Genomic DNA, 72,089 nt, shown 5'->3' on the forward strand with positions numbered 1-72,089 from the left:
AGGAGTGTTGTTTCAGCACGCCAATGGTTTGCTCGCTCACATTTCGTGTGGCAGCACAGCTTTCATTGTAAGCATACTACATGCCACACTCGGTCAAATGCTGCCTTGATGTCAAGGGCAGTCACTCTCATCTCACGTCTGAAATTCAGCTCCTTTGTCCATGTTTGGACCAAGGCTGTAATGAGGTCGGGAGTTGAGTGGTCTTGGCGGAACCCAAACTGAGCATCAGTGAGCAGGTTATTGGTAAGTAAGTGCCGCTTGATAGCACTGTCGATGACACCTTCCATCACTTTGCTGATGATTGAGAGTAGATTGATGGGGCGGTAATTGGCCAGGTTGGTAGAAGATTTTTGGGTTCCCTTTTATGTTAACCGCCATTCTACTCTATTCTCGCCTTGTCAATCTTATTTCCATCTTCACTTTCCCTCTCAACTTATTGTATTTGGCTTGGTTGTCACTTGAAGAATTCACCTGACATTCATCATACACCCTCTTTTTTTGTTTCATCATCTTCTCTATCTCCCTCATCATCCAAGGAGCCCTGGCTTTGGTTCCCCTACCTTTCCCTCTTGTTGGAATGTACCTAGCCTGTACTTGGAACATCTCCTCCTTAAAGATCTCCCAATGTTCTGTTAGTTTTTCCTGTCAGTCTTTGGTTCCATTTTACCCTGGCGAGATACTTTCGGATCCCATTGAAGTTAGCCCTATTCCAGTTTAGAAGTTCCACTCTAGATTGTTCCTTGCTCCTTTCCATTGCTAATCTAAATCTTATGATACGATGATCACTCGTACCCAAGTGTTCTCCCACAGACACTTGGTCGACCTGGCCCATCTCATTCCCCAGCACCAGATCCAGCAATGCCTCCTTCCTAGTTGGGCCAAGAACATACTGGTCAAGGAAATTCTCCCGAACACATTTCAGAAATTCCTCCCCTCCTTTCCCTTTACTCTAACATTTTCCCAATTGATATTTGGGTAATTAAAGTCCCCCTATATCACCACTCTATAGTTCTTGCATTTCTCTGCGATTTCCCTGCAGATTTGCTGCTCTACCTCCCTCTCACTATTTGGAGGCCTATAGAATATCTCCAAAAGCGTGATCAAACCCTTTTTGCTCCTCAACTCTAACCAAATGGATTCTGTCATTGTCCCCTCAAGAACATCCTTCCTTTCCAACACTACAATGTCTTCCTTAATCAGCACTGCCACCCCACCTCCATTTTTTCCTTCCCTATCTTTTCTGAACACCTTGTACCCTTGAATACCAAGTGTCCAGTCCTCACCATTTTTAAGTCACGTTTGCGTTATTGCCACTACATTATATTCCCACACAGCTAATTGTGCTTGTAGCTCACCAACCTTATTCACCACACTTTGTGCGTTTACGTACATGAATTCGAAACCTATCTTTGTATTCCTCATAGTCCTTCTTAGTCTGCTCCTATCGAATATGGCACTACTTCTTTCTCTAGTACTATCCAACACTCTCCCTCCTTTATGCACCTTATTCCTCTTTTCTCCTTCTATAAGCTGGTGCCCACCCCCCTGCCAATTTAGTTTACCCCTCCCCAACCACACTAGTGAACCTCCCCGCGAGGACAATGGTCCCAGTCCTACTGAGGTGCAACCCGCCCCTTTTGAATAGGTGCCTCCTGCCCCAGAACTGGTCCCAATGCCCCATGAATCTGAAGCCCTCCCTCCTCCACCATGCCTCAAGTCATGCATTGATCCTCCCTATCTTCCTATTTCTACTCTCGCTGGTGCGTGGCACTGGGAGTAATCCAGAGATTACTACCTTTGAGGTCCTACTTTTTAACTTCCTCCCTAGCTCCTGAGAGTCTGACTGTAGGACCTCAATACCTGTCCCCTCTCTGTCGTTGGTAACGATGTGTACCACAACTTCTGGCTCATTCCCTTCCCCCTGCAGAATATTCTGCACCCTCTCCGTGATGCCCTTTACCGTGGCACCAGGGAGGCAACACACCTGCGAGGACATTGGTCCCAGTCCTGTTGAGGTGCAACCCGCCCCTTTTGCGTAGGTGCCTCCTGCCCCAGGGTATGTGGCCAATATCTCCAGCTGCAGCCTGGAAGAAGCACAATGCATAACAGTTCATGGCCATGGTCACCTTCACAGCCACTGGCAATACGGTCCTCGCCCTGCTCTGAGGTTGCAGTAGTGGCTGCAGCAGGTGGCAGATTTAGGTGAGGATGTCCTTACTGAAGCGCAGACATCTCACACATTGTTCCTCGTTGAGGTTGAGGGAGGAGAATTGCTCCCTGAACACCCTGGGCGGATATGGCCTCCTGCTGAGAGCCCTTCTCCCCCTCCTCCTCCTCCCTCTCTCGCAGCTTGTCCTGATTTCCGTGGCCTCTGCTCATTCTCCCAGTCATGCTGTATTTCAAAGGGAATCCCTAATATTGCACCCATGTCTGGCAGCATGGTTTTTGCAGATAAAAGTCCTTCAGAACCTGCCACACCCTCCCTGTAGACTTTTGCAACATGAAACAACTATAGAAAGCACCAAACACTTGAAGAATCATAGTAACAGCCAGAAGAAATCAATCAACAACTAACCTGTAAGTAGGTGATGATCTCTTTAAATAGCGCTGGTGGGGGATCCTTCCTGCTGCTGAACATGTGTTCAGCTGTGCGAAGATAAGAGAGGGCATTAGCTGGAGTGTTGAGCTCCAAAATGGCACCACTGGTGTCAAACCAGCATTGCACATTGAATGATGTCATGATCTGCCTACTCAGTATATTTCCGGCGGACGTTCACTGCGCGCGTGCTAACGCCATCACCAATAGGGCGCCCGGTGCGATTTGCCCCATTCCACCATCTACAAGGCACAAGTAAGGAGTGTGATGGAATACTCTCCACTTACCTGGAGGAGTGCATCTCCAACAACACTCAAGAAGCTCGACACCATCCAGGACAAAGCAGCCCGTTTAATTGGCACCCCATCCATCACCTTAAACATTCACTCCCTTCACCACTGGCGTTCCGTGGCTGCAGTGTGTACCATCTACAAGATGCACTGCAGCAACTCGCCAAGGCTTCTTCAGCAGCACCTCCCAAACCCGCGACCTCTTCCACCTAGAACAAGGGCAGCAGATGCATGGGAACACCACCACCTCCAAGCTCCCCTCCAAGTCACACACCATCCTGACTTAAAAGTATATCGCCGATCCTTCATCGTCGCTGGGTCAAAATCCTGGAACTCCCTCCCTAACAGCACTGTGGGAGTACTTTCACCACACGGACTGCTGCAGTTCAAGAAGGCGGCTCACCACCACCTTCTCAAGGGCAATTAGGGATGGGCAATAAATGCTGGCCTTGCCAGCGACGACCACATCCCGAGAATGAATAGTTAAAAAAATGTGCGCCTGCCGCATACGCCATTTTGCCACCCAAATGGCATCCATAGCGCCCAAACAACGGGCTCTACTAATTCGAATTTTGCACCCCCGCCTGTGAGATACTCCCCGCCCGTGAGATACTTCCTGCCGATTCTCCCGCCTATTGACTTTACAAAGCTCCCTCTGGTTGTTGTCAGCACTCACCATTCTTCAGCTGTGAGAGTTCAGTCCTGATATCACCGTGTGAGCTTCTCGCTTCCTCCCACATCCTTGTAACTGGAAGTGGAACCAAACTTTAGGCCTTTGTGGCAGGGTTCGGATTCTGAGATCACTGTTACTGTCTTTTAACATCTGTTTTGAGAGCTTATAGAAATTTGTAACCACAACAAATACATTACATCGAGGTTGTGTCGTGGTCTATGACAGCATTGGATAACAAATTTACAGCACAGACATAACAAAATATTAATTGCAGCCGTGAGTCAATGAATTCTTGCTGCTTATTAAATGTATTTACAAACATGCGAGCTCGTCGGGCAGGAATAGACCAGCTGGCCCATCGAGCCTGTCCCCAACACCAATGATGGCCGGAGCACCGTGACTAAACACTCCGCCCACATTCCCAACCCCAAAAGTTTGTCTTCAACGCTTTTTATTTAGCTTGCTTAAATTACAAAAGGCTATAAGGTGGGCTGGTGCCGGGAGATGGTGCCAGCGAGGCAGTCGGTGGCTGGAGACGGGGAGACGATCCTGGAAAGGGGTCGGGCAAGGGTCGGCAGCGGGCCACTGTACTGTTGGGAAGCCAGGAGGCCAAAGCCTGCTCCTCTAGGCCTCACCACGGGGGTAATCAGGCGCAATGTAGAAATTTAAAATATCTAAACCCCTGACACCCCAACCCACCTACTTCTGGGTTTAACGGGCAGCCAACCCACTCCCAGGAGGCGAGCTGCCATTTTAAATGTTATAACGAGGCTGGCAGCCTTTGATTTAACCTGCCTTCCAGCTTTAACCCTGGCCAGCTGGGGTTTTCCAGGCCGCAGGAAACCTGGCAGCTCAAGCAAGGTGAGGACAGCTTCGGGGAGAAGCTGAGTGCCCTTACAACACTGCTTGTGGGCCAAGAGCAGCAGGAGGGTTTCCCCCCACCTCACAAATGTACCTCCTTCCCTGGGATCGGACCCTTCCATCTAACCCCCTCATCAAAAGACCGACTCCCCCCCGCGCGATCGGACCCCCCCACCCCGGGTCGGAAATCGGACACCCCCTTGGTGTCCCAAAGCGCTTTACAGCCAATGAAGTACTTTTGGAGTGTAGTTACTGTTGTAATGTAGGAAACGCCACAGCCAATTTGTGCACAGCAAGCTCCCACAAACAGCAATATGATAATGACCAGATAATCTGTTTTTAGTGATGTTGGTTGAGGGATAAATATTGGCCAGGACACCAGGGATAATTCCCCTGCTCTTCTTCGAATAGTGCCATGGGATCTTTTACATCCATCTGAAAGACGGTACCTCCGACAGTGCAGCACTCCCTCACTACTGCACTGGAGTGTCAGCATAGATTTTGTGCTCAAGTCTCTGGAGTGAGACTTGAACCCGCGACCTTCTGACTCAGAGGCAAGGGTGCTACCAACTGAGCCACTGGCTGACCTAGGGCTGCTCCGGAGCGCTCCCCTCCCGACTGGGAGCCAAGCCTGTCAATCAGGTTGACTTTCGGGCAGGGATTCATGGGAGTTAATACTGATCGCTGGTTAGGCTGCTGGTTAAGCTGCTGGTTAGACTGTTGGTTAGGCTACTGTTTAGGCTGCTGGTTAGGCTGCTGGTTAGGCTGCTGGTTAGGTTGCTGGTTAGGATGCTGGTTAGGCTGCTGGTTAGGCTGCTGGTTAGGTTGCTGGTTAGGTTGCTGGTTAGGTTGCTGGTTAGGCTGTTGTTTAGGCTGCTGTTTAGACCTCTGGCTAGGTTGCTGTTTAGGCTGCTGGTTAAGCTGCTGGTTAGACTGCTGGTTAGGCTGCTGGTTAGGTTGCTGTTTAGGTTGCTCATTAGGCTGCTGGTTAGGTTGCTGGTTAGGTTGCTGGTTAGGCTGTTGTTTAGGCTGCTGTTTAGACCTCTGGCTAGGCTGCTGTTTAGGCTGCTGGTTAAGCTGCTGGTTAGGGTGCTGTTTAGGCTGCTGGTTAGGTTGCTGGTTAGGTTGCTGCTTAGGCTGTTGTTTAGGCTGCTGTTTAGACCTCTGGCTAGGCTGCTGTTTAGGCTGCTGGTTAAGCTGCTGGTTAGACTGCTGGTTAGGCTGCTGGTTAGGTTGCTGTTTAGGCTGCTGGTTAGGCTGCTGGTTAGACCACTGGTTAGGCTGCTGGTTAGATTGCTGTTTAGGTTGCTGTTTAGGCTGCTGGTTAGGTTGCTGTTTAGGCTGCTGGTTAGGTTGCTGGTTAGGTTGCTGGTTAGGTTGCTGCTTAGGCTGTTGTTTAGGTTGCTGTTTAGACCTCTGGCTAGGCTGCTGTTTAGGCTGCTGGTTAGAATGCTGGTTAGGCTGCTGGTTAGGTTGCTGTTTAGGCTGCTGGTTAGGCTGCTGGTTAGACCACTGGTTAGGCTGCTGGTTAGATTGCTGGTTAGGCTGCTGGTTAGGTTGCTGGTTAGACTGTTGGTTAGGCTGCTGGTTAGGCTGCTGTTTAGGTTGCTGGTTAGGCTGCTGGTTAGGCTGCTGGTTAGGTTGCTGGTTAGGTTGCTGTTTAGGCTGCTGGTTAGGTTGCTGGTTAGGTTGCTGGTTAGGTTGCTGCTTAGGCTGTTGTTTAGGTTGCTGTTTAGACCTCTGGCTAGGCTGCTGTTTAGGCTGCTGGTTAAGCTGCTGGTTAGACTGCTGGTTAGGCTGCTGGTTAGGTTGCTGGTTAGGCTGTTGGTTAGGCTGCTGGTTAGGCTGCTGTTTAGGTTGCTGGTTAGGCTGCTGGTTAGGTTGCTGGTTAGGCTGCTGGTTAGGTTGCTGTTTAGGCTGCTGGTTAGGTTGCTGGTTAGGTTGCTGGTTAGGTTGCTGCTTAGGCTGTTGTTTAGGTTGCTGTTTAGACCTCTGGCTAGGCTGCTGTTTAGGCTGCTGGTTAAGCTGCTGGTTAGACTGCTGGTTAGGCTGCTGGTTAGGTTGCTGTTTAGGCTGCTGGTTAGGCTGCTGGTTAGACCACTGGTTAGGCTGCTGGTTAGATTGCTGGTTAGGCTGCTGGTTAGGTTGCTGGTTAGGCTGTTGGTTAGGCTGCTGGTTAGGCTGCTGTTTAGGTTGCTGGTTAGGCTGCTGGTTAGGCTGCTGGTTAGGTTGCTGGTTAGGCTGCTGGTTAGGCTGCTGGTTAGGTTGCTGGTTAAGCTGCTGGTTAGACTGCTGGTTAGGCTACTGTTTAGGCTGCTGGTTAGGCTGCTGGTTAGGTTGCTGGTTAGGCTGCTGGTTAGGCTGCTGGTTAGGCTGCTGTTTAGGTTGCTGGTTAGGCTGCTGGTTAGGCTGCTGGTTAGGTTGCTGGTTAAGCTGCTGGTTAGACTGATGGTTAGGCTACTGTTTAGGCTGCTGGTTAGGTTGCTGGCTAGGTTGCTGGTTAGGCTGTTGTTTAGGCTGCTGTTTAGACCTCTAGCTAGGCTGCTGTTTAGGCTGCTGGTTAAGCTGCTGGTTAGACTGCTGGTTAGGCTGCTGGTTATGTTGCTGTTTAGGTTGCTCATTAGGCTGCTGGTTAGGTTGCTGGTTAGGTTGCTGGTTAGGCTGCTGTTTAGGCTGCTGTTTAGACCTCTGGCTAGGCTGCTGTTTAGGCTGCTGGTTAAGCTGCTGGTTAGACTGCTGTTTAGGCTGCTGGTTAGGTTGCTGGTTAGGTTGCTGCTTAGGCTGTTGTTTAGGCTGCTGTTTAGGACTCTGGCTAGGCTGCTGTTTAGGCTGCTGGTTAGGCTGCTGGTTAGACCACTGGTTAGGCTGCTGGTTAGATTGCTGCTTAGGTTGCTGTTTAAGCTGCTGGTTAGGTTGCTGTTTAGGCTGCTGGTTAGGTTGCTGGTTAGGTTGCTGCTTAGGCTGTTGTTTAGGCTGCTGTTTAGACCTCTGGCTAGGCTGCTGTTTAGGCTGCTGGTTAAGCTGCTGGTTAGACTGCTGGTTAGGCTGCTGGTTAGGTTGCTGGTTAGGTTGCTGCTTAGGCTGTTGTTTAGGCTGCTGTTTAGACCTCTGGCTAGGCTGCTGTTTAGGCTGCTGGTTAAGCTGCTGGTTAGACCACTGGTTAGGCTGCTGGTTAGATTGCTGGTTAGGCTGCTGGTTAGGCTGCTGGTTAGTTTGCTGGTTAGGCTGTTGGTTAGGCTGCTGGTTAGGCTGCTGGTTAGGCTGCTGTTTAGGTTGCTGGTTAGGCTGCTGGTTAGGCTGCTGGTTAGGTTGCTGGTTAGGCTGCTGGTTAGGCTGCTGGTTAGGTTGCTGGTTAAGCTGCTGGTTAGACTGCTGGTTAGGCTACTGTTTAGGCTGCTGGTTAGGCTGCTGGTTAGGGTGCTGGTTAGGCTGCTGGTTAGGCTGCTGTTTAGGTTGCTGGTTAGGCTGCTGGTTAGGCTGCTGGTTAGGTTGCTGGTTAAGCTGCTGGTTAGACTGCTGGTTAGGCTGCTGGTTAGGCTGCTGGTTAGGCTGCTGGTTAGGTTGCTGGTTAGGATGCTGGTTAGGTTGCTGGTTAGGCTGCTGGTTAGGTTGCTGGTTAGGTTACTGGTTAGGCTGTTGTTTAGGCTGCTGTTTAGACCTCTGGCTAGGCTGCTGTTTAGGCTGCTGGTTAAGCTGCTGGTTAGACTGCTGGTTAGACTGCTGGTTAGGTTGCTGTTTAGGTTGCTCATTAGGCTGCTGGTTAGGTTGCTGGTTAGGCTGTTGTTTAGGCTGCTGTTTAGACCTCTGGCTAGGCTGCTGTTTAGGCTGCTGGTTAAGCTGCTGGTTAGACTGCTGTTTAGGCTGCTGGTTAGGTTGCTGGTTAGGTTGCTGCTTAGGCTGTTGTTTAGGCTGCTGTTTAGACCTCTGGCTAGGCTGCTGTTTAGGCTGCTGTTTAGGCTGCTGGTTAAGCTGCTGGTTAGACTGCTGGTTAGGCTGCTGGTTAGGTTGCTGCTTAGGCTGCTGGTTAGGCTGCTGGTTAGACCACTGGTTAGGCTGCTGGTTAGATTGCTGTTTATGTTGCTGTTTAGGCTGCTGGTTAGGTTGCTGTTTAGGCTGCTGGTTAGGTTGCTGGTTAGGTTGCTGGTTAGGTTGCTGCTTAGGCTGTTGTTTAGGCTGCTGTTTAGACCTCTGGCTAGGCTGCTGTTTAGGCTGCTGGTTAAGCTGCTGGTTAGACTGCTGGTTAGGCTGCTGGTTAGGTTGCTGTTTAGGCTGCTGGTTAGACCACTGGTTAGGCTGCTGGTTAGATTGCTGGTTAGGCTGCTGGTTAGGCTGCTGGTTAGGTTGCTGGTTAGGCTGTTGGTTAGGCTGCTGGTTAGGCTGCTGTTTAGGTTGCTGGTTAGGCTGCTGGTTAGGCTGCTGTTTAGGCTGGTGGTTAGGCAGCTGGTTAGGCTGCTGGTTAGGCTGCTGTTTAGGTTGCTGGTTAGGCTGCTGGTTAGGCTGCTGGTTAGGTTGCTGGTTAGGTTGCTGGCTAGGCTGCTGTTTAGGCTGCTGGTTAAGCTGCTGGTTAGACTGCTGGTTAGACTGCTGGTTAGGCTGCTGGTTAGACCACTGGTTAGCCTGCTGGTTAGATTGCTCATTAGGCTGCTTGTTAGGCTGCTGGTTAGGCTGCTGGTTAGGCTGCTGGTTAAGCTGCTGGTTAGACTGCTGTTTAGGCTACTGGTTAAGCTGCTGGTTAGGCTGCTGTTTAGGCTGCTGGTTAAGCTGCTGGTTAGACTGCTGGTTAAGCTGCTGGTTAGGTTGCTGGTTAGGCTGCTGGTTAGGCTGCTGTTTAGGCTGCTGGTTAAGCTGCTGGTTAGACAGCTGGTTAAGCTGCTGGTTAGGTTGCTGGTTACGCTGCTGGTTACGTTGCTGGTTAGACTGCTGATTAGGCTGCTGGTTAGGCTGCTGTTTAGGCTGCTGGTTAAGCTACTGTTTGGACTGCTGGTTAGGCTGCTGGTTAGACCTCTGGCTTGGCCACTGTTTAGGCCGCTCACCATCTGGTATGAGTGGGTGGTGTGTGTGCGGCTTATGCTCAGCCCATCTGTATCTGAAAATTGCAAACGGGGTCCTAGAATGGCCGGAGGACCCTGATTTGCACAAGTTGGGGCTTTTTCCTCTCGGGGTGACCTGATAGAGGGCTTTAAATTTATGAAGCAGTTTGATCAGTTAGACAGAGAAAATAGTTCCAATTTTAGGGGAGAGCAGAACTGTCATCAATATAAGATCGTGACTAATGAATCAAATCGGGAATTCAGGAGAAACTTCTTTCCCCAGAGAGTGGTGAGAATGTGGAACTCGCTGCCACAGGGAGTGGTTGAGGTGAACAGTGTAGATGCATTTAAGGGGAAGCTGGATAAACACATAAGAAAGAAAAAGAAAGAAAGACTTGCATTCCTATAGCGCCTTTCACGACCACCGGACATCCCAAAGTGCTTTACAGCCAATGAAGTACTTTTTGAAATGTAGCCAGTGTTGTAATATCTTATAGTTATGAGAAGGGAATAGGAGGATCGGCTGATGGGGTGAGATGAAGAGGGGTGGGAGGAGGCTTGAGTGGAGCACAAACACCATCATGGACCAGTTGGGCTGAGCGGCCTGTTTCTGTGCCGTACATTCGATGTACGGCTGAAACAGGCGAGTGTGGTGCCCACCCATTTCAGGCCCATCTGAAAAGTGCATCACGTGAGGCCCCAGCTGCAAGTGGCTGAATGTGGATGTTGGTGAGCAGCAATTCAGAGCCAGTTGCCAGAACCCCAGGGTGGAGCAGCTTGCCGACAAGCACTGCCACAGGTCACACTTGAATCAGGCCACCAGAGGTCAATGTTCAATGAACCGTAGCTTAGCAACAAGTGAAGACCTTCATTAGGAAGAAGAGGAGAAAATTGGAAAGAAATCAAAGCTCTTGGCACAATTGAGGAGCAGGCAGAATGAGGCCTTTGATGAGAAAGGTGGGCGTTTGTCCTTTCATGTTTTCTTGTGTTAACATAACAACTTTTAAAAATTAATTCTTAAGATGTGGGCGCCGCTGGCAAGGCCAGCATTAATTGCCCTTGAGAAGGTGGTGGTGAGCCGCCTTCTTGAACCGCTGCAGTCCATGTGGTGAAGGCACTCCCACAGTGCTGTTAGGGAGGGAGTTCCGGGATTTTGACCCAGCCACGATGAAGGATCGGCGATTTATTTCCAAGTCAGGATGGTGTGTGGCTTGGAGGGGAACTTGGAGGTGGCGGTGTTCCCATGCGTCTGCTGCCCTTGTCCTTCTAGGTGGAAGAGATCGCGGGTTTGGGAGGTGCTGCCTCGAGCTGCTCGAGGTCGTCCTCCGAGGCCATCTGCAGTCTCCTCAATGGAAGATCGTGCCTTCCAGCACCCATGTTGCAGCCACCGGGGAAGCACCTCGTAGGAGCACCAGGAAAGACAAAGGCACAGGGAATACAGGCACTGAGGGAATGGACTAGGGTGATTAGTTTAATTTTGTATGTATTATTTAGTGATTGACTTGTTAAATTTGGAATTTACTTTGCGTTTGGGGTTGGTTTTCATATCTGCGGTGAACTGAGGGAGGAACCAATAAGTCTTGTCAGAAAGAGGACGATGTGATGGTCAGAGATAGAGGAAAGGTGAGGAGTGTGAGACTCTTGGTCAATGGGGAGGATTAGTCGGAGTCACTGGTATCGCTCATGAATAATCTGATCATGTAGAACCCGGGCAGAAAGGGGCTGTCTATTTTGTAGCCTCCTCCTCCACCTCCTCCTTCTCCACTTCCTCCTCCTCAACTTCCTCCGCCCCCTCGTGTTCCTGCTTCTCAGCTTCTTGCCTGATAGGTGGTGGCAAGGGCTGTACCCTCATAATGGCCAGGTGGTGCAGCATTCAGCAAACCACCACAGATCTTGATACCTGCTCAGCTGAGTACTGCAGGGCTCCTCCAGAGCTGTCCAGGCAGCGGAAGCGTTGTTTGAGGGCGCCGATGGTCTGCTCTGTAATGCTCCTTGTGGCAGCATGGCTCTCATTGTAGGCCTGTTGAGCAGGTGTGCGAGGGTTCCTGACCAGAGTCATGAGCCATGTCATCAGTGGATGACCCTTGCCTTTGACTTGCCGTGGTGGGTCAAATACAGCTGGCGCAGAGGACTGCCGCAGATTGAAGGAATTGTGAGGATACATTGACCTGCATGATGCGCTGCCTGTGGTCGCACACCAGTTGGACGTTGGGGGAGTGGAATCCCTGTCGGTTCATAAAAATGGCCGAGTTCACACGAGGTGCATGCAAAGCAACGTGCACCATGGGGATGCCTACAATCTGTGCAAACCCTCGTGCTCACTCCTCCTGCTTGTCTCTGGCAAGAAGGAATGAGATGAAGCTGTCTCTCTGTGTATAGAGAGACTCAGTGACCTCCCTTACGCAGCAGCGTACTGCAAACTGCGAGATGTTGCTTATATCGCCAGCAGCAGCCTGGAAGAAGTCAGACCCATAAAAAGTTAAGAGCCACGGTCACCTCGACAGGCCCAGGCAATGCCGCCCTTGCCCTGCTTTGAGGCTGCAGTTGTGGCTGCAGCAGTTGGCAGATTTCAGTCATGATCTCTTTGGTGAAGCGAAGATGTCTCATGCATTAGTGCTGACTGAAGTTGAGGTATGATACTTGCTCCCTAAAGACCCTGGGTAGATACGGCCTCTTGCTGAGAGCCCTTCTCCCCCTCCTCCCACTCCCTCTGCTAGCAGCTTGTCCTGCTCTGCGTGGCCTCTCTTCATTCTCCCAGTCATGCTTGATTCCCTGAGGACGCCTACCAGGCCATCCATGTCTGGAAGCAACTTCTTTCATCACAATATTTTAAATGGCACAAAACGGACTGCAAGACCAGCCAGACCACTCCCTGTCAAGCAGTGAAACTTCAGCCAACTATAGGAAACCATCAAAAACATCTATAATTGCATCACCAGCTAGAAGAAATAATCCAGCAACTAGTCTGTAAGTACTGCATGATCCCTTTAAATAGTACTGGTGGGGGGTCCTTCATGACATTTAACCTCAAGCTCAGTTGCGCGAGGTTAAGATTGGGCATTGGCAGGAGTGTGGGGTTCCAAAATGGCAGCAGGGGCTTCAAACCAGCGTTGCACACTGATTCACCTCCTGATCTGCCTGCTCTGCATGCTGCCGGCGGTCTTTAGTGCGCAAACTCCTTTACCAAGATGGCGTTCTGTGCACCTCCCATCGGAAGTGTGCTCGCACATCCTGGGCCCCATTTTGAAAACTTAGGTGGCCAAGTAGTGCCTAAAAAACAGGCGCTAAGCGGCCCAATTTAACCCTCTTGATCTATAAACTCAGGTCACTTAGCATCAATTAATCTAATTAATCCAGACCCAAAAACAGTGGCGGGAACTTTGACTTTGTGTGATAACATGTGATAGGAATCGGCAGCCCATTTCACATCTCTCTCCATCTTCATTCCGTTGAAGTCAACTATTGCACAAAGTCAGAATTACTCGCAGGGAGTCAATGGGGTAGAAATTCATCCAGGGCGGCAGTGCAAAACAGGCGGGGGGAGGGTGCACCGAACTAGCCGCCCGTTATACGCCCCTCCCACCCCCACACCCCCCAATATTCCTTTCTATTGCCTGCAATGGACGGAATATTCTGCCCAATTTGCACCCCCGACCAGGACGAATTGCTACCCCAATATTTCGAAACACTCGGACAAAAGCAAAATACTGCGGATGCTGGAAACCTGAAATAAGAGCAGAAAATGCTGGAAACCCTCAGCAGGTCAGGCAGCATCCTTGGAGAGAGAAACGGAGTTAAAGGTCATCGACCTGAAATGTTAACTCTCTCTCTCCCCCTCTCTCCACACACGCTGCCTGACCTGCTGAGTGCTTCCAGCATTTTCTGCTTTTGCTAGGTGTACGTACATGGGACAGCACGGGTTTACAAATACCCAGTAGTTTACAAGTTTGCTTCTTCCTATATCTAAGGAAATATTAGAGATTGGAATATTTGTAGCATTCTTAATGCTAAGGATGACAAAGGGATTCGCACTTTAGGGAGTGCCTGTGAAACGTGACGGAGCCAGGGGCAAAGCTCCACAAAACAAACAGCATCTCACACATTTAAAGAGACAGTACATTAAACCCTGGGCCAGCCGGTGCCCCAAGGACGCGAGAGACATTTTCCCCCAGCTCCTTTTCCTTATTGTCAACAGCCTGCCCTTTTTCTCACATTTCAATTTTGTTTTTCAATCTCTGATGTTTGCTATCTAGCCCAGTCCTGTACTGATTCAAAACCTCACGCAATATTGGCTGTCCTGTTTTGCCCTCTTGTTTACTAGCTCAGGAACCGTGGGTTTGTGTTCCCCACGATGTGATCAGTGTCTTCGCTGAAGACCGGCACAGTGAAGGTCTGGATAACACCCCTGTGGGCCTTTAATGCCTCTCTCTTTTTCCTAATTCTTAAGCTGCACTCGTCATGTCTAACCGAGGGACCTTTACCTGACTACATTCCCAGCTTTATCTGCTGTGTAAGGGCTGGCACTCACTGTTCATTGTCCTCCGCACAATTCCCGTTAATTTATTACAATGTTTTGAGCTGTGTTCTAGTTGTTTAATTAGCCTGGCAGGTTATACATGACCATCACTGCTTTCTTTCGCCCCTGCTCCAATGATTCACTTGTTGGTTGCTGATTGATGACACCGCATTTACTTAACGTCTCAGTTGCTGCCTTGGCAGCCGTTAATGGTCCCTGTACTCCATGAATGAGGCCTTTATATTTATTAAATAATTGCTGGCTTTCTTCGTACTTCTTTATTTCACAAAATCACTTTCTCTGTTTCGATTACGAGGGTCGATTTTACATTTTGAACCGGTCCTTTTACAAAATAAAACGGAAAATAAACTGCAACGCAGGGAGTACCGACATAACCCTCAGCTCCTCGAACCTGCGATGTGTAAGAACTCGCATCCCAATTCAGGATGTCAAATGCCAGGGACCAAAACCTGACCAAGTACAGAGAACATTTGGAGCATGGAGACACTAACTGATCGCTATTAACACTTACCCTTACTCTCCATGTGTGAAAGTTTCATCTTGATAACAGCCTTTGAGTTCCTTATTTCTCTGAACATCTGTGTAACTGAAATGGAGGCAGAGATTTAGCTCCCATTGCCGGAAAATGTGTTTTCCTTCATCAATAAAAATGTTTAAGAACATAAGAAATAGGAGCAGGAGTCGGCCATTTGGCCCCTCGAGCCTGCTCCGCCATTCAATAAGATCATGGCTGATCTGATCTTGGTATCAACTCCACTTTCCTGCCGCTCCCCATAACCCTTGATTCCCCTGTTTTTCAAATATATGTCTATCTCTGCCTTGAATATATTCAATGACCCAGCCTCCACAGCTCTCTGGGGTAGAGGATTCCAAAGATTCACGACCCTCTGAGAGAAGTAATTCCTCCTCATCTCCATTTTAAATGGGCGACCCCTTATTCTGAAACTATGCCCCCTAGGGAACACCACCACCTCCAAGTTCCCCTCCAAGTCACACGCCATCCTGACTTGGAAGTATATCGCCGATCCTTCATCGTCGCTGGGTCAAAATCCTGGAACTCCCTCCCTAACAGCACTGTGGGAGTACATTCACCACACGGACTGCAGCGGTTCAAGAAGGCGGCTCACCACCACCTTCTCAAGGGCAATTAGGGATGGGCAATAAATGCTGGCCTTGCCAGCGACGCCCACATCCCATAAACAAATGTTTTAAAAGTTCTAGATTCCCCCACGAGGGGAAACATCCTCTCAGCATCTACCCCGTCAAGCACCCTTCAGGATCTTATATGTTTCAATAAGATCCCCTCTCATTCTTCTAAACTCTAATGAGTATAGGCTCAAACTTTCCTCATAAGACAACCCCTTCAACTCAGGAATCAACCTCGTGAACCTTCTCTGAACTGCCTCCAATATCCTTCCTTAAATAAGGAGACCAAAACTGTACGCAGTACTCCAGGTGTGGTCTCACCAGCGCCCTGTACAGTTGTAGCAAGACTTCCCTGCTTTTATACTCCATCCCCCTTGCAATAAAGGCCAATATTCCATTTGCCTTCCTAATTACTTGCTGTACCTGCATGCTAACCTTTTGTGTTTCATGTACAAAGACCCCCAGATCCCTCTGTACCGCAGCATTCTGTAATCTCTCTCCATTTAAATAATATTTTGCTTTTTTATTCTTCCTACCAAAGTGGATAACCTCACATTTTCCCACATTATACTCCATCTGACAAATTTTTGCCCACTTGCTTAACCTATCGATATCCCTTTGCAGACTCTGTGTCCTCCTCACAACTTGCTAACCCACCTATCTTTGTATCATCAGCAAATTTGGCTACAGTACACTCGGTCCCTTCATCCAAGTCATTAATACAGATTGTAAAATGCTTGTTTGGAAATCTGTGGTGCGGGTTAGAGTGGGATATAACAGGACACTAGTTATACAGGCATCATCATCAGCAGAATTGATGAGTTCCATTAAATATTTGAATCTGCTGTTCAATGCAGTACTGAGGGAGTGCTGCACTGTCGGTGGTGCTTGTCTTTCGAATGAGACTTTAAACCGTCTGCCCTCTCGAGTGGGTGTAAAAGATTCCATGGCACTATTTTGAAGAGCAGGGGAGTTATCCCCGGTGCCCTGGCCAATATTTGTCGCTCAACTAACATCACTAAAAAAAAAAGTTATCTGGTCACTGTCACATTGGTGTTTGTGGGAGCTTGCTGTGCGCAAATTGACTGCCGCGTTTCCCACATTACAACAGTGACTGCACTTCAAAAGCACTTCATTGGCTGTAAAGCAGTTTGGGATGTCCTGAGGCCGTGATAGGTGCTATAGAAATGCAAGTCTTTCTGATTCTTGCTTTCAATGTGTCTGCGGTACATCTGACGTGGTCTTGCCACAGTTTGAATGTGATTTTGGGCATTAAATTGATAGACGGGCTCTTCTGGTGACTCTGAAGGCCTAATTTTAACCCAATTGGCCTGATGGGAGCGGGACGGGTTCCGTTCAGAAGTCCGTTTTACACCGCACCCGAAATTATGCTCCAACAGAAAATCAGAGAGGGCATAAAACGGGCATCTGACCTGAACCCGCCCCATTCTATTCCCGATGGGTGTTATAGGTTAAAATTGGGCTTCAGAGATTACACAATGAGTAACTGTGTCCCACTACCCACAACACGCCGCGTTGCTCAGTTATCTGATCTGAGCCAAGATGGCATAAAGCACTCCAATTGGCCCAGAATTCGTTCCCCCCCCCCACCCTGTCCAGCAGGAAAACATCATCCACAGTTTCTGTTCCTGATCCCAATCCAGTACTGCCTGTTGCACGGTCCTGTGTCTGCAAGTTCAGCCAAGGACAAATTCAGGCTTGGAAAAGATGGCTCATGCAGTCTAACAGCCTGCTGGCACTCGCTACTGAGGCACACAAGTGAATCATCATCATGCGGATGTGAAACAGAGGGAAATAGGTGCCAGTTGAACCAAACCCAACTGGTTCCTGCAAAACCAAACCCAACTGGTTCCAATAGAACCAAACCCAACTGGTTCCAATAGAACCAAACCCAACTGGTTCCAATAGAACCAAACCCAACTGGTTCCTGTAGAACCAAACCCAAATGGTTCCTGTAGAACCAAACCCAACTGGATCCTGTAGAACCAAACCCAACTGGTTCCAGTAGAACCAAACCCAACTGGTTGCAATAGAACCAAACCCAACTAGTTCCAGTTGAACCAAACCCAACTGGCTCCAATAGAACCAAACCCAACCGGTTCCTATAGAACCAAACCCAACTGGTTCCAGTAGAACCAAACCCAACTGGTTCCAATAGAACCAAACCCAACTGGTTCCAGTTCAACCAAACCCAACTGGTACCAATAGAACCAAACCCAAATGGTTCCTGTACAACCAAACCCAACTGGATCCTGTAGAACCAAACCCAACTGGTCCCAATAGAACCAAACCCAACTGGTTCCAATAGAATCAAACCCAAATGGTTCCTGTAGAACCAAACCCAAATGGTGCCAGTTGAACCAAACCTAACTGGTTCCAGTAGAACCAAACCTAACTGGTTCCTGTAGAACCAAACCCAAATGGTGCCAGTTGAACCAAACCCAACTGGTTCCAGTAGAACCAAACCCAACTGGTTCCAATAGAACCAAACCCAACTGGTTCCAATAGAACCAAAGCCAACTGGTTCCTGCAGAACCAAACCCACCTGGTTCCAACAGAACCAAACCCAACTGGTTCCAGTAGAACCAAACCCAACCGGTTCCTAAAGAACCAAACCCAACCGGTTCCTATAGAACCAAACCCAACCGGTTCCTGTAGAACCAAACCCAACCGGTTCCTATAGAACCAAACCCAACCGGTTCCTATAGAACCAAACCCAACCGGTTCCAACAGAACCAAACCCAACCGGTTCCTATAGAACCAAACCCAACCGGTTCCTATAGAACCAAACCCAACCGGTTCCCGTAGAACCAAACCTAACTGGTTCCTGTAGAACCAAACCCAACTGGTTCCTGTAGAACCAAACCCAACTGGTTGCAGTAGAACCAAACCCAACTGGTTCCTGTAGAACCAAACCCAACTGGTTGCAGTTGAACCAAACTCAACTGGGTCCAACAGAACCAAACCGAACTGGTTCCAGTTGAACCAAACCCAACTGGTTCCAACAGAACCAACCCAAACTGGTACTAGTTGAACCAAACCCAACTGGTTCCAATAGAACCAAACCCAACTGGTTCCAGTAGAACCAAACCCAACTTGTTCCAGTAGAACCAAACTGAACTGGTTCCAATACAACTAAACCCAAACTGGTTCCAGTTGAATCAAACCCAACTGGTTCCAATAGAACCAAACCCAACTGGTACCAGTTGAACCAAACCCAAATGGTTCCAATAGAATCACACCCAACTGGTTCCAGTTGAACCAAATCCAACTGGTTCCAATAGAATCAAACCCAACTGGTACCAGTTGAACCAAACCCAACTGGTTCAAATAGAACCAAACCCAACTGGTTCCAATTGAAACAAACCCAACTGGTTCCAGTTGAACCAAACCCAACTGGTTCCAATAGAACCAAACCCAACTGGTTCCAGTTGAACCAAACCCAACTGGTTCCAATAGAACCAAACCCAACTGGTACCAGTTGAACCAAACCCAACTGGTTCCAATAGAACCAAACCCAACTTGTTCCAGTAGAACCAAACCCAACTTGTTGCAGTTGAACCAAACCCAACTGGTTCCAATAGAACCAAACCCAACTGGTTCCTGTAGAACCAAACCCAACTGGTTCCAATAGAACCAAACCCAACTGGTTCCTGTAGAACCAAACCCAACTGGTTCCTGTAGAACCAAGCTTAACTGGTTCCAATAGAAACAAACCCAACTGGTTCCATTTGAAGCAAACCCAACTGGTTCCAGTTGAACTAAACCCAACTGGTTCCAGTAGAACCAAACCCAACTGGTTCCAATAGAACCAAACCCAACTGGTACCAGTTGAACCAAACCCAACTGGTTCCAACAGGACCAAACCCAACTGGTTCCAATAGAAGCTAACCCAGCTGATGCCAGTAGAACCAAACCCAACTGGTTCCAACAGGACCAAACCCAACTGGTTCCAGTAGCCCCCAACCCATCTGGTTCCAGTAGCCCCCGCCTCCTGCTTGGGGCACTACCACTGAATTTATGGCAGGGGGCAGTAACTTTTTTAAGGTGCTAAAATAAGCGCCCTGTGACGTTAGTGCCCCAAAATTGGCGCCACCGAATTTTTCCCTGTCAGTGTTCAGGATAGATCAAAAGAAATAATGCCCTTTCGCACATAACCCTGGCAGCATGGCTCCTTCCTGCCCTCCCTTATACTTTTAATAATTAGGGGTATAGTTAAGCTGCCTTTCAGACCACCAAGTAAATTTAGGATTCTTGCCGCTACGGTGCAGCACTGGCTCAACCAGTGCGGTCAGCCCTAGCGATGTACTAACGGCGAGCTCTACACTCTATGCTCATACTGGACATACACTGGGGTTTCACCACAGGGGGTGGAAAAGCCCATAATCACAGGCCTTCCAGGACTGTAACTCATATTTGAGGAGGAGCGTGATGGCATACGCGGGAGGGGCGAATTGCCGCAGTCCTTGGAACGCGGGACACCTGGGCCCAACAGACATCCCTTTGACGCACACAGGAAGGACTAACACTTCAGAAAATATGCCCGAGGAAGTACTTCCCTGATCAGCATTTCATTGTCGTGTGACTGCCTAAAAGTGAACTCTTTTCCCCTGCGTCAGGGTAGTAGGTGGAGTTACCGAGCATCCCAACCAATTTTCCAACCCTGGTCCACCAAATAAATATTGGCGGGCGGGTATATGGAAAATTCACATTCCATGGTGTCGGCTCCTTGATCTCTTCCAATGCTGCAGTAGCACCAGTTGTTGGGAAGAACCAGGACTGTCTCAGGTGGAGCTCAGAAGCTCCGTTCTCTGAGTTGGAGACGCAGCGATCTCTGACGGTCGTTAACACTTACTGTTGTTCAGCTGTGAAAGCTCGGCCCCGAATTCAGCGAGTGAGCTCCTCGCTTCCTCCGACATTCCTGTCACTGAAAGAAAAGCCATGCTTTAGTCCTTGAGGCAGCGTTGGTTTTACAGGCAGGGGCTTTCTGCCCATCCAACTGACCTGGTGCTGACCCCAGTGACCTCACTTAACTTGCTCCAGGTGGTGTCCCCGCTTGTGTTGGGAGTTTGCCAGCGGGTGATGGTGGGAGCGGGGAGAAGACTGCAGCTGCTGCAGCATTTCAATGCCTGCAGCAGCCTAAAGCCCCAGGCAGCAGCCACACCGTTTCTGTCCCGCTGCCTCCAGCAATGAGGTGAACTTTCTCCAATAAGGTTATTTGTATTGATCCTCCCATTCTCGAATAAAATGCTACAGTGGGCAAACACAGCTTCTTGTACTCTCGCACTCTGGCTATCTGTTGTGAACAGTGTCCAGTGTTCCTAAGGTGATAATGATGCAAAATGTGACGTATGATGTCACTCGGTCATGATCATCTCATTTAAGTGCATCTTCCTGTATGTAGGTGTGTGCCTCTGGTGGTATATGTCGAATTAGATGGTGTACAATAATACACACTGGGTGAGACGTATATCTCCAACCTCCCCAACAGCTTAGACTCGGACGTGATCATTTTGCAAGGAGCCGTGGCACCATGAGCTGAACTGTGTGATCTGAGCATGTGCACTATCCCTAATGTTCCAGGATGCATCAGCATCATGCAGTAATGATAGAATTGTTTTCTTTAGATTTTAGCAATTTCTGCTCATTTCTTTTTCAAAAATGTTTGAAGAAAAGCTGGAGGACAAATTTCAAAGTGTAATAAAAACAGTGAGAGAGTTTGGGGTGAAAGAAAGAAGGGGAAGCGAGAAAGACAGACTGGGTTGAGAGCGATAGCATCTATGAGACAGTGAGAGAGGCAGGCAGTGTCTTCCCTCCTTCTAACTTGATTTTTTTTTAAAAACACATTGAATTTTTAAAGGAAGGGAGGTGAGACCGCACCTGGAATATTGCATACAGTTTTGTGTCCCTACTTAAGAAAAGACATACTTGCTCTCGAGTCAGTACAAAGAAGGTTCACTCAGTTAATCCCGGGGATGAGGGGGTGGTCATATGAGGAGAGGTTGAGTAGATTGGGACTCTACTCATTGGAATTCAGAAGAATGAAAGGCGATCTTATTGAAACATATAAGATTGTGAAGGGGCTTGATCGGGTGGATGCGGTGAGGATGTTCCCAATGAAGGGTGAAACTAGAACTAGGGGGCATAATCTTATAATAAGGGGCTGCTCTTTCAAAACTGAGATGAGGAGAAACTTCTTCACTCAGAGGGTGGTGGGTTTGTGGAATTTGCTGCCCCAGAAGGCTGTGGAAGCTACATCATTAAATAAATTTAAAACAGAAGTAGATAGTTTCCTAGAAGTAAAGGTAATTAAGGGTTACGGGGAGCGGGCAGGAAATTGGACATGAGTCTAGATTCGGAATGGTCATGGCCCTGTGGGTAGTGGAGTGGGCCCAGGGGCCGTGTAGCCTGGTTCTGCTCCTACTGTGTTCTAATTCTGTGTTAGATTTCAGGAGATGGTTTTATTCCTGTTCCTGGCTGGGGTGGAGATCGCCTTTACAGAAGGTAAGTACTGTAGAAAATATAGGGACAGAGTGATCTCCTGGAAGAATTTCGATCGCCTAGATGGGTCGGAGAGGAATTTCCCAGATTTTTTTCTCCCAAATTGGCCATTGGGTCTTTATCTGGTTTTTCGCCTCTCCCGGGAGATCACATGGGTTCGGATGGATGCAGAGTGATAGAAGATTTGAGGTTAGGATCAGATCAGCCATGATCTTATTGAATGGTGGAGCAGGCTCGAGGGGCCGATTGGCCTACTCCTGCTCCTATTTCTTATGTTCTTATGTTCTTATGCGGAGGATGGAAACAGATTGAGTGTGAGGGGTCATCAGGCCTCTGTCCACCAGCCCTTGTGAGGAGGGGAGTGGGCAGGAGTAGGTGGAGGGTGAAGGGTGAGATGACAGCAGAGCAAGGGGGAGGGGAGGAACCGAGGCTTGAGTGAGTAGTTTAAAGCAAAAGAGATAGCTACAATGATGGGAGTGAAGGGAGTGTTACAAAATGGAGAGGGTAGTGGGAATGTGAAGGGGTAGCGATTGTGGTGGGATCTAGGCAGTGGGGGTAGCACAAATGATTGGGGAGCGAATGGGAAGGGAGCTATTAAAAGTCACAACTACAACCTGCAGCTATTGGTGGCTCCTTTCATCACCTGGCCATGTGACATCAAACCTCACCATACCCCGCCATGTGACATCACACCACACCATACCCCGCCATGTGACATCACACCTCACCATACCCCGCCATGTGACATCACACCACACCATATCCCGCCATGTGACATCACACCACACCATACCCCGCCATGTGACATCACACCACACCATACCCCACCATGTAACATCACACCACACCATACCCCGCCATGTGACATCACACCACACCATACCCCGCCATGTGACATCACACCACACCATACCCCGCCATGTGACATCGCACCTCACCATACCCCGCCATGTGACATCACACCTCACCATACCCCGCCATGTGACATCACACCGCACCATACCCCGCCATGTGACATCACACCGCACCATACCCCGCCGTGTGACATCACACCACACCATACTCTGCTGTGTGACATCACACCACACCATACCCCACCATGTGACATCACACCACACCATACCCGGCCGTGTGACATCACACCACACCATACCCGACCATGTGACATCACACCACACCATACCCTGCCATGTGACATCACACCACACCATACCCCGCCATGTGACATCACACCGCACCATACCCCACCATGTGACATCACACCACACCATACCCCACCATGTGACATCACACCACACCATACCCCGCCATGTGACATCACACCACACCATACCCCACCATGTGACATCACACCACACCATACCCTGCCATGTGACATCACACCACACCATACCCCACCATGTGACATCACACCACACCATACACTGCCATGTGACATCACACCACACCATACCCCGCCATGTGACATCACACCACACCATACCCCACCATGTGACAGCACACCACACCATACCCCACCATGTGACATCACACCACACCATACCCTGCCATGTGACATCACACCACACCATACCCTGCCATGTGACATCACACCACACCATACCCCGCCATGTGACATCACACCACACCATACCCCACCATGTGACATCACACCACACCATACCCCACCATGTGACATCACACCACACCATACCCCACCATGTGACATCACACCACACCATACCCTGCCATGTGACATCACACCACACCATACCCCACCATGTGACATCACACCACACCATACCCCACCATGTGACATCACACCACACCATACCCTGCCATGTGACATCACACCACACCATACCCCACCATGTGACATCACACCACACCATACCCCGCCATGTGACATCACACCACACCATACCCCACCATGTGACATCACACCACACCATACCCTGCCATGTGACATCACACCACACCATACCCTGCCATGTGACATCACACCACACCATACCCTGCCATGTGATGTCACACCACACCATACCCAGCCGTGTGACATCACACCACACCATACCCTGCCATGTGACATCACACCACACCATACCCAGCCGTGTGACATCACACCACACCATACCCCACCATGTGACATCACACCACACCATACCCTGCCATGTGACATCACACCACACCATACCCTGCCATGTGACATCACACCACACCATACCCTGCCATGTGACGTCACACCACACCATACCCAGCCGTGTGACATCACACCACACCATACCCTGCCATGTGACATCACACCACACCATACCCAGCCGTGTGACATCACACCACACCATACCCCACCATGTGACATCACACCACACCATACCCCACCATGTGACATCACACCACACCATACCCTGCCATGTGACATCACACCACACCATACCCAGCCGTGTGACATCACACCACACCATACCCCACCATGTGACATCACACCACACCATACCCCACCATGTGACATCACACCACACCATACCCTGCCATGTGACATCACACCACACCATACCCTGCCATGTGACATCACACCACACCATACCCTGCCATGTGACGTCACACCACACCATACCCAGCCGTGTGACATCACACCACACCATACCCTGCCATGTGACATCACACCACACCATACCCAGCCGTGTGACATCACACCACACCATACCCAGCCGTGTGACATCACACCACACCATACCCCACCATGTGACATCACACCACACCATACCCAGCCGTGTGACATCACACCACACCATACCCCACCATGTGACATCACACCACACCATACCCTGCCATGCCACCAACCAGTTCCAACCTAAAGCAAAGAAAGGAAAAGACAGAGTGAGAGAAGTAGGGGATCAAAGAGAGAGAAGGTAAAAGAAGAGTTCGGGAGTGAGAAGCAGAAGAGAAGAGAGAGACAGAAGCAGATGGGGAGAGACTGAACAGGTAACAGCAAAACCAAGAGAGCAGAGACAGGTAAGAAAGATCGTATTTTCCAATTTACCATGTGGAATGCCACAGTGTATTCAATCGTAAAAAAATAACTACAGCATTGTTTAGCGCAGGAGTTGTAAACTACTAACCTGCTGCTGTATGAAGAATTGGAAAATTAAAGAACTTGGAATATTATGTTGTGTCTATTCACTCGCTCTGTTACTGTTTAATAAATTTGTTTGGCAGTTAAAGCCTAAAACAAGGCCTACTTCGTGTTGTTCTCCTGCCTCCCAAAGACAAGAAGGGCCCCAAGGAGGCGCTGAACAGAACAGGACGCTGAGCAATCACCCTGGACGCACCACAACATTTTCCCTAGACATCGGGGCAAGTGAAAACATTTTGAAGGTTGCAGGGAGCTAGGACTCACCAATGAGAGTAGACCGAAACACAGAAGTCAGAAACATCCAGAGTAAAAAGGATAAAATAAACTCAAAATGTGACAGTCTTTATTTCAACACAGTAAGAATTCTGCATTAGAACCAACTGTTGGAGAGAGCAGTGCTTGGCTCACGTTGACTCTGGAACAGCAACTGGTCCTCTGAAAATATAAAGATAACTGTTTGAGGTGGAGAAGACATCTTTTGTTTGGCATTGAACACTTACCTTTATTGTCCATCTTTGAAAGTTCCATGTTGAAACCAGCCAGGGAGTCAGTTATTTCACTGAACATCTGGGTAACTGAAACAGAAGTGAAGCTTTCGCTCAAATTCACAGACAAATGTAAGTTTCCCACCAGGTTCCTTGTGGGGTATTTTGTAGTTTCCCTGGATGTTTGGGCTGAGCTGCAAGAAGAGGCTGATTCCACATGCAGCACAATGTTTAAATATTGTTGGTTACTATTAAATACTAGCCTACTGGTGAATGTATCTTTAGTGATGTGTCCTAATTAGAGTGTTACCGTGGTTTTGGCCCCTCTTTTATAGGCAACCAGTTCCCATGGTCCTGATAGGCACCGATTCCACCTCCAGCAAGGAGTCAGCACCTTCTGGTGAGGAGGGGAGTGGACACAATTGACAGACAATGGCCCAGAAATTCGGGTCCCCACGGGTGAGTACGCGCTGGTTACTCACGCGTAGGCCCAACGAAAGTGCCGGTTTCGTGCATGCACTGCGCATGCGCGGGAAACCGGAACTTCCGTTCCCTTAAAGGAAGGGGTTCACGGGTCGAACACGTGCGCCGGAGAGGCAGCGCGTGCGCCTGGAACTTCCGTTTTTTTTGCAGGTTTCTCCGGGAGGGTAGGTCTCCAGCAGCTACGCTTTTAAAAAGCAGTCGCAAGGCCTGCTTTTAACAAGGTAAGTGGTGAATTAAGTAAAATTAAAACATTTTTTCCACAGGTTTATTATTTTTAAATACTTTAAAGAAAGGTAAGTTTATTTTTAGCCCTGTTAGAAACTGTAATTAATGTTTTCAAAAATTTAAATTATTGTTTAAAATGGTTATTTTATGTAATTTATAGTTATTTTAAAAATGTGATGTTTTTTTCAAATGTATTTGAAGTTTTAGTGATGTTTTGGGGCTTATAGTATTTATAGTTTTGACAGCTCTTCCTGTCAAATTTATGAATGGGCATTCCCTGCTACCATTGGCTCTCCATGGCCCACTTGATCCCAGGGGACGCTTCAAACTAACTGCGTCCCTGGGATACGCAAGCACTGCACGCCGGCAGTTGGAGGAGGCTCAGGATCGGAATCCCACGCGGGCCCACAGCGCAACGGCCGGCGCGCTAGGTAAGTGCAGGTCAGGGTCTTGCACCCGCGGGAAGCCCCCGACCCAAATTTCTGGGCCAATAACTGGTGGGAAGATTGTAAGAGGAGCAGATTGAAGAATCACAGAATGATACAACACAGAATTAGGCCATTCGGCCCATCCTGCCTATGCCAGAGCTCTCCAATTAGTCCCGCTCCCCCCCTGATCTTTCCCCACAGCCCCGCAATTTTTTCCTTTTCAAATATATATCCAATTCCCTTTTGAAAGTTACGACTGAATCTGCCTCCACCGCCCATTCAGGCAGCGGGTTCCAGATCAGAACCGAGCTTGATGCAAAGTGTGATTTCCTCCATTCTTTCTCTGGGAGGGTCTCAGCAGCTTCAATTGGCCCAAGAGAATTTCCCCACTGCCCATGATTTCAGCTCTCCTTAGTTTAGCTGCTCTTTCAGGACACGTCACCTACAAAAGTTAGTGGTTTCCCTGCTTCTTTATTTCTACCAGCCCTGCGCTATGGATAGCGAGCTGGCAATAAAACAGAAAACAGAGAGTAGGGGTTAAAGGTAGTTACTCAGAATGGAAAAACTGGGAAGTGGTGTTCCACAAGGATCGGTGCTGGGACCACTGTTGGTCACATTTGCATATAGGATTTGGACTCGGGAATCGGAAGAACAATCTCAAAATTTGTGGCTGACACCAAATTGAGGCAACAAAATTCAACAAGATGTTAATAAACTTTCTGAATGGGCGTGGAATTGGCAAATGAATTTCAATATTGATAAGTGTGACGTGGTACATTTTGGTCGGGGGAATTAGAAGGCCACATACAGCGTGGAAAATAAGGGCTGGATTTTCCGAGGGGTCAGCGGGTGCGATTGGTGGCGGGTCGGGTGGGAAAGTGTTTTTTTTCCCCAGCAAGTCGGGACCCCGCTCTGAATCCGCCGCCACACGCCTTTACCAAAGTTCGGGTCTGCCAGCACTGAGCAGACCCGACATGCAGCGGCAGGAGGAGGCAATTAAAATCATTAGTGGTTTGTTTACAGCCACTTATCAATGGTTTTTCCCCAGCTTTTTGGATTTGACAAGTCGCCCACCAGTCCAAAGATGTGCGGGTTAGGTTGATTGGCTATGATAAAAATTGGCCCTCAGTGTTAGGGGGGATTAAATACGGGGATAGGGCTTGGGTGGGATGGCTGTCGGTGTAGGGACCGGGTGCTAGGGTTTGGATGATCAGCCATGATCTCGTTGAATGGCGGAGCAGGCTCGAAGGGCCGAATGGCCTACTCCTGCTCCTATCTTCTATGTTTCTATGTTTCTATGTTTCCCGCTGTGCCTAGACCTCGTCTGTGAAGCTGAGGTGGGAGCTCAGTGGCCATTGAATCAGCTGATGAGTTGACAGCTTCAAATGTCAAGTCAAAGCGCCCAGCTGATTGAGATATGTTCCCTTAACCACTAGCTTCTCTAAACTGCATTTCCACTACAGATTCAGAATGCTGCAAGTCTTTACACAAGTCTCCATCCAGTCTGACCTCATTGTCTCTCCCACCATTGACAGGTCACTTCTGTCATTTCTACTTCACCTACCATCTATTCCATCAGCATGGGTGCCCTTGAAACTCTCTCACCTTGGTCCTCAGAATCCCATCACGATCAGCCCCAACACCAGCAGCACCAGGCACACCAGCAGCACCAACAACAACACCGACCTTCTCCGCAATCAACTGATGCTGCACAGGACACAGGGTATCAGCACCCGACCATATTGCTGCCCTAGAGGCCAGGGATGGCCTCACCATGGCCAGATATACCTCACTTGATGCTGTACACCCTGGCTGCCACATGATGTGCCAGGTTGGCACCACCCCACACCAACACCATAAAGCATCCCTATAATGTCCAAGCCATTCCTTTCACACCCATCACCATTGCAGGGGGTACCGTTATGTCTCACCATTCACTACAACTCACTAAGCCACTTCCAAAGGGGCACACAGATCTGTCCAAGAATGAAGTGTGGAAAATAAAGGTTTCAATGTTTGACACCACATTAACAGAAACTTTACATGAACATTGCATAAAACACCCAAGTGCCTACCCTTGTGTGTTGTTAGTTGGTATGATTGCATTAGGATGAGGGTGAGTGTGAGGGGTGGCTGGTGAGATGGGGAAGTGATAATGTAGTTAGAGAGGGATGGGTGGAGGTGCAAGGTAAGTTGGTGTGGGTAAGGATGTGCAGGAGTAGGGTAGAGAAGGCAGAGTGATGGGGATGTGATGAGAGGCACAGCAGGATGAGGTTGAGTGTGGCTTTGTATTAACATTTCCTGATCTATTGAGATCATTGAAACATTTGCAGCATTACACCCAGGTCCTCCTGACCACATCCCTGCTTGTGCCCTCCTCTGCAATGTGCAACCAGGCTGTGTTGGTCTCCTGCGGAGTCTCTTCCGCCCATGGGAGGGAAGAGGACCTTCTTGCGTGCTGTGACTCCCTCCATAAGCATATGGAGTGAGTCATGGGAGAGCCTGTATGCAGCCTTGCACCTCTGTGCAGTGCTTGCAGCACCTCAATGCTGTAGAACACAGACAGCACAAATGTCAAAGTAAATTTGACCATGGTCCCTTTAAGGGAACCGGCTGATGACGCGTCATCAAATAACGTCACCAGACCCGTTTCCTCGAATTGGCTGGTAAACGCGCTGGGCAGGCTTAACAAGCCCAATCAGGGGAAAGTCATGTCGGAGGCCGGGTTTGGGCCAGCAGCGGGGTCGGGACCCGTTACCGACAGCGCCCGCCACGGTCCCGCCGAGGTTCATAAAATCGCGGCCTAAGAGTCTAAATGAGGTAGAGGCGCAAAGGGATCTGGGATACAGATTCACAATCATTAAAAGTAGCAGGGCAGGTTAACAAGGCCATAACAAGTGCAAACTGAGCACTAGGGTTTATTTCTAGGGGAGACAGAATTGAAAAGCAGTGAAGTTATGTCAAACTTATATAGAACCTTGGTTAGACCGCACTTAGAATACAGCGCACAGTCCTGGTCTCCACATTAAAAATGGATATAGAGGCACTGGAGAAAGTGCAAAAAAGATTTACAAGGATGACACCAGAACTGAGAGGGCTCAACTATCCAGAAAGGCTAGGGCCCTTTTCTCTAGGGAAGAGAAGACTGAGAGGTGAACATTATTTAAGACAGGTGAGAGAGAAACCATGAAATTATAAACCTGTTAGTCTAACATCTGTTGTGGGGAAGTTATTGGAATCTATAATTAAGGACAGAGTGACTGAGCACTTAGAGAATAATTCTAAAACAGAAATAATTAGTTAAAAAAGGAAATGAATCCTTAATTTTCTGTAACTGTTTTGAGCTGATTAGAGAGAGCCAGCATGGATTTGTAAAGGGTAGGTCATGTCTAACGAATCTAATTGAATATTTTGAGGAAGTAACTAAAGTAGTAGACAGGGGAATATCTATGGATGTAGTTTATATGAACATCAAGAAGGCATTTGATAAGGTTCCACATGGAATTGAAGGCAAATTATTGAGCTGGTTAGGAGATTGGTGAGGCAGTAGAAGACAGAGAGTAGGGATAGTGGGTATGTACACGAATTGGAAGGAAGTGACTAGCGGTGTCCACAAGGATCTGTGCTGGGGCCTCAAATATTCACTATATTTATTAATGACTTAGATAACACAATAGAGAACCATATATCCAAGTTTGTCGATGACAAAAAGCTAGGTGATATAGTAAGTAGGTTAGAAGGGAGCATAAAATTACAAAGAGACATTGATAGTGACGGGGCGAAACTGTGGCAGATGGATTTCAACACAGGTATGTGCGAGGTCATCTATTTTGGAACAAAAAAGGATCGATCCGAGTACTTTTTAAATGGTGAAAAGCTAGGAACTGTGGGGGTCCGAAGAGACTTCGGGGTCCATGTTCACAGATCACTAAAGTGTTGTGGTCAGGTACAAAAAAAATCAAAAAGACGATGGAATGCTAGACTTTATAACGAGAGGGCTGGAGTATAAAGGGGAGGACGTATTGCTGCAGCGATACAAAGCCCTGGTTAGACCACATCTGGAGTATGGTGTACAGTCTGGGCACCGCACCTGAAGGGATATATTGGCCTCACAAGGAGTGCAGCGCAGATCCACCAGAATGTTACCAGGGCTCCAAGGGTTAAAGTATGAGGAGAGATTATATAAACTGGGCTTGTATTCCCTGCAATATAGAAGGTTAAGGGGTGTTTTGACTGAGGATTTTAGGATTTTGAAAGGAATTGATGGGGGAGATGGAGAGAGCCTTTTTCCATTGGTGGAGGAGTCTAGGACAAGGGGACATAACCTTAAAGTCAGAGCCAGGCCATTCAGGAGAGAAGTTAGGAAACACTTTTTATGCAAAGGGAGGTAGAAGTAGTAGATGCTAGTTCAACTAATAATTTTAAATCTGAGAGCGATAGATTTTTGTTAGCTGTGGGTATGAAGGGATATGGAGCAAAGACGGGTGGATGAATTGAGGAAAAAGGTCAGCCGTGATCTCACTGAATGGCAGAACAGGCTTGAGGGGCTGAATGGCCTCCTCCTGTTCCTATATCCTGATAGAGATCCTTAAAGTTATGAAGGGGTTCAATAGGATAGACGTAGAGAAGATGATTCCACTTGTGGGAGAGATCACTTGTGGCAGCACGGTGGCATAGTGGTTAGCACTGTTGCCTCACAGCGCCAGGGACCCGGGTTCGAATCCGGCCTCGGGTGACTGTCTGTGTGGAGTTTGCACATTCTCCCTGTGTTTGTGTGGGTTTCCTCCGGGTGCTCCGGTTTCCTCCCACAGTCCAAAGATGTGCGGGTTAGGATGATTGGCTATGATAAATTGACCCTTAGTGTTAGGGGGATTAAATATGTGGGGTTACGGGGATAGGGTGGGATATGTGTTGGTGTAGGGGTTACGGGGATCGGGTGGGATATGTGTCGGTGCAGGCTCGATGGGCCGAAATGGCCTCTATCTGCACTGTGGGGTTTCTGTGATTCTGTGTGAGATCAGAACTAGGGGCCATAAATATAAGATAGTCACTAATAAATCTAATAAGGAATTCAGGAGAAACTTCTTTACCCAGAGAGTGGTGAGAATGTGGAACTCGCTGCCACATTCAATTCAATTCAATTTTATTTGCCATATGTACTAGTACAATGAAATGTTTACTCCCCGTAGGGACACGTCAGCTATTTTTACAGCACCGTGTGGTTGAGGTGAACAGCGTAGATGTATTTTATTGGAAGCTAGATAAACATGAGGGAGAAGGGAATAGAGGGTTATGCTGACAGGGTGAGATGAAGTAGGGTGGGAGGAGGCTTGAGTGGAGCAGAAACACCGGCACGGACCAGTTGTGTCGAATGGCCTGTTTCTGTGCTGTAAAATTCTATGCAATTCTATGCACTAGAACCAATTTTGAGGAAGAGAAGAAGATTACGAACGTACAAAAACGTGAACAGGATGAGAAAGGATCTGGCCCATTGATTCTCACCCTATCCATTGCCCAGTGTAATCTCCTGCCCCTCAGGTCCCCAACTGCCCGTGATGCTAACTCCTGACATAGAGGAACAAAGTGTGGCCAATTTCAGGAAACAATCTGGAAAATTCATCCCGAACTCCCTAAGGAAATAAAGCAAGATTCATAACAAGCACTTAACTAACTACGCTCTCAGCCCCAATCTATGCAATGACCTTCAGAACATTAGACCACGCAGGACTGGAAAAGGCCTTTCCATCCATCAGGCCAATCCCAAAGATCGCGTACTTCCTACCCCATGTCATCTCTCTCAGCCTTTAATTGTGCCGAGATTGTTTCGGAATGACTCTTTGAAGCAGCACCTGGCCATCTGTTTGAGTTGAAGACGTGAAGATCTCCCTGACTCACTCGACGCTTACTGATATTCAGCTGTGAGAGCTTGGTCCTGAGATCAGCCTGTCAGGGTTTCACTTCCTCCAACATCCCAGTCACTGAAAGGGGAACCACACTTCAGATCACGCGGCACTGTTTGTGCTGTGAGGTCACTGTTACCATCTTTTTATATCTACATTAAGAACCTTCTTAGAATTATAATCATATGTAGAGGTCTCCCAGTAAACTCTGACAGACTGTTTCATGAAAAACGCAGAGCACGAACATCTCAGCCTAGCAGCATACCAACAACTGGACAACCAGGAACACTACAGACAGTTACCCGCAGATCCAAGCAAAGAACACACCCGCCAACTCAACAGACTGATCAAGACCTTCGATCCAGACCTTCAGAGCATCCTACGCGCTCTCATCCCATGTACTCCCCGCGTGGGAGACTTCTACTGCCTCCCAAAGATACACAAAGCCAAAACACCCGGACGTCCTATCGTATCAGGCAACGGAACCCTGTATGAAAACCTCTCTGGATACATCGAGGGCATCCTGAAACCCATCGTACAGGGAACCCTCAGCTTCTGTCGCGACACTACAGACTTCTTACAGAAACTCAGCACCCACGGACCAGTTGAACCAGGAACACTCCTCGCCACGATGGACGTCTCGGCACTCTACACCAGTATCCCCCACGATGACGGCATCGCTGCGACAGCCTCAGTACTCAACACCAACAACAGCCAATCTCCAGACGCCATCCTACAACTCATCCGCTTCATCTTTGACCACAATGCCTTCACCTTCGACAACCAGTTCTTTACCCAAACACACAGAACAGCCATGGGGGCCAAATTCGCAACCCAATACGCCAACATCTTCATGCACAAGTTTGAGCAAGACTTCTTCACTGCACAGGACCTCCAACCAACGCTATACACCAGATACATCAACGACATTTTCTTCCTATGGACCCACGGCGAAGAATCACTGAAAAGACTACACGATGACATTAACAAGTTCCATCCCACCATCAAACTCACCATGGACTTCTCCTCAGAATCGGTTTCATTCTTGGACACATGAATCTCCAACAAAGACGGACACCTCAGCACTTCACTCTACCACAAGCCCACGGACAACCTCACGATGCTCCACTTCTCCAGCTTCCACCCTAACCACGTTAAAGAAGCCATCCCCTATGGACAAGCCCTGCGAATACACAGGATCTGCTCAGACGAGGAGGAACGCGATGGACACCTACAGACGCTGAAAGACGCCCTCATAAGAACGGGATATGATGCTCAACTCGTCGATCGATAGTTCCGATGGGCCACAGCGAAAAATCGCATAGACCTCCTCAGAAGGCAAACACGGGACACAACCAACAGAGTACCCTTCGTCGTCCAGTACATCCCCGGAGCAGGGAAACTATGCCATGTTCTCCGCAGCCTTCAACATGTCATCGATGATGATGAGCACCTCGCTAAGGCCATCCCCACGCCTCCACTACTCGCCTTCAAACAGCCGCCTAACCTCAAACAGACCATCATTCGCAGCAAATTACCCAGCTTTCAGGAGAACAGCGACCACGCCACCACACAACCCTGCTATGGCAACTTCTGCAAGACATGCCAGATCATCAACACAGATACCATCAGCACACGTGAGGACACCACCCACAAGGTACATGGTACATACTCATGTGTCTCGGCCAACGTTGTCTACCTCATACGTTGCAGGAAAGGATGCCCCGGAGCATGGTACATCGGCGAGACCATGCAGACACTGCGACAACGGATAAACGGACACCGCACAACAATCACCAGGCAGGAGTGTTCCCTTGCAGTTGGGGAACACTTCAGCAGTCAAGGACATTCAGCCTTCGATCTTCGGGTAAGCATTCTCCAAAGCGGCCTTCGAGACACACGACAACGCAAAATCATCGAGCAGAAACTGATAGCCAAGTTCCGCACTCATGAGGATGGCCTCAACCGGGATCTTGGGTTCATGTCACGCTACATGTAACCCCACCTGATGTAGAGTCATCCAGACGCGAGTCGTCGTTGGCTTGTTCTCTCTGCACAGATGCGGCTGGACCTGCTGTGATTTCCAGCAAAGTTTTTTGTTTTTTTTCTGTTTTTCATACAGACCCCAGCATCTGCAACATGTGACCCCACCTCATTGTTCTTTGATGTAATGTTTTCCTGACTGACTTGTTTGGACACCATTCACACCTTTGATTGCTGTGATTATCTCTCTGCCGAGGTGTGATAAAGGGCAGTTAGAAAGATTACCTATAATCATCTGGCAGTTTTCTCTGACTATATATGCTGTGCCTATATGCTTCTCTTCACTTCACCTGACGAAGGAGCAGTGCTCCGAAAGCTTGTGATTTCAAATAAAGCTGTTGGACTATAATCTGGTGTTGTGTGACTTCCTACATTGGTCTAATTATAGAATAGGCTACACAATTTGAGGGGGTCAGAATCTGATACAGTGCAGGGACCTGTTAAGAGCTGGAAACACAAAAAAGATGGTTCTGGTAATTATTAGCACTTACCCTTACTCTTCATGTGTGCAAATTCCATCTTGATAACAGCCTTTGAGTTCCTTATTTCTCTGAACATCTGTGTAACTGAAATGGAGGCAAAAATGTAGCTCTCATCCCTGGCAAATGTATTTTCCCCATCACTTGATTTATTTTTGGGTGAAATTTGTCAGATAGGTTACAGTACGGTGAAGGGACACTTGTTACACAGGCCACACCACAGATAGAATCATTGGGTCCTGTTAAACATTGTAATCAACAGTTCAATGTCTGCACTACATCTGCAATTAGAAAGTAGTATTGATCATTAAATCTCTCTGTGGCTCCACACGCTATTCAGGGAGCAGTTCTGTGTTGGAGACCTGGAAGGACCCAGGTTCAATGTCTGGTCTTTGCTCAGTTAGCTGATCTCAGCGAGGTGGCGAGAGGTCCACTACCACTGGCCTGAGCATCCCTCAGTAAGGCGAGAGGAAATTGGCCCAGGTTCCTGTCTCTGATCACTGTGACACAGTGGCTGCTTTTGGTGCATATATCATAGTATTGTAGCGATTCGTGTGCATCGCCACTAAATAATCGAGTTCGACTTCGACGAACTATAAATAAGTTGTTTATTTACAGGAACAGGTTAAATACAACAGGTAAGGTAGCAGGTAAGATGGCTGACTGTAGGAGCACTGTGGTGTAGGTCTTTCCCCAGCGGGGACGCCACGAGGACTAACTAGAAGTTTCTGAACTCAACTGCTAGCTGGTTCCGAGCTCAACTGCCAGCAGGTTCCGAACTCAACTGCTAGCAGGTTCCGAGCTCTACTGCTAGAAGGTTCCAAGCTCTGACGTCATGACGTCATCACGCAGAGTACAGGAATGAAGCCTGAGTGCAGTAACAGATACATTTAAAGGTAAGTTAAAGGGAATTATGTATCTCAATGTAAGGGACAACCGGTGGTACCGCCACAGTGATACAGCACAGAAGGAGGCCATTCGGCCCGTCGTGTCTGTGCTTGCTCTTTGAAAGAGCTCTCCAATTAATCCCACTCCCCTTGCTCTTTCTACACAGCCCTGTAAAAATGTTTCCCTTCAAGTATTTATCCAATTCCCTTTTGAAAGTTACTATTGAATCTGCTTCCACCACCCTTTCATATATCTTTGTAGAATAGGTTACGATCCACCATATATGTGGGTGCTGGTTGGAAACAGACACAAACTTGTCCGAGGGGCATACTGCAGTCACATTGCCGGTCACTGACAAGGCACCAACATGAATTATTAGCACTGGGATGAGGTACTGTTGGGAACTCAGTGCTGTAGAATTGTATCCGAACAAGGGGTGCACACTTCAGGAAAGGTGAGAAAATTGATGAAGAACAAGTCGCAAGAGCAGAAACACCTGTTCTTAGGTCCCAAGGTAGATGGAGGGAAGGATTGGTTGTGGTGTAGCTGTTTCTCCTTCCATGCTCAACTCCTGCTCCTCCTGACTCCACATTGAGGCAGGTCCGGGGGGGGGCTTCCTGCCCATTAGTGCTGAATGTTGCTGTGCGCGGTCAGCGTGTGGTGAGTGAAGCGCTGGGGTGATCGATATTGGAAAACGGGTCCTTCAAGAAGCACAGGACCCTGGTTTAAATCAATTATTCTGTAGTTAAAATGTTCCGGATGAGCAGTCCTGACATCAGCGCAGGCACCTTATCCAATATGGCGGGCACTGCACGTCCGATCGGAAATGCTCGCCTGCTTCCTGCCCACCATGTTGGATGCTTGGCACCTGAAAAATGAGCACTGTGCGGCCTAATTTCTCAGCCGATGAATTAACTTAGTCTCTGCCTGTGCCAGGCTGACAGCTGAGATGAACACAAGCGCAGTCAGTATAAGCGGAGTGTTGGGAACTCCTGGCCAAAGGCACTGTACACAACCACTATCCCTGCCCTCTCACAGACCCAACACACGCATACACTCCAGAGGAGTGGGAGGACTCCTAAAAATCAACATTTCATTGTGCAGTACACACGTCTGCTGCATATATGACAAATAAAATTGAATTGAATTGAGGAGCGGTCAATCCAAATGGCCACCTCAGAAGGCTTGGAACTTGAATGGCTTGGTCCATTGATCTTTGTTGAATGGTCCTCCTGACGGGTCTCTATCTCCACCTTGCTCTGTGGAGCAAATATTAGCCAGACTATAACGTTAATATCCTACAGCTTGCAGACACAGTGAGCAGTAACTGACCTTAACCCTGTGTGTGTTGTTTGGCCAGCAAGAACCAAATAAATAATCTAACGTCCCCAATGTGCGAGTTAGGTTGATTGGCTATGACAAATTGACCCTTAGTGTTAGGGGGATTAAATACGTGGGGTTACGGGGATAGGGTGGGATATGTGTTGGTGTAGGGGTTACGGGGATCGGGTGGGATATGTGTCGGTGCAGGCTCGATGGGCCGAAATGGCCTCTATCTGCACTGTGGGGTTCCTGTGATTCTGTGATTCTGTGAATAATGCTTCACAGCAACATTCTCTGTCATACTTCGTACCGATCAAAGTCCCTGCTTCTAACTGCATGAACTTTCATCACTTGGACTACATTCAAATTCAGCGATGAAAGGAGAAAGGACTATGGGGAGATCAATGTGGGGTTTTCTCACTATCAGGCTGGGCCAGTCTGCAACAAGACTCCATTTACAAAAGCAATGCAATCCTTTCTATGAATGAAGAAAGCAGGTGAAGGGCCAAAGCCATCGTGTAGGAGATGACACGGTTGAAAAGAGTGGGATAAATCGAGGAACAGCAATTCGATGGCATGAAGTTCGGAGACCAAAAGCCTTTAATTGTGGAAGGAGGGTAAAATTGAAAGAGGTATTGAAATCCAGGGAAAGAATGAGTTAGCGTGTGAGGTGGTGCAATGCGCGGCCATTCAAACACAGCCAAGATTGTTCGGGCAAGGACAAGATTGTCCCCTGCTGACTCTGTGCAAAAGCACCAGATCCTTCAAAAAAAAGTACAAAGAACTGTTTGAGTTGGAGACACAAAGAACTGTTTGATGAGTGTTCAACACTTACTGTTGCTGTTCATCTGTGAAAGTTCCATGTTGAAACCAGCCTGTGAGATTCTCATTTCATTGAACATTTGTATAACTGAAACAGAAGCAAAGCTTTAGCTGAAGTCCCAGGAAAAATATCGTTTCCCATCATTAATTTGTGGTACAAAATATTCCAAAAATTGCCAGCACAGGCACAATGGGCTGAATGGCCTCCTTCTGTGCTGTATGATTCTTTGAAAAAAAATAGTGTTAACGTTTAGGCTGACTGGGAAAGGAGCCCCAGGAAGCAGAGGGACACTGTCTCTGACTCCTTCCCCATACAGGGAATCACCAGCAGGCCTGTCAACCAAACCCACTGGCCCCTCACCTCGTGCCGTGCCCATGATTACAAATGTCCTCACCACAATGAGTGTGATTATTTGTTGGGCCACTTGAGATGAGATAACAAATTGTTTAGCATCCCTGGTCATTGGGGCGAGCTCGTCAGTGCCTGACTCAGTAACATCCACAATAACGCTTCTCGAAGGACCCTCCAGCTCCGCTCCTTCTCACCGCTGCCGCTTGTGGCTTTTTAATGTGAATTCACGTTGTTTTACAAGCACAACACTCAAACATCTGCGTCCAGGCTACATTCTCCATAACAGCTTAGAGTGAGCCCGTCTGTAGTCACATACCAGCGTATCCCAGCAGAGTGGGACTTTATGCTGTCACGTAACAGCATATCCCAGCAGAATGGGACCTCCCACTGTCACATAACAGCACACTCCAGCAGAGTGGGACTTTATGCTGTCACGTAACAGTATACCCCAGCAGGGTGGTACCTTCCGCTGTCACATAACAACGTATCCCAGCAGAGTGGGACCTCCCGCTGTTACATAACAGTGTATCCCAGAAGAGTGGGACTTTATGCTGTCACGTAACAGTATAACCCAGCAGAGTGGGCCTTCCTGCAGTCACATAACAGCTTACTCCACCAGAGTGGTACCTCCCACTGTCACATAATGACATAACCCATCAGAGTGGGCTCTTCTGCTGCCATATAACAGCTTATCCCAGCAGAGTGGGACCTCCCGCTGTCACATAACAGTGTAACCCAGCAGAGTGGGCTCTCCTGCTGTCACATAACAACTTATTCCAGCAGAGTAGGACCTCCTACAGTCACATAACAGCATAACCCAGCAGAATGGGACCGTCTGCTGTCACATAACAGCATACCCCCGTGAGTGGGACCTCCCACTGTCACATAACAGCATAACCCAGCAGAATGGGACCATCTGCTGTCACATAACAGCGTACCCCAGCGAGTGGGACCTGCCTTCTGCCCATTTTTCCTACAAGGTTCCCTTCATTCCCGAGAAGAGACCGTGGGTTGGTGTCGGCCCCCTGATCTCTTCCAACGCTGCAGGAGCACCAGTTGTTGGGAAGAACCAGGACTGTCTCAGGTGGAGCTCAGAAGCTCCGTCCTCTGAGTTGGCGACGCAGCGATCTCTGACAGTCGTTAACACTTACTGTGCTTCAGCTGTGAAAGCTCAGCCCTGAAATCAGCAAGTGAGCTCCTCGCTTCCTCCGACATTCCTGTCACTGCAAGTAAAACATAAAAAAGCAAGCAAGGCACTGGGGTTCATTTCTAGAGGGATAGAATTGAAAAGCAGAGAAGCTGAACTTATATCGAACTTTGGTTAGACCACACTTGGAGCACTGTGCACAGTTCTGGTCTCCAGATTATAAAAAGGAAATTTCAGCACTGGAGAAGGTGCAAAAAAGATTTAAAAGGATGAGAGGATACAACTATCAGGAAAGATTGAACAGGCTGGGGCTCTTTTCTCTAGAAAAGAGAAGGCTGAGGGGTGACCTGATCGAGGTCTTTGAAATTATGAAAGAGTTTGATAGGGTAGATGTAGAGAAGATGTTTCCACTTGTGAGGAAGGCCAGAACTAGGGGCCATCAATATAAGCTAATAAATCCAATAAGGAATTCAGGAGAAACCGCTTTACTCAGAGAGTGGTTCGAATGTGGAACTCATTACCATAGGGAGTAGTTGAGGCGAACAGCAGAGAAACATTTAAAGGGAAGCTGGATAAACACATGAGGGAGAAATGACTAGAAGGAAATGATGATGGGTGAGATGAAGAGGGGTGGGAGGAGGCTCATGTGGAGCATAAACACTGGCATGAACCAGTTGGGCAAAATGGCCTGTTTCTGTGCTATAGATTCTATGTCAGAAAGTTGTTTCCACTTGACTCTGAGTCAGAAGGTTGTGGGTTCAAGTTCCACTCCAGGGGCATGTGCACATAAATCTAGGCTGACACTCCAGTGCAGTGCTGAGGGAGTGCTGCACTGTCAGAGATACTGGCTTTTGGATGAGACGTTAAACCGAGGTCCCGTCCGCTCTCCCAGGTGGGCGTAAAAGATCCCATGGCCCTATTTCGAAGAAGAGCAGGGGAGTTCTCCCCGGTGTCCTGGGGTCAATACTTATCCCTCAACCAACATAACAAAAACAGATGATCTGGTCATTATCACATTGCTGGTTATGGGAGCTTGCTGCGCGCAAACTGGCTGCCGCATTTCCCACATTACAACAGTGACTACAGTTCAAAAGTACTTCATTGGCTGTAAAGCACTTTGAGATGTCTGGTGGTTGTGAAAGGCGCTATAGAAATGCAAGTCTTTCTTTCTTCTAGTCTTTCCTCATAGGACAACCCTCTCATCCCAGGAACCAGTTTGGTGAACCTTCGCTGCACTCCCTCCAGGGCAAGTATATCCTTCCTTCGGTACTCCAGGTGTGTCTCACCAAGGCTCTACATAATTGTAGATTGTAATTCTGATTGATATTTCACACTTACTGTTACTGCTCATGTGTGAGACTTCCATGTGGAGATCAGTCTGGGAGTTGACGATCTCACTGAACATCTGTGTAACTGAAACAGAAGCAAAGCTTCAGCTCTGCTGCCAATTAAACATGCTTTTGACAACCGTTATATTGAAGGAAAATGGCCAGGGCTTAAACTTGTGGTGTTGTGGCCCTGATAAAAAGGTCGACCCGAGATCTATCCAGACCAGTTGGATTTCTCTGTTGCTCAAATAGCAGTGGATTGTGGGTGAAAGTTACTGCTGATGGGTTCTTGGATCAGGTACGTGTGCAATGGAACAACTCAAACCCTCCCAAGGTACTACACCAACCAGCTAATACATAAAGAGGCAAGGAGCTCACACACTGGGTATCGTTACAGGCTCAGCTGGCTCTGCAATGTTAACTGTCAAATACTGGCGAAGATCCAGCTGGATACTTCGCCCAGTCTGGTCAATACAGACTTTATATGAAGTGCCCACTCCCAGGGGCAGCCTGGCTACAGCACTGTAACACCAACATCTGTGCAATGGCACTTTCCATGGTGAGTAGCTCATTCAGAAAGTGTGAAGTCAGTCACAACCCTTATCCAGTGTGTACGTTCACACCTTTAACTCCCATCCATTGATAGAATAGACTGAGATGGTATTGTTTCACTGTTTTACCAAAGGCCCTCCTTCCGTGAACAAAATAATCTCCACTCTACACAGGGCAGTGACCCTTAGGTAAGGTCCAGGATGGGGGGGGGGCGTGGCAGGTAGGATCGGGCAATAATGGGGGTGATTACCAGGACTGTGGAGTTGGGGGGAATCCTTCTGACTCCATGCAAAGGCTTTTTACAAAACCAAATAATTTTTTTTTAAACTCACCTTTAGCTGGCTGAAAGATCCTCAGGGGGTCAGTGGTCGGGCCACCCCTGCTGATTTTGGAGAGGGGTCCTTCAACATGTGTTAGGCCCCCTCATTAAGATATTAACCTAATACCTGTTCTAGGCCGGGACGCCTAAAAATTGTACCCATGAATTTAACAATGGGACCAACCCCTGCACAGATTGAGCACAGGCCGTCCCACTGCTAAATTGGTAAGCATTGCACCCATTTTAAGCTCAAATAACATGTTCAATGTTATAAATCTCATCATTCATCAAGAAACTACTCGTGAAATAACGCTGGACAGCCAGCTGGTGGCGCCGTCCAAGGAGTATAAATACTCGGGCGTCGGCCCCAGGTAGCCAGGGACATTTTGTAAGACAAGGAACTAGTGTAGTACAACTAGACTTCCATGTTCTGAAACAAGTTGATTAAAGCCTTGCTTTATGCTCAAACCAAGTGCGTAGTGAGTTTTATTATGTCATTCAACACATACCAATTATGACCCCTATGTCCCATTATATGTTTTGTTCACGAGCGATGCTACAAGAATTCCCCTATGTTATAATACAATGTGTGTACAACACCCCGGGTATAACAAAAAACAGTTCATCCTTTGACTGACAGTCAGCAATCCCATGGGCGTTCTGCTAGAGCACTCCGTCCGTCCCTCGTGTTCCGTCCCTTGGGCCGATCCTAACTCAAGTCTCACACCTGACCGTCTGAAAAATTGAACTGAGTGGTTCGAGTTGGGGATATAGATATCACGCAGGGCGGCCGAGTAAACTAGCAAATGCTGATTGATAAATCTGGCACTGTCCCCGAAAAACTGACAACGACCCTGAGGTGAAAACAGATATTTGCACGAGGCTTTGTAATTTAAGAATCGGTGTACACATTCCTTCACCTGATTTGTCAGAAAAAAAAGTGCTGAAGTACATGAGTGGCTGAAGGGGAGATCCCAGTGTGGGAGAGTTAGTGTTAGGGTTAGAGTTAGGGTTATGGTTAGGGTTAGTGTTAGCGTTAGGGTTAGGGGTGGCTATATTCAGTGTGGAAGGGTTAGGGTTAGGGTTAGGGGTTAAGGTTAGAGTTAGGGTCAGAGTTAGGGTTAGGGTTAGGGGTGGCCATATTCTGTGTGGAAGGGTTAGGGTTACAGTTACGGTTAGGGTTAGGGTTGGGTTAGGTTCAGGGGTGGCTATATTCAGTGTGGAAGAGTTAGGGTTAGGGTTAGAGTTAGAGTTAGGGTTAGAGGTGGCTATATTCAGCGTGGAAGGGTTAGGGTTAGGGTTACGGTTAGGTGTATTTGTAGATGGACTGCAGGATACTCAGGAACGTTTAGAATGTTTATATTAAAAATGATACATTGTTAGAGCCCGCTCCCCTCTGAGTCTGCAGGATTAGTGTTAGGGTTAGGGTTAGGTTTAGGTTTAGGGGTGGGTGCATTTAGGGTTAGGGTTAGGGTTCGGTGTATTCGTAGATGGACTGCAGGGTTAGGATTAGGTTTAGGGTTAGGGTTAGGGTTAGGGGTGGGTGCATTTAGGGTTAGGGTTAGGGTTAGGTTTAGGGTTAGGGTTAGGGTTAGGGTTCAGTGTATTTGTAGATGGACTGCAGGATACTCAGGAACGTTTAGAATGTTTATATTAAAAATGATATATTGTTGGAGCCCACTTGCCTCTGAGTCAGAAGGCTGTGGGCTGAAGTCCCATGCCAGAGACCTGAGCACAATTTCCAGGCTGACACTCCCAGTGCGGTACTGAGGGAGTGCTGCACTGTCATAGGTACCGTCTTTCGGGTGAGACATCTACCCTCAAAGATCCCATGGCACTATTTCAAAGAAGAGCAGGGGAGTTGTCCCCGGTGTCCTGGCCAATATTTATCCCTCAACCAACATCACTAAAACTGATTTTCTGGTCATTATCACATTGCTGTTTGTGGGAGCTTGCTGTGTGCAATTTTGACTTCCGCATTTCCAACATTGCAACGGTGACTATGCTTCAAAAGTTGTCTGTAAAACGCTTTGCGACATCCTGTGGTCGTGAAAGGCGCCATAGAAATGCAAGTTATTTACTTATTTCAATCAAAAAAAAGTGACATTTGGCTTTTCAACAGATCAGACCATCACTTCCCAAAGAGTTACCACAACGATCACTCTCGCACCTCCAAACCCTCCTCCTCCCATTTCACAGAGGCATGCAACCACCTCTATACCCCATTCAACTCCCCGTCCTTTCACACACTAGGCAGCGCTACCCTCCCCCTCTGGAGAGGTGCAACATTCCCAAAGGCCAGTGCATCTGTCAAGGCCCATTTACTTCTGATTTTGGTGCAGCTGATCATTAACACGGCCCGGGCACACTCCTGGCACTGTCCTTCCCCCCTGCCAGGGCCTCCCACTGGGCAATGGGGGAGGAAACAGGGGCGTCTGAGAGGTCAGCGGCTGTGGTCCTAGCCATCTGTCTCGGGGCCTCCTGGCTCCTGTTGGAGAGCAGAAAACAGCACCAAGGTCCAAAGATCTTGTTGGATGACTTAAAAAAAATGACCTCCTTACAAAGAACATAAGAGCATACGAATTAGGAGCAGGAGTAGGCCATAAGGCCCCTCGAGCCTGCTCCGCCATTCAATAAGATCATGGCTGATCTTCTACATCAACAGCACTTTCCCGCCCTGGTCCTCTTTGGCCGGCTCCTGGGCTCCCCCTGATCCTCTGATCTGAAGGGAATCCAGGGGCAAGTTTCACCTCCAGCTTCTTGGGATCCCCCTGTGCATGGACGGCAGGAGGACCGGGAGCCCCTCCAGCCACCTCAGTACCCGGGCAATGCTGGCCTGCGCCGACTGCCCAGGTTTGTTCACTTTAGAAAAGCCCCAGAAATTCCAGCGTAACGTAAAGCTGGCGAAGACTGATGGAATACAGCATTCTGCCCCGTTTCCTCTCTCGTGCTTGGGGGGCGAGCATCCCTCAGGCACGAGAGGAAAACTGGCCCTACTTTCTCCTCCTCCAACACCTCCAGTTCAAACTGACATCTTCTCTGCCCTCCTTTCAATCTGGCACCCTTCTTCCATTCTCCCATTCAAGGCATGGCTTTTCTCCCTCCAACCGCTCATTTCAACCTCGCTTTGCTTTGTCCCCCAACCCAGTTCAAGCCATGCCCCAATTCAAGGTGGCACTCTATTCCACCTCCAACCCCTTCAGTTCATGCTAGACCATTTCATCCCATAGAGTCATAGAGTCATAGAGTTTTACAGCACAGAAAGAGGCCCTTCGGCCCATCGTGTCTGCGCCGCCCATCCATCCCTGTCCAGTCTAATCCCATTTTCCAGCATTTGGTCCATAGCCTTGTATGCATTGGCATTCCAAGTGCTCATCCAAATGCTTCTTGAATGTTGTGAGGGTTCCTGCCTCTACCACCCTTTTGGGCATTGAGTTCCACATTCCAACCACCCTCTGGGTGAAAAAGTTCCTCCTCAAATCCCCTCTAAATCTCCTGCCCCTTACCCTGAATCTATGCCCCCTTGTTATTGACCCCCCTACTAAGGGGAAAAGTTCCTCTTTGTCTACTCTATCTATGCCCCTCATCATTTTGTATGCCTCAATCAGGTCCCCCCTCAGCCTTCTTTGCTCCAAGGAAAACAACCCCAGCCTGTTTAGTCTTTCTTCATAGCTGAGGCGCTCCATCCCAGGTAACATCCTGGTGAATCTTCTCTGCACCCTCTCCAAAGCAATCACATCCTTCCTATAGTGAGGCGACCAGAACTGCACACAGTACTCCAGCTGTGGCCTCACCAGCGTTTTGTACAGCTCCATCATAACCTCCCTGCTCTTATATTCTATGCCTCGGCTAATGAAGGCAAGTATCCCATATGCCTTTTTAACCACCTTATCTACCTGTTCCGCTGCCTTCAGGGATCTATGTACATGTACACCAAGGTCCCTCTGACCCTCTGTACTTCCTAGGGTCCTACCACTCATTGTGTATTCCCTTGCCTTATTTGTCCGTCCAAAATGCATCACCTCGCACTTTTCAGGGTTAAATTCCATTTGCCACTTTTCCGCCCATCTGACCAACCCGTTTATATCGTCCTGTAGCCTGAGGCTTTCCTCCTCGCAATTGACCACCCCACCAATTTTCGTGTCATCTGCGAACTTGCTGATCATACCTTTTACATTCTCTTCCAAATCATTTATGTAGATCACAAACAACAAGGGACCCAGCACCGATCCCTGAGGTACCCCACTGGACACAGGCTTCCAGTCACAAAAGCAACCTTCGACCATCACCCTCTGCCTCCTGCCACTCAGCCAGTTTAGGATCCAACGCGCCAAGGCACCCTGGATCCCATGGGCTCTTACCTTCTTGACCAGTCTCCTATGCGGGACTTTGTCCAAGGCTTTACTGAAGTCCATGTAAACCACATCCACAGCATTTCCCTCATCCACCCCCCTAGTCACCCCCTCGAAAAATTCAATCAGATTTGTCAGACATGATTTACCCTTGACAAAGCCATGCTGACTATCCCCGATTAACCCTTGCCTCTCCAAGTGGAGACTAATTTTGTCCCTCAGAATTTTTTCCAATAATTTCCCTACCACAGATGTTAGGCTCACTGGCCTGTAATTCCCTGGTTTATCCCTGCTACCCTTCTTGAATAATGGTACTACATTAGCTGTTCTCCAGTCCTCTGGTACATCCCCTGTGGCCAGAGAGGTTCTGAAAATTTGTGTCAGAGCCCCTGCAATCTCCTCCTTTGCCTCCCACAGCAGCCTGGGATACATCTCGTCCGGGCCTGGGGATTTATCCACTTTTTGGCCTGCTAAAACCGCTAGCACCTCCTCCCTCTCGATGCTAATATGTTCAAGTATGTCACAGTCCCCTTGCCCGATTTCTATGTCTGCATCGTCTTTCTCCATAGTGAACACAGATGCAAAAAATTCATTTAAAACCCCGCCTACATCATCTGGCTCTACACACAGATTGCCACTTTGGTCCCTAATGGGCCCTACCCTTTCCCTGGTTATCCTCTTGCCCTTAATATACTTATAAAACATCTTAGGATTTTCCTTTATTTTGCTCGCCAGTGTTATTTCATGGCCCCTCCTCGCCCTCCTAATTTCTTTTTTAAGCATGCCCCTGCACTTTTTATACTCCTCTAGGGCTTCTTCCGTCTTTAGTCTTTTGTAACTGCCAAAAGCCCCCCTTTTATTTCTAATGCATTTTTGTATATCCCTTGTCATCCAAGGTTCCCTTTGCTTGTTGGTCCCACCCTTGACCTTTACAGGAACATGTTGGCGCTGTACTCTCTCTATTTCCTTTCTGAAAGTCTCCCACTGTTTTGATGTGGATTTTCCTATAGGTAGCTGCTCCCAGTCCACTTTGGCCAGATCCTGCCTTATCATATTAAAATCGGCCTTCCCCCAATTTAGAACCCTTATTTCCGGGCCGTCTTTGTCTTTTTCCATGACCACCTTAAATCTCACCGAATTATGGTCACTGTCGCCAAAACGCTCTCCTACTGATACTTCCACCACTTGCCCGGCTACATTCCCCAGGATTAGGTCCAGTGCCGCCCCCTCTCTTGTAGGATTTTCTACATGTTGGCTCAAAAAGCTCTCCTGGATGCACTTTAAGAATTCTGCGCCCTCTAAGCCTTTCACACTCTGACTATCCCAATTTATATTGGGGAAGTTGAAATCCCCCACTATTATTACCCTATTATTTTCGCACTTCTCTGAGATTTGCCTACATATCTGTTCCTCTATCTCCCCCTGACTGTTTGGGGGCCTATAGTACACTCCCAGCAAAGTGCTTGCCCCCTTTTTGTTTTTAAGTTCTACCCATATGGCCTCATTAGAGGAACCCACTAATATATCGTCCCTCCTTACAGCAGTAATTGACTCCTTAATTAATATTGCAACACCCCCTCCCCTTTTACACCCCCCTCTGTCTCGCCTGAAGATTCTATACCCCGGAATATTGAGCTGCCAGTCCTGACCCTCCCTCAACCATGTCTCCGTGATAGCAACAATATCGTACTCCCATGTGTTCAACAACAACTTCAGTTCATCCACCTTATTTGCAAGACTCCTTGCATTAAAATAAATGCCTTCCAGCCCTGCCATATTCCCTTTTGCCTTCACATATTTGCTCTGCCTTCCCAGCTGACTTGTTTTTTCCTCTGTATTTGGCTGTAAATCACCCCCCACTATAGCTCCACTCTGTACCCCATCCCCCTGCCAAGTTAGTTTAAACCCCCCCCAGCAGTGCTAGCAAACCTCCCCGCAAGGATATTGGTTCCCCTCTGGTTCAGGTGTAAACCGTCCGACTTGTACAAGTCCCACCTTTCCCAGAAGCAGACCCAGTGATCCAGGAAACTAAAGCCCTCCCCCCTGCACCATCCCTTTAGCCACGCATTCATCTGTTCTATCTTTCTATTCCTATACCCACTAGCACGTGGCACGGGGAGTAATCCAGAGATTACAACCTTTGAGGTCCTGCTCTTTAATCCTTCACCTAGCTCCTTAAATTCTTGCTGCAGGACCTCATCCCTCTTTTTACCTATGTCGTTGGTACCAATGTGGACCACGACCTCTGGCTGGTCACCCTCCCCCTCCAGAATGCCCTGCAGCCGCTCAGTGATATCCTTGACCCTGGCACCAGGGAGGCAACAAACCATCCTGGATTCACGTCTACGGCCACAGAAACGCCTATCTGTTCCCCTTACTATAGAATCCCCTACCACTATTGCTCTCCCACTCTTTTTCCCCCCTTCCTGGGCAGCAGGAGCACCCCCAGTGCCAGCAAGTTGGCTGCTGCTGCCTTCCCCCGGTGAGTCATCCCCCTCAACAGTATCCAAAGCGGTATACTTGTTTGAGAGGGGAATGGTCACAGGGGTCTCCTGCACTACCTGCCTGCTTCTATTGCTCCGCCTGGTGGTCACCCATTTCCTGTCTTCCTGTGCAGCCCTTCCCTGCGGTGTGACCAACTCACTAAACGTGCTATCCACGACCCTCTCAGCATCGTGAATGCTCAACAACCCATCCACCCGCAGCTCCAGCGCCTCAATGCGGTCTGCTAGTAGCTGCAGATGGATGCATCTCTGGCACACGTGGTCATCAGGGGCACCGGGGTCCCTGAATTCCCACATAGAGCAAGAGGAGCATATCACGGGGCTGGGCTCACCTGGCATGACCTTCCCTTTACTTAATTTAAATTAATTTACTACCACCAATTAAAAATATCTCTAAGGCGCTTGTATAGTCTACCAACAGTCCCTGCTACACCAGAAAAGACCCTAGTAACTATAAACTACAGAGTTAAAGTTTAAAAAAGAGAAATAATCACCAACCAATCACTTACCTGCTCCCTGGTGACGTCACACTCTGATTACTTTTTACCTCTCTCCTCTGCTGTTGATTTGGTATGCCTCACCTCGCACTGCCGCCGATTTGAATCTGCCGCCGCTTTTAACTGCCGCCGGTCACTGCCCCTTCACAGGTCCGATGCTCTGTTGGCATTCTCCATCTGTACTCGCTCTGTTAATGCTGCCGCTCTCCTTCCCAGCTTCTCCACTTTGCCCCCCCCCCGCCCCCGCCAAATACCATTCCCACATTCTGCTGCTCCCTTTCCCCCTTCCCTTCCCTTCACTGCCAACCATTCCTGCTTCCTTCTCCCGTCAACACCACTCCAACCAAGTGCTGCTGCTGCTGGGAATGTGAACGCTTGTTCTCGCTATTCCCGTCTAAGGTACAGACTGGGCAGGAGTCCCTCCATTAGCGACAGAGCTCGGGCCGGAGTGGGACTAATGGGCAAAGGGCCCCAGCCCTGTCTGGAAACACAGACACACGGACCGAGCCCCCAAAGCACTGTGGGAAAGACCGCTGAATCTCCCACTGGGGTTCAACACTTACTGTTATTCTTCATCTGTGAAAGGCCCACTTTGAGTTCAGTTTGAGAGTTCTTTATTTCGACGAAGCTCTGTGGGACTAAGGCAAAATTAAAGCTGTAGTTCTCACCCCAGTGGGATGGACATCTCTCTGTCATTGCATTTCAAGAACATTTGGCCCCCAAAAATGCGCAGCCAGCTTGGCAGACTCACCAGGCACATCTCGTCAAAAGTGGCGGAAATGGGACCTCCCTGGGCGTCCAGGTGGGGGTTAAGGCCCGGACCCCTGAAGATGAGGGGCCCAGAAATAATCGGGAGGGGGAGTTTGAAGCATTTCCAGGGTCTTTGGCGGGAGTTGCTGTAAGGCACCAGCTCCTCGAGGTTTCTCCTCCTGACCACGTAAACTTTATTGGGGTCAGCGATGGAGGTCCACGGCGAGCTCAATCTCAGCATATCTGCCACCCCATGGGTTTCCGGGGCCTTTGTGTATCTGGCCAGCACGCACTTTGCACCAAACTACAGCCAATAGTAGGCCGGCCTACTCTTCCACATTTGGCAAGTCTTTTATCACAGGACCTGGAGAGGACGACTCTCTGGTGAGGCGCCTGACCTCGTGAAGAAGTACGGAGAGCTGTTTGAGCTGGAGACCCAAAGATCCCCTGCTCAACACTTACCGTTAGTCAGCTGTGAAAGTCCGGCCCTGAATTCAGCGTGCGAGATCCTTGCTTCACCGGACATCATTGTAACTGAAAGTGAAAGCACACTTTAAATCCTGAGCCAGTATTTGGAGCAGACCATTTTCACAGCGTGTTTATTGGGAGGGGCTGCTTTGCTAACTATGCTCTCCCATCTTTTGCCCATGTAGGGAAACTGTGAGGGCACGAGCCACGATTGTCTGTCCATTGATGGTGATGTAAGGAGGATTGTGGGCTTCACACTGTGTTTTCATGAGATGCATTGCTGGACTCGACAAAACTCTGCAATCCTGCCCTTGAAACTATGTTGATACTCTTTACATCTTCTTTCTTAGATTTGTAACAATCATATAACGAACCATTCAACCCAACAATAAATCTTGGAACTAGTCTGAATTTGTGTCCTACAACAGCAACTTGTATTTATATAGTGCCTTTAACAGTAAAACGTCCCAAGGCGTGTCACAGGAGCGTTATCAAACAAAAATTTGACATATAAGGAGAAATTAGGGCAGGTGACCAAAAACTTGGTCAAAGAGGCAGGTTTCAAGGAGTGTCTTAAAGGAGTGAGAGGGAGGTAGTGAGGCAGAGAGGTTTAGGGAGGGAATTCCGGAGCTTAGGGCCCAGGCAACAGAAGGCACGGCCACCAAAGGTTGAGCGATTATAATCAGGGATGCCCAAGAGGGCAGAATTAGAGGAGCGCAGATATCTTGGCGGGGTGGGAGGGGGGGGTGGTTCTGGGGCTGGAGGAGATTACAGAGCTAGGAAGGGACGAGGCTATGGAGGGATTTGAACACAAGGATGAGAATTTTAAAATTGAGGCGCTGCTTAACCGGGAGCCAATGTAGGTCAGCGAGCACAGGGGTGATGGGTGAACGGGATTTGGTGCGAGTTAGGACACGGGCAGCCGAGTTTTGGATCACCTCAAGTTTACATAGGGTGGAATGTGGGAGGCTGGCCAGGAGTGCGTTGGAATAGTCAAGTCTAGAGGTAACAAAGGCATGGATGAGGGTTTCAGCAGCGGATGAGCTGAGGCAAGGGTGGAGACGGGCGATGTTACAGAGGTGGAAATAGGCGGTCTTAGTTATGGTGCGGATATGTGGTCGGAAGCTCATTTCAGGGTCAAATATGACACCAAGGTTGTGAACAGTGTGGCTCAGCCTCAGACAGATGTTAGAGAGAGGGATGGAGTCAGTGGCGAGGGAACGGAGTTTGTGGCGGGGACCGAAAACAATGGCTTCGGCCTTCCCAATATTTAATTGGAGAACATTTCTGCTCATCCAGAACTGGATGTCGGACAAGCAGTCTGACAATTTAGAGACCGTGGAGGGGTCGAGAGAAGTGGTGGTGAGGTAGAGCTGGGTGTCGTCAGCGTACATGTGGAAACTGACGCTGTGTTTTTGGATGATGTCACCAAGGGGCAACATGTAGATGAGAAATAGGAGGGGGCCAAGGATAGATCCTTGGGGGACACCAGAGGTAACGATGCGGGAGTGGGAAGAGAAGCCGTTGCAGGTGATTTTCTGGCTATGATTAGATAGATAAGAATGGAACCAGGCGAGTGCAGTCCCACCCAGCTGGACGACGGTGGAGAGGCATTGAAGGATGGAGTGATCAACCATGTCAAAGGCTTCAGACAGTTTGAGAAGGACGAGGAGGGATAGTTTACCTTTGTCACAGTCACAAAGGATGTAATTTGTGACTTTGATGAGAACTGTTTCGGTACTGTGGCAAGGGGCAGAAACTGGATTGGAGGGATTCAAACATGGAGTTCCGGGAAAGATGGGCATGGAATTGGGAGGTGACAACACGTTCAAGGACTTTGGAGAGGAAAGGGAGGTTGGAGATGGGGCGGTAGTTTGCAAGGATGGCGGGGTCAAGGTTTGGTATTTTGAGGAGAGGGGTGATGATGGTAGATTTGAGGGAGGGGGGGACTGTACCTGAGGAGAGAGAACCGTTAACAATATCCGCTAACATTGGAGCCAGAAAAGGAAGTTGGGTGGTCAGCAGTTTGGTGGGAATAGGGTCGAGGGAGCAGGAGGTGGGTCTCATGGACAAGATGAGCATGGAGAGGTCATGAGGGGAGATCGGAGAGAAACTGGAGAAAGATGTGAGTTCAGGGCTAGGGTAGGGGGGAAACTTAGAGGAAGTTTGGCCCAGTGAGCTAGAGGAAGGAAGGGAAGTGGCAGAGGCAGCTGGACAGATGGTCTCAATCTCAGAGACAAAGAAGTCCATGAGCTCCTCACACTTGTTGCTGGAGGTGAGGGTGGAGGAGACAGGGGAGAGGGGTTTAAGAAGACGGTTTGCAGTAGAGAAAAGAGGCCAGGGGTTATCGGTTATCTTTGCATTCCAGAATGATCCTGGAGTAGTGAGCAATTTTGACAGACGAGAGCAGGACCCGATAATTCTTCATGTGGTCCAGCCAGGTCTGGCGGTGAATGGCTAAACCAGTTGTCCACCATATCCGTTCAAGACTGCGTCCCTTGGACTTAAGGCAGCGAAGATGAGGGCCGTACTAGGGGGAACGGCCAGAGTGAGAGAGGGTAATTGTTTTAATAGGGACTAGGGCATCAAAGGTGGTGGTGAGGGTGTGATTGAGCAGATCGGTCGCTGCAGAAATATCATGGTGAATGGAGGGCCAGAGGCTGGACAGTTGGGATTTCATAAGTGCAGTTGTAAGACAGTAATTCAGTGAGTCTATGATCACTTTTAATTTCATTCCAGAACAGGGAGAGATTAATTATGTAAAAGGATGGCGAGATGCATGTTATTACTTCATTATTATTACTTAATACTCACTGTTCCTCGCTATCTGAGAAAGTTCCACCTCCAAATGATTCTGTGTATTCCATATTTCAGTGAACTTCTGTATTACTGAAATCAAAAATACAAAATCTCATCTTGTGTTGTTATTGTTGTATCTACAGAAAGTTCAGTGCTGTGGGTTACCTCAAACTGCCAATGTTGGTATCAGACCATCAGTTGGTTTTTCTCTTGGAATTTGTGGGGTGGGACTAATTGGAGAGCGCTTTCAAAGATGGGCCGAATGGCCTCCTTCTGTGCTGTATCATTCTATGACTGTCACCAATGTTCCCCCTGAGCTGTGCGTGTGCGTGGCCGTGCAGTAATCTGCGAGGTCCCGCGCCGGCCGCTCACGAGCTTTTCCATTTGGAATACCGTGCGTGTGCGGAAATTTAAAGGGACCGCGCATTGAAATAAACAGGCCGAGCACCGCAAAGACAATTTAGAGGGAGCATTGATTGCCCCGGGTGCCACTGTATCTGTGGTGCAATTCGAACACATTTTCCCACACATCAGTCTGGAAATGTGGCCGTTTTACAGGCGTAAATAAGGCGCCCAAGGGTCCAATATGGCGGGTGGGGAGCGCGTTCATTCCGCGCTCATTCTGCGCTGGTCCCCATATTGTTAAATGTTCCTCCATAGGCGTCCAGGGCGTGTGCCTGAAACATGTGTTTACACTTTGCACATGGAACTAGGGGGCCTAAGGCCTTTACACAATCCGTCAGTGAGTGACTGCAGCGTGCGCCATGCTCGCTGTGATCAGTAATCTCAGCAACTTGGCAGCCTTGTACTGCTCTCCGAGTGCTCCACACTGAAGGAAGTGCCAAACTGGTGCTTGTATTAATCTTCACTGCCTCGACTCGTTCCCAGCTCGGCCATTAAAGAAAGGGGTAAAGGAGAGAATGAATGAATAAAGGAGGGAATGAAAGAATGAAGGAGGGAATGAAAGGGTGAAGGAGGGAATGAAAGAATAAAGGAGGGAATGAAAGGGTAAATGATGGAATGAAAGGGTAGAGGAGACAATGAAAGATCAGGAGATTCTACTTCACACACGGAGATCAACATATGGAATAGAAGTCCAGGGTGAGTTGTGGAGGCAAAAGCTGGGGATCATTTAAGAAGCAATTAATCTAATGGGGAGAATAAAATCTTTCCAGATCTTACCTCTAGACTTGACTATTCCAATGCACTCCTGGCTGGCCTCCCACATTCTACCCTACGTAAACTTGAGGTCATCCAAACTCTGCTGCCCGTGTCCTAACTCGCACCAAGTCCCGTTCACCCATCACCCCTGTGCTCGCTGACCTACACTGGCTCCGGGTTAAGCAACGCCTTGATTTTAAAATTCTCAAAGTTGTTTTCAAATCCCTCCATGGCCTCGCCCCTCCCTATCTCTGTAATCTCCTTCAGCCCCAGAACCCCATGAGATATCTGCGCTCCTCTAATTCTGCCCTCTTGAGCATCCCTGATTATAACCACTCCGCCATTGGCGGCTGTGCCTTCAGCTGCCTGGGCCCTAAGTTCTGGAATTCCCTGCCTAAACCTATTTGCCTCGCTATCTCTCTCTCCTTCTTTAAGACAGAGAACGAAGAATTGAAAGGAAATGGAAAGATTGAAAGGGTGAAAGTGAGAATTGGACACTGTTTTTGACTGCAAAGAGACTATTTTTAGGTTAACAACAATTTCAGCAGATGTCTGAGCACCAGTTAATGAACAATTACTGAACTATATCCGTAGGCCTGGGGTCAGCATGCTTCGCGTGGTCTTTCTCCCCATACCCTTCAACCATCAGTATGGGGTCAGCATGCTTCGCGTGGTCTTTCTCCCCATACCCTTCAACTATCAGTATGGGGTCAGCGTGCTTCGTGTGGTCTTTCTCCCCATACCCTTCAACTATCAGTATGGGGTCAGCGTGCTTCGTGTGGTCTTTCTCCCCATACCCTTCAACTATCAGTATGGGGTCAGCGTGCTTCATGTGGTCTTTCTCCCCATACCCTTCAACCATCAGTATGGGGTCAGCGTGCTTCGTGTGGTCTTTCTCCCCATACCCTTCAACTATCAGTATGGGGTCAGCGTGCTTCGTGTGGTCCTTCTCCCCATACCTTTCAACTATCAGTATGGGGTCAGCGTGCTTCGTGTGGTCCTCCCCATACCCTTCAACTATCAGTATGGGGTCAGCGTGCTTCGTGTGGTCCTTCTCCCCATACCCTTCAACTATCAGTATGGGGTCAGCGTGCTTCACGTGGTCCTCCCCATACCCTTCAACCATCAGTATGGGGTCAGCGTGCTTCGCGTGGTCTTTCTCCCCATACCCTTCAACTATCAGTATGGGGTCAGCATGCTTCGTGTGGTCCTTCTCCCCATACCCTTCAACTATCAGTATGGGGTCAGCGTGCTTCGTGTGGTCTTTCTCCCCATACCCTTCAACTATCAGTATGGGGTCAGCGTGCTTCGTGTGGTCTTTCTCCCCATACCCTTCAACTATCAGTATGGGGTCAGCGTGCTTTGTGTGGTCCTTCTCCCCATACCCTTCAACTATCAGTATGGGGTCAGCGTGCTTCGTGTGGTCCTTCTCCCCATACTCTTCAACTATCAGTATGGGGTCAGCATGCTCCGTGTGGTCCTTCTCCCCATACCCTTCAGCTATCAGTATGGGGTCAGCGTGCTTCGTGTGGTCCTTCTCCCCATACTCTTCAACTATCAGTATGGGGTCAGCATGCTCCGTGTGGTCTTTCTCCCCATACCCTTCAACTATCAGTATGGGGTCAGCATGCTTCGTGTGGTCCTTCTCCCCATACCCTTCAACTATCAGTATGGGGTCAGCGTGCTTCGTGTGGTCTTTCTCCCCATACCCTTCAACTATCAGTATGGGGTCAGCGTGCTTCGTGTGGTCTTTCTCCCCATACCCTTCAACCATCAGTATGGGGTCAGCATGCTTCGTGTGGTCTTTCTCCCCATACCCTTCAACTATCAGTATGGGGTCAGCGTGCTTTGTGTGGTCCTTCTCCCCATACCCTTCAACTATCAGTATGGGGTCAGCGTGCTTCGTGTGGTCCTCCCCATACCCTTCAACTATCAGTATGGGGTCAGCGTGCTTCGTGTGGTCCTTCTCCCCATACCCTTCAACTATCAGTATGGGGTCAGCGTGCTTCACGTGGTCCTCCCCATACCCTTCAACCATCAGTATGGGGTCAGCATGCTTCGCGTGGTCTTTCTCCCCATACCCTTCAACTATCAGTATGGGGTCAGCATGCTTCGTGTGGTCCTTCTCCCCATACCCTTCAACTATCAGTATGGGGTCAGCGTGCTTCGTGTGGTCTTTCTCCCCATACCCTTCAACTATCAGTATGGGGTCAGCGTGCTTCGTGTGGTCTTTCTCCCCATACCCTTCAACTATCAGTATGGTGTCAGCGTGCTTTGTGTGGTCCTTCTCCCCATACCCTTCAACTATCAGTATGGGGTCAGCGTGCTTCGTGTGGTCCTTCTCCCCATACTCTTCAACTATCAGTATGGGGTCAGCATGCTCCATGTGGTCCTTCTCCCCATACCCTTCAGCTATCAGTATGGGGTCAGCGTGCTTCGTGTGGTCCTTCTCCCCATACTCTTCAACTATCAGTATGGGGTCAGCATGCTCCGTGTGGTCTTTCTCCCCATACCCTTCAACTATCAGTATGGGGTCAGCATGCTTCGTGTGGTCCTTCTCCCCATACCCTTCAACTATCAGTATGGGGTCAGCGTGCTTCGTGTGGTCCTTCTCCCCATACCCTTCAGCTATCAGTATGGGGTCAGCGTGCTTCATGTGGTCCTTCTCCCCATACCCTTCAGCTATCAGTATGGGGTCAGCGTGCTTCGTGTGGTCCTTCTCCCCATACCCTTCAGCTATCAGTATGGGGTCAGCGTGCTTCGTGTGGTCCTCCCCATACCCTTCAACTATCAGTATGGGGTCAGCGTGCTTCGTGTGGTCCTTCTCCCCATACCCTTCAGCTATCAGTATGGGGTCAGCGTGCTTCATGTGGTCCTTCTCCCCATACCCTTCAGCTATCAGTATGGGGTCAGCGTGCTTCATGTGGTCCTTCTCCCCATACCCTTCAGCTATCAGTATGGGGTCAGCGTGCTTCGTGTGGTCCTTCTCCCCATACCCTTCAGCTATCAGTATGGGGTCAGCGTGCTCCATGTGGTCCTTCTCCCCGTACTCTTCAACTATCAGTATGGGGACTGACTGTTTTGAGTCACAAGATCACATGGATGAAAAAGTGCATTAGACCCACTTTAATTCATCCAAAAACAGCTTTAACGTAGTAAAACATTCCAAGGTGCTTCACAGGAGCGATATAAAACAAAATTTGACACCGAGCCACATAAGGAGAAATTAGGGCAGATGGCCAAAAGCTTGGTCAAAGAGGTAGGTTTTATGGAGTGTCTTAAAGGAGGAGAGAGGGGTGGAGAGGTTTAGGGAGGGAATTCCAGAGCTTAGGGTCTAGGCAGTGTTGGAATAGTCAAGTCTAGAAGTAAGATCTGGAAAGATTCTATTCTTCACGTTAGATTAATTGCTTCTTAAATGATCCCCAGCTTTTGCCTCCACAACTCACCCTGGACGTCTATTCCATATGTTGATCACCGTGTGTGAAGTAGAATCTCCTGATATCAGTCCTCAATTTCCCTTTTATTAGTTTGAACCTATGTCCCCTGTCCTACTCTTGTAATTCAATTGAAAGAAATATTCCGGATATACCTTTCTATCCCTTTAACTATCTGATATCCCAGGTGCTTCTTTTCCATGCTGAAATATCCAAGGCTTCGATTGTCCTTGCTAAACCTCCCATTTCCAGGTGATATCGAGCCAATCTGACAAGGGTGGAGAGGCCTTCTACCGAAACTCCACCCAGAAACAACACAGCTGCACGATTTCCCCGCTCTAACCCTGACACACCTGCCCCACTGCATGCGGATGAAGTCGGGGGTGGGGTGTTGCTTAGTCTCCATTTACTGCCCCTGCGAATCACCATCACGGTAAAGGTGGTGGTTTTGGGGTTGAATGGTGTCTCGGAGGTAGGGAAAATTGGGAAGGTCATACGTCAGACAGGTAACGAGCTGGAAGAGACTTGGAGTAAAATGGTGCTAATGCAGTGTTGAGACCAGTACCGACCGTCAGAGCGAGGCAAATCCAGCACCACCCCCACCCCCCCGTAGTGCTGCCGGTAACAGCTATCCGGAGATGAGGGGGTTGACTTATGAGGAAAGGTTGAGTAGGTTGGGCCTCTACTCATTGGAATTCAGAAGAATGAGAGGCGATCTTATCGAAACATATAAGATTGTGAGGGGGCTTGATCGGGTGGATGCAGGGAGGATGTTTCCACTGATGGGTGAGACTAGAACTAAGGGGCATAATCTTAGAATAAGGGGCTGCCCTTTCAAAACTGAGATGAGGAGAAACTTCTTCACTCAGAGGGTAGTAAATCTATGGAATTTGCTACCCCAGAGAGCTGTGGAAGCTGCAACATAAATAGATTTAAAACGGAGATAGACAGTTTCCTAGCTGATAAGGGAATTAGGATTTATGGGGAGCGGGCAGGGAAGTGGACGTGAGTCTAGGTTCGGATCAGCCATGATCCTATTGAATGGTGGAGCAGGCCCGAGGGGCCGTATGGCCTACTCCTGCTCCTACTTCTTATGTTCTTATGTTATGTATCGCCGTGGACCTGAACGCCAGGGAGATTGTGACGTCAGTGAGTGTGCAACACTCACTGAATGTCCGATTTCCCAAATTGCTTTTAGCCACTTAGCTCACCACCTGGAGTAAACACCAACAGGGAGAGCTAGCGTGCAGCACCAGGATGCCGGCTGCAGAGACGTTATTTAAAGGGATCATTAGTAATCACTCGCACCTGTCAGGTTAGTGCAGTTTCAGTAGCTTTTTGTTAGTTTCAGCTACTGCAACAGTTTCATTGAGTAATTTCAAGGTTCTTTTGTATCAGGAGTCTTGTGGCAAGTACAAAGTAGCTACATTTTTCTTCAACGATTCAAACTGCAACACTTGGTAAGATTAATGGGGTCTGTACTGGCATGCCACCTCGCCCTCCAGGATCTATGGTAGAGGGAGGGTAGACAGCGAGAAAATGGGGAACATGTGCGCAGAGGGAGGAGGACAAGGCCGAGGAGGAAGAAGACAAGGAGGAAGAAGATGAGGAGGAAGAAGATGAGGAGGAAGAAGATGAGGAACAGGAGGGATGGAGGAGGCAGCCAGACAATTGGGCTTCCGGCGGGCGGTCCGTAATGTGGTGTGCCACCTCCCTCCACATAGTGCGGCAGACTTGTGGCGAGGGCCTCCTGCCAGTTGGTGGGTACAGGGTCACTCGCCTTCTCTCCAGTGCTCAAACAAATGCCTCCAAAGCTTCATGGGACAACCTGTGGGCTCTCTCCCTGGGGTGGCGATCTGCCATGAGGATTTGTAAATAAGTGCTCCTTCTCCTTGTCCTTCTTCTTATGGTTGTTGAGGCAGCTGCACAGCCAACAATGCTGAGAATGAGGTGCTGCAGCATCAATGAACCTCCCCTTTAAGTAGTGAAAAAAGCCTGTGGCGACGATGAGTTGCGATTAGACTGCATCCGATATTGGTCCAGCCTTTAAGTGTAACGTCAATGAGCTTGAGTTTTTAGACTTGATTTAAGACTCCAGTCATTTTATTGAGCAGTGAGGATGAATTTTGCGTGCAGTCTAGAGCGTGTTCGCCTGGCGCTAATTCACCATCTTTTGTCCTAACACCGCCCATTCCTTGGCTATAATGAATTTCTAGCCCTTGGAATATTTAAAAACTGCAAAACTCTGAATTTGTGGAGTTTTGTTGGCAGTTTGACATGGAAATGATGGATTTCCCTGTTGGGATTCCATTGTTCTTGTGTGTTGAGGAGAAGGAGGAAGACTTGGAGGAGGAGAGGCTGGAGCCCAGGAGAGCGTGGCATCATTGATACAGCAACACCCAACCCATAAGTATCCTCGCCACAGGGCCTGTGAACCGAGGAAGTCCATTCTGGATTGGAGTTTGCAACAAAGATAGTTCTAACAACTTACCGTTATTCTTCATCTCTGAAAGTTCCATTTTCAATTCCTCCTGTGAGGTTTCTATTTTGCTGAACTTCTCTGCAACTGAAATGGAGAAAAACTTGATCTATTTTGTGCCATAGATTGCCACGGATTTTGCACCAAACTGAGGTAATGGGCAGTTGTGGCAGGAGGTTATCATCTCAGTGTTCTGTTTTCATGATTTTACACGGGTTTAATTTTAATTACAGACCATGACAAGAGGAGATACTGGGATAGATCTTGACTCTGTGCGATGGTGTAAAGCAGGTGATGGGGAAACAGCTGGCTCCCGAGTTTTATGTCCATTGCTTTCGATGTGGAGGGATAACGGGCCACTGCTTTGCCCTCACCTGTCGTACACCATCGCAGTACGTCAAGCTCTATCCCATTGACACAGTCGTGGAAATGTTCCCATTATCGTCACGATGATTGGTGGCAGTGGGAGGGGGTGAGAGAGAGTGGGGGTGGGGAAGGTTTCCAGGAGATTCCAGTTGGGGGGGTGTGCGGGGCGGTGTGGGGGCTGGAGGTGGGGGTTGAGTTGGAAGGATCAGCACAGTCTTGTGATGAAATGTAAATACAATCCAAAGGCGGCATGTGCAATTTACCATGTTCTGGACCTTAAAAAAGCCCACGTAAAAGGGGCATCTAAGGTTGTTGCTCCTGTCCTGACAACACTGATTAGATTTGGATTTCTAGGCCTTGAATTTGGGGCCTAAGCTGGGGCAACTTACTGAGTGGCCAGGAAATTGGGGCAGCAGTTGTTTACACCCCAATATTAACCACTCGCCCATCAAACTTCCAAACACGATTTGGCCCTTCCAGTGAGCCAGTCCCCATGTGGCTCATTTAAAGGTCTGATGGTGAGGGCCAGAGGCACAGCAGCCCCTGACTCTCCTGGTTTTTCTGGGGGAAATTGTTTATTTCCAAAATGCATTCCGGCCAGAGGCCTTTTAAGAACTTGCACAGCGAGTACAAAGAGGCTACGTTTGGCAGACAGAGGTTTCCAGAACGAAACAGTTGCCAGACAACTGCTGAGTGACCTGTGAAAGCTGCAAATGACCTGCAGGATAATCCCAGGCTTGATGTGAATGTGGTTCTCCAACTGATGAAAATGCACTTTTTTATGAATGGAATAAGAAATAGAAACATAGAAACATAGAAGATAGGAGCAGGAGTAGGCCATTCGGCCCCTCGAGCCTGTTCCGCCATTCAATGCGATCATGGCTGATCATCCAAATTCAGTACCCGGTCCCTGCTTTCTCCCCATATCCCTTGATACCTTTAGCCTTGAGAAATATATCCAACTCCTTCTTGAATATATTTAATGAACTGGCCTCCATCGCCTTCTGTGGTAGAGAATTCCACAGGTTCACCACTCTCTGGGTGAAGAAATTCCTCCTCATCTCTGTCCTAAATGGCTTAGCCCTTATCCTTAGACTGTGACCCCTGGTTCTGGACGCCCCGACCATCGGGAACATCCTTCCTGCATCTAGTCTGTCTAGTCCTGTTAGAATTTTATAAGTTTCAATGAGATCCCCTCTCATTCTTCTAAACTTCAGCAAGTACAAGCCCAATCGACCCAATCTCTCCTCATACGTCATTCCTGCCATCCCAGGTATCAGCCTGGTGAATCTTCGCTGCACTCCTTCCATGGCAAGAACATCCTTCCTCAGATAAGGCGATCAAAACTGCACACAATACTCAAGATGTGGTCTCACCAAGGCCCTGTACAACTGCAGCAAGACATCCTTGTTCCTGTACTCAAACCCTCTAGCTACGAAGGCCAACATTTGCCTTCTTAACCGCCTGCTGCACCTGCATGCTTACCTTCAACGACTGGTGCACAAGGACGCCCAGGTCTCAGAAATCACAGAAATCACAGAAACCCCACAGTGCAGATAGAGGCCATTTCGGCCCATCGAGCCTGCACCGACACATATCCCGCCCGATCCCCATAACCCCTACACCAACACATATCCCACCCTATCCCCGTAACCCCACGTATTTAATCCCCCCTAACACTAAGGGTCAATTTATCACAGCCAATCAACCTAACCCGCACATCTTTGGACTCGTTGCACTTCCCCTTAGAGTCATAGAGTCATAGAGTTATACAGCACGGATAAAGGCCCTTCGGCCCATCGTGTCCGCGCCGGCCATCAAGCCCTGTCTAATCTAATCCCATATTCCAGCATTTGGTCCGTAGCCTTGTATGCTATGGCATTTCAAGTGCTCATCCAAATGCTTCTTAAATGTTGTGAGGGTTCCTGCCTCCACAACCCTTTCAGGCAGTGAGTTCCAGACTCCAACCACCCTCTGGGTGAAAAAGTTCTTTCTCAAATCCCCTCTAAACCTCCCGCCCTTTACCTTGAATCTATGCCCCCTAGTTATGTGACCCCTCTACTAAGGGAAAAAGCTCCTCAGCATCCATCCTATCTATGCCCCTCATAATTTTGTACACCTCAATCATGTCCCCCCTCAGCCTCCTCTGCTCCAAGGAAAACAAACCCAATCTGCCCAGTCACTCTTCATAGCTGAAGCGCTCCAGCCCTGGTAACATCCTGGTGAACCTCCTCTGCACCCTCTCTAACGCGATCACATCCTTCCTGTAGTGTGGCGACCGGAACTGCACACAGTATTCCAGCTGTGGCCTAACCAGTGTTTTATACAGCTCCATCATAACCTCCTTGCTCTTATATTCAATGCCTCGGCTAATGAAGGCAAGTATCCCATATGCCTTTTTTACCACCTTATCCACCTGTTCCGCCGCCTTCAGGGATCTGTGTACTTGCACACCCAGATCCCTCTGACCCTCAGTCTTGCCTAGGGTCTTTCCATTCATTGTGTATTCCCTTGCCTTGTTAGTCCCCCCAAAGTGCATCACCTCGCACTTTTCCGGGTTAAATTCCATTTGCCACTGTTCCGCCCATCTGACCAACCCATCTATATCGTCCTGCAGACTGAGGCTACCCTCCTCGCTATTTACCACCCTACCAATTTTTGTATCATCCGCGAACTTACTGATCATACCTTTTACATTCATATCCAAGTCATTAATGTAGACCACAAACAGCAAGGGACCCAGTACCGAAATCTGTGGTACCCCACTGGCCACAGGCTTCCAGTCACAAAAACAACCTTCGACCATCACCCTCTGCCTTCTGCCACTAAGCCAGTTTTGGATCCAATGTGCCAAGGCACCCTGGATTCCATGGGCTCTTACCTTCTTGACCAGTCTCCTGTGCGGGACTTTATCGAAGGCCTTACTGAAATCCATGTATACCACATCCACTGCGTTACCCTCATCCACACACCTAGTCACCCCCTCAAAAAATTCAATCAAATTAGTCAGACATGATCTTCCCTTGACAAAGCCATGTTGACTATCCCTAATTAATCCTTGCCTCTCCAAGTGGAGACAAATTTTGTCCCTCAGAATTTTTTCCAATAATTTTCCTACCACTGATGTTAGGCTCACTGGCCTGTAGTTCCCCGGTTTTTCCCTACTACCCTTCTTGAATAATGGTACTACATTAGCGGTTCTCCAGTCCTCTGACACATTCCCTGTGGCCAGAGAGGTCCTGAATATATGTGTTAGAGCCCCCGCAATCTCCTCCTTTGCCTCACACAGCAGCCTGGGGTACATTTCATCCGGGCCTGGGGGTTTATCCATTTTTAGGCCAGCTAATACCTCCTCCCTCTCGATGTTAATATGTTCGAGCATATCACAGTCCCCCCGCCCTATTTCTATGTCTACATCGTCCTTCTCCATAGTGAAAACAGATGCAAAAAATTCATTTAGAACCCCTCCTACATCTTCCGGCTCCACACACAGATTGCCACTTTTGTCCCTAATGGGCCCTATTTTTTCCCTAGTTATCCTCTTACCCTTAATATACTTATGAAACATCTTAGGATTTTCCTTTATTTTGCTCGCCAGTGTTATTTCATGGCCCCTCCTTGATCTCCTAATTTCTTTTTTAAGTATCCCCCTGCACTTTTTGTACTCCTCTAGGGCTTCCTCCGTCTTTAGCCTTTTGTATCTGCCAAAAGCCCTCCTTTTTTTCCTAATCCATTCTCGTATATCCCCTGACATCCAAGGTTCCCTGTGGTTTTTGGAACCACCCTTGACCTTTACGGGAACATGTTGCCATTGTATGATCCCAATCTCCCTTCTGAAAGCCTCCCATTGCTCCGATGCGGATTTTCCTACAAGTAGCTGATCCCAGTCCATTTTGGCCAGATCCTGCCTTATCCTATTAAAATCGGCCTTCCCCCAATTTAGAACCTTTATTTCCGGCCCATCCCTGTCCCTTTCCATGACCACCTTAAATCTTACCATATTATGGTCACTGTCACCAAAGTGCTCACCTACTAGCACTTTTTCCACTTGGCCGGCCACATTCCCTAGAATTAGGTCCAGTACCGCCCCCTCTCGTGTAGGACTTTCTACATGCTGGCTCAAAAAGCTCTCCTGGATGCACTTTAAGAATTCTACACCCTCTGAGCCTTTCACACTCTGACTATCCCAGTTAATATTGGGGAAGTTGAAATCCCCCATTACTATTACCCTATTATTTGCACATTTCTCTGAGATTTGCCTACACACTTCTCCCAATCTATTGCCATTCAGATAATAATAAGAACATAAGAACATAAGAAATAGGAGCAGGAGTAGGCCATACGGCCCCTCAGGCCTGCTTCGCCATTCAATAGGATCATGGCTGATCTGAATCTAGACTCACGTCCACTTCCCTGACCTCTCCCCGTAACCCCTAATTCCCTTATCTGCTAGGAAAATGTCTACCTCCATTTTAAATTTATAGTAATCTCGGATGTAATGCTTAAGTTATCCACTAGATGGAGACATAAGAACATAAGAACATAAGAAGTAGGAGCAGGAGTAGGCCATACGGCCCCTCGGGCCTGCTCCGCCATTCAATAGGATCATGGCTGATCCGAATCCAGACTCACGTCCACTTCCCTGCCCTCTCCCCGTAACCCCTAATTCCCTTATCTGCTAGGAAACTGTCTATCTCCATTTTAAATTTATTTAATGTTGCAGCTTCCGCAGCTCTCTGGGGTAGCAAATTCCATAGATTTACTACCCTCTGAGTGAAGAAGTTTCTCCTCATCTCAGTTTTGAAAGGGCAGCCTCTTATTCTAAGATTATGCCCCCTAGTTCTAGTCTCACCCATCAGTGGAAACATCCTCCCCGCATCAACCCGATCAAGCCCCCTCACAATCTTATATGTTTCGATAAGATCGCCTCTCATTCTTCTGAACTCCAATGAGTAGAGTCCCAACCTACTCAACCTTTCCTCATACGTCAACCCCCTCATCTCTGGAATCAACCGAGTGAACCTTCTCTGAACCGCCTCGAGAGCAAGTATATTTTTTCTTAAATATGGAAACCAAAACTGCACGCAGTATTCCAGGTGTGGCCTCACCAATACCCTGTATAACTGCAGCAAGACTTCCCTGTTTTTATACTCCATCCCCCTTGCAATAAAAGCCAAGATTCCATTGGCCTTCCTGATCATCTGCTGCACCTGCATACTAACTTTTTGTATTTCATGCACCAGGACCCCCAGATCCCTTTTTACTGTAGCACTTTGCAGTTTCTCTCCATTTAGATAATAACTTGCTCTTTGATTTTTTCTGCCAAAGTGCATAACCTCACACTTTCCAACATTATATTGCATCTGCCAAATCTCTGCCCACTCACTTAGCCTGTCTATGTCCTTTTGCAGGTTTTTTATGTCCTCCTCACTCACTGCTTTCCCTCCCATCTTTGTATCGTTGGCAAACTTGGATATGTTGCACTCGGTCCCTTCCTCCAATTCGTTAATATAGATTGTAAAGAGTCGGGGTCCCAGCACTGACCCCTGCGGAACACCACAAGTTACTGATTGCCAGCCCGAGAATGAATCATTTATCCCAACTCTTTATTTCTGTTAGATAGCCAATCTTCCACCCATGCCAGTATATTACCCCCAATCCCGTGATTTCTTATCTTGATCAGTAATCTTTTGTGTGGAACCTTGTCAAATGCCTTTTGGAAGTCCAAATACACTACATCCACTGGTTCCCCTTTATCCACCCTGTATGTTACATCCTCAAAGAATTCGAGCAAATTTGTCAAACATGACTTCCCCTTCATAAAACCATGTCGTATTAAATTATGTTTGTCCAAATGCTCTGTTACTGTTTCCTTAATAATGGACTCCAACATTTTGCCAACCACAGATGTTAGGCTAACTGGTCTATAGTTTCCAGCTTTTTGTTTACTTCCCTTCGTAAATAAGGGTGTTACATTAGCAGTTTTCCAATCTGCCGGGACCTTTCCTGAGTCCAGGGAGTTCTGGAAAATAATCACCAATGCACCACAATCCCTACCGCCACTTCTCGCAAGACCCGAGGATGTAGGCCATCAGGTCCGGGGGATTTATTCGCCTTAAGTCCCATTATTTTACTGAGTACCATCTCCTTAGTGATTTTAATCGTGTTTAGCTCCTCCCCCCCCCCATTGCCCCCTGTTTGTCCAGTGTTGGGATATTTTTAGTGTCCTCTACTGTGAAGACTGATACAAAATATTTGTTCAGCGCCTTTGCCATCTCCATGTTCCCCACCACTAGTTTCCCGGTCCCATCCTCTAAGGGACCAACATTCACTTTAGCCACCCTTTTTCTTTTTATATAGCTGTAGAAACTCTTGCTATCTGTTTTTATATTTTTTGCTAGTTTACTTTCATAATCTATCTTCCCTTTCTTAATTAATCTTTTAATTATTGTTTGCTGGCTTTTAAATGCTTCCCAATCTTCTATCCTCCCACTAGATTTGGCTACTTTATATGCCCTTGTTTTCAGTCAGATACTATCCTTTATTCCTTTACTAAGCCACGGATGGCTGTCTTTTCTTTTATTCCCCTTTTTCCTCAGTGGAATATATTTATCTTGAAAGATGTGAAATATCTCCTTGAATGTAGACCACTGCTCTTGTACCGTCTTACACTTTAATCTGTTTTCCCAGTCCACTTTAGTCAATTCTACTCTCATACCTTCATAGTCTCCTTTATTTAAGCTCAGTATGCTGGTTTGAGATCCAACTCTCTCATCCTCAAACTGAATTTGGAATTCAACCATATTATGATCACTCATTCCAAGGGGATCCTTTATTGGACATTTTTTATTAATCCTGTCTCATTACACAGGACCAGATCTAAGATTGCCTGCTCCCTGGTTGGTTTAGTTACATACTGCTCAAGGAACCCGTCCCTAATACACTCTATGAACTCTTCCTCAAGGCTGCCATGCCCAATTTGATTAGTCCAGTCAATATGAAAGTTAAAATCCCCCATGATTATAGCTGTTCCCTTATTACAAGCCCCAACTATTTCCTGATTTATACTCTGACCAACAGAGTTGCAACTGTTAGGAGGCCTATAGACTATGCCCACTGGTGACTTTTTCCCCTTATTATTCCTTATCTCCACCCAAACTTTTTCACTGCCCTGATCCTTTGACCCAATATCATTTCTGACTTTTGCAGTGATTCCATCCTTGATTAACATAGCAACCCCACCTCCCTTTCCTTCCTGTCCGTCCTTCCTAATTGTCAGATACCCTTGTATGTTTAGTTCCCATTCATGATTATCTTGCAGCCATGTTTCCGTAATGGCCACCAGATCATACCCATGTGTAGTTATTTGTACCGTCAACTCGTCAATTTTGTTACGAATGCTGCGTGCATTCAGATAAAGAACTTTCAAATATGTTTTCTGACAATTTATTCCTGCTTTTACCCCTTTTACTACTTTACCTTTATCATTATACACTCTGTCCCTTCCTGACATGCTCTGGTTTTTAATTCCCCCACTGCTACCTTGCTCTATTGCTTTCTCCGCTGTCATTTATATTTTTCGCTCTCTTAAAACCTCCCCCCCACTAATTAGTTTAAAGCCCTCTCTACAGCCCTAGTTATTTGATTCGCCAGGACTCTAGTCCCAGCACTGGCCAAGTGAAGTCCGTCCCAACGGAACAGCTCTCTCCTGTCCCAGTACTGATGCCAGTGGCCCAGGAAGCAAAACCCATTCCTCCCACACCAGTTTTTGAGCCATGCATTTAACTCTCTAATTTTATTTACCCTAGCCAAATTTGCACGTGGCTCAGGTAGTAATCCAGAGATTATTACCCTTGTGGTTCTGCTTTTGAATTTGGCCCCTAGCTGCTCAAACTCCCTCAGCAGAACCTCCTTCCTTGTCCTATCTATGTTGTTGGTACCAACATGGACCATGACAACTTGATCCTCCCCCTCCCACTCCAAGTTTCTCTCCAACCCAGAGGAGATGTCCTTAACCCTGGCACCGGGCAGGCAACACAGCCTTCGGGACTCTCGCTCTCGGCTGCAAAGAACACTATCTATCCCCCTAATGATACTATCCCCTACCACTACAACATTTCTTTTATCTCCCCCCCACTTGAATGGCCCCCCCACTCCACGGTGCTGTGGCCGGGTTGCTCATCCTCCCCGCAGTCCCCGTTCCCATCCTCACAGGGAGTAAGAGCCTCAAACCTCTTGGACAAGAGCAAGGGCTGCGGCTCCTCCAACACTACCTCCTGGATCCCCGTACCTGCCTCACTTCTAGTCACACCAGCCTGACCCTGGCCACGGACTACATCTGAATTAATTAACCTAATTGGTGTGACTACCTCCTGATACACAGAGTCCAGTTAACTCTCCCCCTCCCTGATGTGTCTCAGTGTTTGAAGCTCGGACTCCAGCTCTTCAACACGGAGCCGGAATTCCTTGAGCAGTCAATACTTACTGCAAATGTGATCACCACGAACATCAATGGTGTCCACCAGCTCCCACATATTGCAACAGCAACACATCACCTGATCTCCCATGCTATGTAATTAATTAAATTTATTAATATTATTCTTAAATACCCTCTGCCCCAATTCTAGATGATGAATATCGCACCTTAGAAACTATAAACCACAGAGTTTAAGCTTAAAAAAGAGAGAAATACTCACCAACCAATCACTTACATGCTTTCTGGCGACGTCACACGTGGATTACTTTTTACCTCTCTCCTTCTCTCTGAGTTCCAAGATTGGAGATTGGTAAGCCTTACCTGGGTCTTGGGAGCCTTTATACAGCCGCTGAGCCCGCGATTCTCGCACTGAAGCCTTACCTGGGTCTCGGGAGCCTTTATACAGCCGCTCAGCCCACGATTCCCGCTGATTCTCGCACTGAGGCCTTACCTGGGTCTCGGGGGCCTTTATACAGCCGCTCAGCCTGCAATTCCCACTGATGCTAAGGGTTCATTTACCAGTGTTTTGAGGTAAGCCCTGCTACACAAGTATTTAGGTAATGTGGCCTTGTGGGTAGAATGACTCATAGCTTCCTCCATGTTCTGCCCGTGCAGTAGAAAATGCGAGTGCATGCCTGTAGCTGTAAGAGCTCTGTTCTCTCCTTATTCTGTGTAATTAAAAGTAAAGTTTTGAGTTCCTGAAGTCTCACTTATCGTAGTTATTGGACCTTACTAGTCGGATATAACATTTGGCGATGAGGATTAACAGGTATCAACTTGAAAGAAGGGAAAATACAAGAACACTGCATCTGAATCATGGCTACTCGAGTAGGAGAGATTTCTGCTTTTGATGTTCAAAATCAAACTTGGGAAGAGTACTGTGAGTTATTGGAGCATTTCTTTGTAGCAAATGATATTGTCAATGTTGGAAAAAGGAGAGCTATTTTGCTAACTTTGGTGGGAAGTCTGACATATAGTTTATTGAGAAACTTATGCAGTCCTGCAAAGTCTGGAGATAAATCATTTACTGAATTAGTGGACTTGCTAAAGGAACATTTCAATCCCAGACCGAGTGAGATTGTACAACGTTTCAAATTTAATTCACGGAACAGGATACCGGGAGAGTCTGTGTTGGATTATGTAGCGGTGTTGAGAAAACTGGCACATGATTGCAATTACGGGAACAGTTTGAAGGACATGCTGAGAGATAGGCTGGTTTGCGGAATAATGGATGCTCGAATGCAGAGGAGATTATTGTCCGAGACTGGGCTTACATATGAAAAAGCGCTGGAACTTGCTCAATTAATAGAGACAGCTAACCGTGATGTACAAGACATACAAGGTTCAGACTGGTCTACTACAAAGCAAGTTGGAAGTCAGTTTATTGTGCACAAGTTAAATATGGGTCCGAAATCACAATGTGAGCATGTAAAGGCATGTTATAGATGCAATGGAGATCACCTGGCAAGGGAATGCAGGTTTCTGGAGGAAAAATGCCACAAGTGTGGGAAAAAAGGACACATAAAACGTGTATGTAGAGCAAAAGCTACCCTGGAGGTATACAAACCTAAAGGGGGAGAAAAGCAAAACCTAGTAAGAGAAGTGAAAAAACAGGGAGCACATCACATCAGTGGAGAAGCTGAGGAAGAAGACGACGTGTTCATATTGCATAGTATGGTAGAGGACATTCCAAAAGTGGATCCTGTCACTTTGCAACTGATAGTAAATGACTCTAAGGTCAACTTTGAGGTGGATACTGGATGTGGTGTTACCATAATGAACAGGGAGGAATGTTCAAAATTGTGGAACCGTGCAAAAGTTCCAGAGTTAAGGCCTAGAAATTGAGTTTGCGCTGCGCCGGGGCTTAACGCCGGAAATTTAGCGCCGTTGCTAAGTCGCGCTGTGCGCGCCAAAAATTCAGTAGCGCCGCGCCCAAATGGCTGCCGGCGCTACTGAAGGCTGTTTGCGCCTGAAAACTGGCGCTTTCCGGCGCTGCAGCGCCCGATGCGGTGCGGCAGGCTCGGGAAGTGCAGGCCTTCTCCTTCAGTTAAGGAGGAGCTGCCTGCACCCGCCCGCTGGCTGGTTAAATCGCCACAAAAATGAGCCCGGCACCTCGGGGAAGTGCCGGGCTCGCAGCCGAGAAGCATCTGTTCCGCGGGGGGGGGGGTGGGGGAGTCCGGGGAGGGAGGTGCGGGCAGGCGGCCGGCGGGAAAGCGGCCGGCCGCCGCTCCACCTTTATGCGCCGGCGCAAAGTCGTGTAAGACTCTGTTGCCAGAGTCTTAGTTGCGGCTGCCACGGGCGAGGCGGCCGCAACTGAATTTCGGCGCTGGGGCCCGTCACCACGGCAACCGGGATGCTGCGCACACCGATGACGTCATCGGTGCCGGCGCAGCGCTACCGGTGTAACGCCGATGTTGGGCCCTAGTCAATTTCAAAACCGGCTGTAAGTCCAGCGCAATGCCCTCTAGCGCCGCAAAATGGGCGCTAAGCCCACTCAATTTCTAGGCCAAAGTCTTGCTCTATGAAGCTTAAAACCTATACCGGTGAACGAGTGACAACCTTGGGTACAGCTACTGTAACTGTGAAACACAGGGATACCGTGGAACAGCTACCTGTAGTTGTAGTATCAGGTTCTGGACCAAATTTGTTACGTCGGGGCTGGATAAAAGAACTTAAATTAGATTGGGGAGCAATAAATCAAATGGAGAGAGGCAAACAGTTGTCTTTGCAAGACGTGTTGATTGAACATGAGAACGTGTTCAAGGAAGAACTTGGAACATTTAATGGCCCCCCAGCTAAGATTTATGTCGACAAGGAGGCACTGCCAAGATTTTTTAAACAACGACCTGTGCCTTATGCCATGAAACCGAAGGTAGAGGCTGAGCTTGATCGTCTTTTGCGGGAGAACATTCTGGAACCCGTGAAATGTGCAGAATGGGCAGCTCCAATTGTATCTGTTTTAAAACCGGACAATTTGGTAAGAATCTGTGGAGATTATAAATTGACTGTAAACAGGGTGTCTAAACTAGAACAGTATCCTATTCCTAAAACTGAGGATCTTTTTGCAAACCTGGCTGGAGGGAAGAAATTCACAAAGCTGGATATGAGTCATGCTTACTTGCAGATTACACTAGATGAGTAATCCAAGAAGTATGTAACCATAAATACACACAAGGGTTTGTATACCTATAACCGCTTGCCATTTGGTGTCTCATCTAGTCCAGCTATCTTCCAGAGAACAATCAAGGGTGTACTGCAAAGG

At 48.3% G+C, this 72,089-nt stretch overlaps 1 protein-coding gene across 1 annotated transcript; it reads right to left on the reverse strand.

The window, feature by feature from the left end:
* Positions 1 to 25,137: 25,137 nt before the first annotated feature.
* Positions 25,138 to 52,996, reverse strand: LOC147097563 (uncharacterized). Its single transcript, XM_085971405.1, has 9 exons — positions 52,927 to 52,996; positions 50,107 to 50,178; positions 49,458 to 49,532; positions 40,681 to 40,755; positions 39,347 to 39,418; positions 37,857 to 37,931; positions 34,823 to 34,897; positions 25,268 to 25,342; positions 25,138 to 25,202 (listed from the first exon to the last, which is right to left on the reverse strand). Exons 2-9 carry the CDS (start codon positions 50,171 to 50,173, stop codon positions 25,138 to 25,140), a joined length of 579 nt encoding a protein of 192 aa, XP_085827531.1. The 5' UTR covers positions 50,174 to 50,178; positions 52,927 to 52,996.
* Between the last annotated feature and the right edge of the window lie 19,093 nt (positions 52,997 to 72,089).

Source organism: Somniosus microcephalus, chromosome 31 (genome assembly GCF_052327205.1).
Source record: "Somniosus microcephalus isolate GS21.2 chromosome 31, FLI_Smic_1.0, whole genome shotgun sequence".
NCBI lineage: Eukaryota > Metazoa > Chordata > Chondrichthyes > Squaliformes > Somniosidae > Somniosus > Somniosus microcephalus.

What these genes read in the sequence shown, in the direction of transcription:
- LOC147097563 (XM_085971405.1), bottom strand. Translation starts at nt 50,173, where the DNA reads ATGATGTCCGGTGAAGCAAGGATCTCGCACGCTGAATTCAGGGCCGGA. An exon ending in TTCACAGATGAAGAATAACA is followed by an intron (nt 40,756 to 49,457) that starts GTAAGTGTTGAA and finishes CTTCTGTTTCAG; the next exon opens with TTACACAGATGTTCAGTGAG. An exon ending in CTCACACATGAGCAGTAACA is followed by an intron (nt 39,419 to 40,680) that starts GTAAGTGTGAAA and finishes TTTTACTTGCAG; the next exon opens with TGACAGGAATGTCGGAGGAA.